Source organism: Pristiophorus japonicus, unplaced genomic scaffold, assembly GCF_044704955.1.
Source record: "Pristiophorus japonicus isolate sPriJap1 unplaced genomic scaffold, sPriJap1.hap1 HAP1_SCAFFOLD_210, whole genome shotgun sequence".
Taxonomy (NCBI): Eukaryota; Metazoa; Chordata; class Chondrichthyes; family Pristiophoridae; genus Pristiophorus; species Pristiophorus japonicus.
The window spans coordinates 1,181,423-1,246,652 of NW_027251799.1; the positions used below are offsets into that span (position 1 = coordinate 1,181,423).

A 65,230-nucleotide genomic window follows, 5' to 3' on the forward strand; every position below is an offset into this window, starting at 1 on the left:
ACATCGGGCCCGTCCTCCTCGCACATCAATGCGGCTGCAAGCTTCCTGCACATATGCGCCAAGTGACAGCTGACGTTGCAGTTTCTGCAGGTAAATTGCTGATACCTGCAAGCTCTGGCTGTGTGATTGCCTCCACATCTCCAACATGAGCCGTTGTTGGAAACAAAAGGTCCATTACCAGTCAATCGTCTCTGGCTGTCTCTGTAACTCTCCTTAAGCGCACCATTGACAGGTGTTAATGGCCCCATTACTGGCCGCATTGTTCCTTGCGATGGCATGAATCACCGTTCAGTTAGTCATTTTCTCTGTTGAATTCCCACTTTGGGTTCGACTACATGCTCAGACATGTCCGATTGTTCCTGTCTGCCTAGAGAACTGTGTGCCACCTTAACAATGTTGACTCCCTGTCCATTTGCTGCATTTAAACCAACATTTTTGTCAAATATCATTCTGGTTTCTTTCCCCCCCGAAATAAATGTCTGGGCCATCAAAGCCGCTGTTTCCAGGGTCAAGTCTTTATCTCAATCAGTTTCCTGAAAGCCCCAGTGTGCCCGATGCCATAACTAAAAAAGTCTCACAGCATCTCCGCTCTGCATGCATCTGGGAACTTACATAGGCTCGCCGGTCGCTAAAGGTCTGCCATGAAGTCTGGAACACTTTGCCTTTCTCGCCGCTGGTACATGTAAAACCGATGTCTCGCCATGTGCATGCTGCTCGCCAGTTTTATGTTTTCTCCGATCAACTTACTGAGCTCTTCAAAAGCCTTGTCCAACATCTTCTCCGGCACGAGAAGGTCCTTCTTCAGGGAGTAGGTCCTGGATCCACAAACCACCAGGAGATGAGACCTGCGTTTGTTGGCCGAATCCTGTCTCAGCCATTCCTTAGTGACGAAACTTTGCTGCAGTCTCTCAATAAAGTCGTCCCAATCATCACCAACACAGTACCTCTCATCTGTGCTGCTAGTGGCCACGCTCGCGTGTTGGAAATCCCAGTTTCTCGTCGCCAATAATATGTCCTTACTCTAGAGTGTAAATGCACACGAAGCCCATACTTCAGACAAGGTCACTCTGTGACCAGTAACCTTTATTAGCCAGCACTGAAGTGATGAAGGTGAGTGGAGCGTCGCCTTTTATACCTGAAATTCCAGGTTAGGAGCGTCTCCCAAAAGTTCACCACCTAGTGGTCAATGTTCTCACGGTGTACAACTTAGGTCAGTTTATTCATGGGTTATAATGACAGTTGTATACATGACTCTGTCCCTCTTCGCTTTTCACAGAAGGACTCCCAGTTCTGGTCTCACTGCCGCATTTGCGGGGATTCGATCGACAATCTATGAAACCCAAATTTTTCAAATATTGGGTTGGAATGTGTCCGTTACAGAGTCAGTAGGGATTGATTCCCTCCCATTACAGACAGTTTGAAATAGCACCCGAATTTAATCCAGCCTATAACTGGCAAGGGACACCTGGAATAAGACTAAATAAATTAAAACCTGTTGGCAAAGCTTTGACCAATGTTGGATTTATTAACATAATCCGCTATTTTTAAAATTTTTGGGGGGGTTTTTTAATTAAAAATCGTTATTCTGACTGTTGGAGACAGTAATTTCGGCCCTACTTTCATTGGTGGGCTAAATAGACTGGGATTGGTTATCGGAAAAGACCAATGAAATTCACTCGAGAGCGACCAATCACAAGTTCGCTCCCTGCATTTCTCCAGAAGGTTGACAAGGGCAGAAATAGGAGGAGTTTCTCATTCTTTCTCTGAACATGTGGATTGTCGAGAAGGGGTAAAACCGGCGGTAAAGCTCGGGCCAAGGCCAAGTCTCGCTCCTCCCGGGCCGGACTGCAGTTCCCTGTGGGCCGTGTTCACAGGTTCCTGCGGAAGGGGAACTACGCTGAGCGTGTGGGTGCCGGAGCCCCGGTCTACATGGGTACTGTGTTCGAGTATCTGACCGCTGAAATCCTGGAACTAGCGGGCAACGCGGCCCTCGACAACAAGATCATCCCAGACATCTGCAGCTGGCCATCCGCAACGACCAGGAGCTCAGCAAGCTGCTAGGAAAGGTGACCATCGCTCAGGGCGGGTGCTACCTAATATCCAGGCTGTGCTGCTGCCCAAGTATACCACCGGTCTGTCCAAGAGCAAGTAAAGCGGATAAGATTTAATCTGATAACCGAAAGGATCTTTTCCGAGCCACCCACAGTATCAATGTAAGGGCAGGTTCATGTTCTATGGATCACAATTGTCCCAGGTCTAAATTAACATTGAATCTCTGCAATTAAGCGGTTAGTTTCCTGATCATAACTGACCCTCATACATTCTCGGTTATAAACTGGTAAATGTCGACAGATAGTGCAACAGGTTTGCTGTTATAAAATCCTGCTGCAAGATACTATAAATCATTTCTGGCCTGCGAGGCGGTAAACTTACCCCGATTGCGATGGCCGGGAATGATAGCCAGGCCCACTGCTTGTGAGGCAGCTCACTGCTCACTACACCACCATCGCTCACATTTGAGAAAGTGACAGGAAGAGGCTGGTTTTAATACACCTAATTTAGTGCCTTCAGCAGGTTATGTCGTACAAATTAGTTAATTTACAAAAAACATTCCTCATATCTGTTGATTATTTTTTAAGCTAATAGGGCTTAAAACTAATAAATGTGGTGCGTGCTCAGCCCAAGCAAGGTAACTATTCACAGTGACCGTTTTTAATTGGTGGGAAAGTGTCACAGTACCGTGCTTACATTCTGATTACTGAACATAATATTTGTCCCACTTAAGAGCCGCAAGAATTAGTTAGTCCGCAAACACAGGGCACATTGTGTAGGGGATGGTGGTTATCGTGGTGAGAATAGCTGTCTTCTAATCCAGGTTAGCCTGGTTCAATTCCTGGCCATCGCAGCCGATGTAACTTTAATATCCCTGTCAGATCAGAAATGAATTATGTGAGCTTCTAACAGCAGCATTTTATAACTAAATATAATTATTAATGAAATGAATTTTGACGAAAATCATTCATGTGCGTCTGCCATAGCATTAAAATGGACTTTGAACCAATAAATTAATTCTCAGTCAGAAACGTTGGTCGCATCAACCGCTCATTCCCTTTCTACTCGGCTCTTAACATCCGTTTATATTCGGCTCACTCAACGTGTTCAATGACGGCCCTTCCCACGTTTAGGTTCCGTCTGCTTTGTATTTCTCTGAAGTCGGTCTCTCTCTATATTGATTCGCTGATCCGAATATCCGCTAACAGCAAACCTGCGGCAGTGTTTGTCGATCGAAATTACTGCATGTTCGATAGAGAGTGACCGATTTATTACCGAGATCAGGAAACGCCCAAAGTAATTGCAGAGATTTAATGTTAATTTAGATCTGGGACAATTGTGATCCAGAGAGCATTAACCTGCCCTTACATTGATACTGTGGGTGGCTCTGAAAAGAGCCTTTGGTTTATTAGATTAAATCCTGTCCGATTTATTTGCTCTTGGACACACTGGTGGTTTTCTTGGGCAGCAGCAGAGCCTGTATATCAGGCAGCACCCCGCCCTGAGCGATGGTCACCTTTCCCAACAGCTTGTTGAGCCCCTGGTCGTTGCGGATGGCCAGCTGCAGGTGCCTGGGGATGATGCGAGTCTTTTTGTTGTCGCGGGCCGGGTTGCCGGCCAGCTCCAGGAATTCAGCGGTCAGATACTCGAGCACAGCAGCCATGTAGACCGGTGCTCCGGCACCCACATGCTCAGTGTAGTTCCCCTTCCGCAGGAGCCTGTGAACACGGCCCACAGGGAGCTCCAGTCCTACCCGGGAGGAGCGAGACTTGGCCTTGGCCCGAGCTTTACCGCCGGTTTTTCATCTTGAAGACATTTCCATAATCTACACGTTCATGGAAAGAATAAGAAACTCCTCCCACATCTGCCTTACACCTTCTGGAGGAATGCAGGGTGCGAACATGTGATTGGTCGCTCTGTGGTGAATTTCATTGGTCCTTTCGGATGATCAATCGCAGCCTGTTTAGCCCACCAAAGAAACGTAGGCGTAAATGACTGTTCTCAACAGTCAGTCTTCGAAGGATTTAGAAATTCAAAAATCTCGCCAATAATTGTTAAAATTGCGGATTATGTTAGTAACTTCCCCATTAGCCACATATCTTCAAACACATTTTGTTTCCCTTTGTCTTAATCCATATTTCACTTGCAAATTCCAGGCTGTTACAATCAGGATTAAATTCGGGTTCAGTTTCAAAATAATTGTAATGGGGAGGAATCACTCCCCACTTATTCTGTAACGGGACACAATCCAGCTCAATCTTTGTAAAAGTGAGCTTTCATAAATTATCGATCGATCCCCCACAGGCAGCAGTGAGACCAGAATTGGGAGTCCTTCTGTGAAAAGGGAAGAGGGGACAGAGTGTTCAACCTGCCCCGGTTCTGGTCTCTGTAAGAACTCCCATTCTGGGTTGTTGCACTCGGACTCCAAGGTTAATAAACGGTTTGACTTCGAAGTAGAATTTTCTTTTAAAATGAAAAGGGCGTGAGAGAGAACGAGGTGGCTATAGTCTGAGTCTCACCCTAAAACAATTTTCTAATTCGTCGGCAGCCGCTGTAAATAAACGGGTCTGAGAGCAAAGGGAAAGGGCGGCCAGGGACCGTGTTTGTAGTTTAGGGCGGGAAAAGGAAGAACGGGACAGTAAAATCAGTTATCTGAGAATTTAAAACTAAATCTACAGCTGGAACTGCAAAGGTCCCCACACACTTGTTCAGGAAATAATTACAGTAAATTGAGTCTAAAGGTAGATGGTTTTGTGCAGCTCTTTCAGAGACGTTGTGGATGGTGCTTAAAAGAGCCATTATGTTTCGGTTTGATCTCTCCGTCAGGGCGCAGTTTTACTTGGAGCTGGTGTACTTGGTCACCACCTTTTTCCCTTCCGACACGCTGTGCTTGGCCAGCTCCCCGGGCAGCAGCAGGCGCACGGCGGTCTGTATCTCCCGGGAGCTGATGATGCAGTGCTTGTTGTGATTGGCCAGGCGGGAAGCCTCACCCGCGATGCGCTCCAATATATCGTTCACAACGAAGTTCATGATGTCCATGGCCTTGGAAGAGATGCCGGTGTCGGGGTGAACTTTGTAGATGTAGATGGGTTAACTCTCCATATTACCCGTTCTGCGCTCCTTGCCGCCCTTCGGTGATGTTTTCTTGATTACTTTCTTGGTGGCAACTGTTTCCCGGGCGGGGAGCAGGCTCAGCGGCCGCCATCTTGGTCAGGTTTGGTCTCACGGCGCATGTGTGTTCCTTTGTGCAGGGACAACATGTGGGCGGGGCTTCAGCATGTATGTCAGTTTGATTGATCACATGTTTGTGCCCAGGTCAGTGGCCCCTGAAAGGGAGCCTTGCTGTGCTGATTGTTGTCTGGTGACCCTGGGCCTGGGTCATCCTATTGTTCCATCCCTGACTCACCCTATTGGGCCATCCCATGCTCACACTATTGGGCCAGCACAGGCTCATCCTATTGGGCCATCCAAAGCTCACCCTATTCATCATCATCATAGGCACTCGCTCGAAATGGAGGATGTCTTGATCCAACTCTAAAAGTGTGACTGAACAGTCCAATACGGGAATGACAGTCTCTGTCCCAGTTGGGATGGACGGTGGTTGAAGGAAAGGGTGTGTGGGACTGGTTTGCTGTACGCTTATTCCATTGCCTGTGCTAGATTTCGGTATGCTCTCGGCGATGAGACCTGAGGTGCTCAATGCCCTCCCGGATGCAATTCCTCCACTTAGGGAGGTCTTTGGCAAGGAACTCCCAGATGCCGGTGGCGATGTTGCAGTTTATCAGACAGGCTTTGAGCGTGTCCTTCAAACGCTTCCTCTGCCCACCTTAGGACCGCATGCCATGTAGGAGTTCCGACGAGAGCATTTGGTTTGGGAGTCTTGTGTCATTCTCATGAACAATGCGGCCCGCCCAGCGGAGCTGGTCGTGTGTGGTCAGTGCTTCGATGCTGGGGATGTTCGCCTGATCAAGGACGCTAACATTGGTGCCTCTGTCCTCCCAGGGGATTTGCAGGATCTTGTGAAGATATCGTTGATGGTAGTTCTCCAGCAATTTGAGTTCAAAGCTTTCAGCAAGCACATGGTCTGCAGGGCTGTGTAATACCCCTCTCTGTATGGCTCAGATATGTGCACACTATACAGCAGACATTGCACCCTATTGGGCCAGCACTGATACACCCTATTGGGGCAGTCCAAGTGCACACTATTGGGCCAACCCGGGCTTACCCTATTAGGCCAGCCCAGGCTCACCCCATTGAGCCAGCACAGGCTCACCCTATTGGGCTAGCCCGGCCTCACCCTATCGAACCAACCCAGGCTCGCCCTATCGGGCGAGCACGGGCTCACACTATTCATCCAGCACAGGCTCACAATATTGGGCCAGCACAGGCTCACAATATTGGGCCAGCACAGGCTCACCCTATCGGGCCAGCACAATATCACACTATCGCGCCAGCCCAGTCTCACCCTATCGGGCCAGCACAGTCTCACCCTATTGGCCCAGCACAGGCTCACCCTATTGGGCCAGCTCAGTCTCACACTATCGGGCCAGCACAGTCTTACCCAATTGGCCCAGCACAGTCTCACGCTATCGGGACAGCACAGTCGCACCCTATTGGTCCAGCACAGGCTTACCCTATCGGGCCAGCACAGTCTCACCCTATTGGCCCAGCACAGTCTCACCCTATCGCGCAGCACAGGCTCACACTATCGGGCAGCACTGGCACAAACTCTTGGCCCAGCACAGGCTCACTCTATCGGGCCAGCACAGTCTCACCCTCTCGGGCCAGCACAGTCTCCCCCTATCGGGCCAGCACAGTCTCACCCGATCGGCCCAGCACAGTGTCACACTATTGGGCCAGCACAGTCTCACCCAATCGGGCAGCACAGTCTTACCCTATCGGGCAGCACAGGCTCACACTATTGGGCCTGCAGAGGTTCACACTATTGGGCCAGCAAAGCCTCAGCCTATCGGGCAAGCCCAAATTCATCCTATTGGGCCAGAACAGTCTCACCCTATTGGGCCAGCACAAAGGACCCAGTGGCCAGCAGAGAAAATCAGCATCTCATTGATTTTATTCTCACTTTGCACACAGCTGGTGCAGGTCTGAACCCAACCATGTAACGTGGAAATGATCAACATCCTCGGCCTTTGAATGTTGATGCAGGAATGTTGATCTGTTCTCTCTGTGGGAAAATATTTCAAACATCTGGGAAAGCACCACGACACACAAACATCCGAGTTAGATTGTTCCAGTGGACTAGAAAAAGCTTGAACCAGTTACACAGCCTGAAAAAACTTCGCATCATTCACAGGGGAGAGAAGCTACACGTGTTGTGTGTGTCTACGAATCTTCACCTGATCGTCCAACCTGGAGAGACACAAGGCCACCCACACCATGGAGAAACCTTTGGAATGTGGAGACTGTGGGGAGGGATTCAGCTCCCCGTCTGATTTGGAAATTCATTGTCACAGTCACACCGGGAAGAGGCCGTTCACCTGCTCCGTGTGTGGGTAGGGTTTCACTCCATCATCTGCTGAAACTCCAGCGAGTTCACACTGGGGAAGTGTGGGAAGAGATTCATTCAGTCATCAGAATTGCGAGTTCTCAAGTGACTGCAGGGGTTGGGTTCTACTGTTATTACTGCTGTTAATCACATTCTGACTGAATTGTGTTCGTTCTGTCAGTTGGGATTTGTTTCTGCTGATGTTAATCATTCTGAAAACTGGGCTGGAGTTTAATATTTTGACATTTCAAATTACACAATTTGTCAATATTTGATATCTCTATGGTAAGAGACGACTATTGATGTCCTGTTAGCGACTGCTCCACTTGGGCCTTTTCTCCATTCTAACTCTCGATTGTTTCAGTTCTCTTGCCTTTGGTTACTCTCAGGGACAAGTCCCAGTTCCTCACACCTTCCAGAGTGCCTCTCTTTGCCTTGGTGTCCAGGTTAGGGATAGCTAACACGTCCGGGATCACTGAACACAAAATCCAGTCTGTTAATCACTTTCAGTGACAGGATTTAGCATGCGCCTACAGCAGTTGTTGAGATAAGCGACTGCATCTCTTTCCACACTCAGCTGGTAAATGGCCTCTCCCTGATGTGTTTTCACCCGACGCGCATCTGCATCCATTCCCACTGTCCCCACATTCAGAGTGTTGAGTCAGCTAAGCACACGAGTCTCACAGGCTAGACGATTGGTTGAAGGTGCATCCACACACAGAACATGTGTCCTGTTTCTCCCCGCTGTGATTGGTGTTTTTCCAACGGCTGATGATAAGGTGATCCTGATGAATCCGATGATTACCTCAAATCTTGACGTGATGGTTGGTTTGAGTTTCCAAGCTGCAGATCTTCCCCTTCTAATACCCACTAAATAGAGGTTACAAAAGTTGTTACTTTAATACAGGATAGAAATTTCCACTGTGATCGGCATCAGAGCCGAGTTAAATCCTGCCATCAAGTAACATCCACACACTTCCCAGTTGATGTCACTGATGTAAAGAGGAAGGGCACTGGATAACTTTTACTTATATTTAGTCCAGTGGTAGTGAGGATAATTAGAACCCCTTAACTGCTGTCTTGACTGAGAAAAACTAACAGCCCAGATCAAGGACCGAACTTGGGACCTTCCCAATCGGTATTGCCGTGTTCTAAAATTTGTGGGGTTGGGGGAGGGTTAGAAAGAATATTTTCAAACAAATTTAAATCCACCTTTAAACAAAACCTTCGTCACAATGCACAATTCTGAAATCCTTTCAAATTAGGAAAACAAATCAAATGGATCATCAAAAATAATTGAGACGTTATAATAGAAAGGCTCAAGTCACTGAAAATAAACAGCTTTACAATCACAACTCAGTACAGAAGGGAGCGACTGTTAATGGGAGGTCGGCTTGTGAAGTCGTCCGACACTCCGAGATAAACTGGACAGTTCTTTTAAGTATAACTTGCGGAGAAAATATCTCTTTAAATATCTGCTCCTTTCACCCAGGCAGCGGGAGGAGCAATAGCATGCAGTATCTTTATATCCTGACGCAGCAAGACCTAATAAAACATATTGCATCAGCTTAATCACAACAACTGAAAAGTGTGCACACAAAGTATTTGCTACGTATATATGTGTAAGTGTGTGTGTGTAAACTAAACACATCATTCTTATTGTTTGCTAGTGAATTCCACAGAGATTATCTTCGCCAGTTTTTTTCAGCATTTATTTCCTATTATTTACAATGTAATTGCAAAGTGTTTAATCCCTTTACCATTTATTGATGACCCATTGTCTTGTGTGCTCTAGTTAAAAAGTGATGTCTCAATGACCATTCCATTACCAAGGTAACCATCTGTTCACAGTATTCAGTGGGAAAGGGGATTAAATCTCACCGAGGGTAATGAGCAGCCACCCATCAGTCCCTGCACTTTATTGTCCAGTGATCACTTCACCATCACACAGAAGCTCCTCAGATTTACCTCCAGTGTGGATGACTTGTGTAAATGATGTTGAAAATTAAATTGTAAGGATGAAAGAGGAGTTGGGGGAGGTGGGTTTGGAGAGAAGGATGAAGGAGGAGTTGGGGTGAGGGTTTGAAAGAAATGGGGTGAAAGAGGAGTTGGGGTGAGGGTTTTGGAGAGCAGGGGCGAAAGAGTAGTTGGCAAGGGGGAGTTGGAGAGTAGAGGTGAAGGAGGTGTATCAGTGAGGAGTATTTACTGCCCATTAATTGCCTTTGTTGAACTATGATCGGGATAATTTTTCCTTTAAATTGTTTTGTATTGTGTGTTCCACTGAAGTTAGACATGGGGCTGCAGTTCCTTGCAGGCACTGGGCTGTTTCTGGTGAATTAATGTGGGTAGTGTTATTTGGGAATAGATTTTAGTGGGACCATTCTGTGCTGAATGCATTGCTGAGCTGCGGGGTTGTCCACAGTCCCAATGACGAGGTACTGTTGACAACAAATCCAGGATTCCCTTATATTGTGTCACCAAATCCAGGGACCACTTACATTGTGACACCAAATCTGATATGTCCTTATTGTACTGTATAAATGCACACGACACCCATATTTGAGAGAAGGTTACTCTGTGACCAGTTATCTTTATTACCAAGACCTCAAGTGATGAAGGTGGGTGGATCTTCCTCTTTTATACTTGAAAGTCCAGGTTAGGAGTGTCTCCCACAAGTTCACCCCCTTGTGTTCAATGTTCTAAAGGTGTACAACTTCGGTCAGCTTATACATGGGTGATAATGACTGTAGAATACATGACATCATCTCTCCCCAAAGTCTTATTGAGATCACAGGTTAAGTCTCTCTGGTGGTTTACATTCCCTTGTAGAGCGCCTGAGTTGGGGCTCCGGTTGTTGGGCGCTGGCCTGAGTGCCTGCTGTTTGCGGTGCGTCAGGCCTGTCTGTACTGCCCACAGTGACTGGGCTCTCCTCCACTTGGATCCGGTGTTCGGTCACCTGTGGTGGAGTAAACTCTACATCGTGTTCTTCCTCTACCTCTTCTATGGGGTTGCTGAACCTCCTTTTAGTTTGATCCACATGTTTGCGGCAGATTTGTCCATTAGTAAGTTTATCTACCAAAACCCTAATTCACCTCTTTGGCAATCACAGTGCCTGCAAGCCATTTGGGACCTGCAGCGTAATTAAGGACAAAAACATTGTATTGACATCAATAATGGCGCCCTCGCATTCCTGTCATTGTAATCGCATTGTGACTGACGCCTGCTCTCAACAATTTCTTTCATAGCAGAATGTATAAGGGATAACCTGGTTTTGAGCGTCCTTTTCATTCGCAGCTCTGCGGGTGGAACCACTGTGAGCGAGTGTCGTTGGGACCTATTGGCCTACAGGAGGCGTGATAAAGCACCTTTGAAGGGAACCCCCTTGGATTCTGAGCATCCCCTGTTTGATAATCCTCACTGCTCGTTCCGCCGGGCCATTTGAGGCCGGCTTGAACGGTGCCATTCTGACATGGTTGATTCCATTGCCTGCCATGAAGTCTTGGAAATTAATGCTTGTGAAGCACGGGCCATTGTAGCTGACCATGACATCCGGTAGAGCATGGGCGGCGAACATTGCCCGTGGACTTTCTACCGTGGGAGAGGATGGGCTTGAATTTAAAATGGCACACTCAATCCATTTGGGGTAGGCGTCTACAACAACTAAATACAGTTTTCCCATGAAAGGACCTGCGGAGTCCACATGGATGCGTGACCATGGCTCGGCGGGCAAGGACCAGGTGCTAAGGGCGGCTTCCCTGGGTGCGTTGACCAGCTGAGCACACGTGTTGCACCTGCGAACTCAAAGTTCCAGGTCTGCATCTATCCCTGTCCACCAAATGTGTGACCTGACAATTGCCTTCATCATGATAATGCCCGGGTGCTCATTGTGAAGTTCTCTGATAAAAACCTCTCTGCCCCTCTGGGACATGACTACTCGGTTTCCCCATAGTAGGCAATCGGCCTGAATCTAGAGTTCATCCTTGGGCCTATGAAACGGTTTAAATTTCTCAGGGCATGCCCTGTACGTGGCTGCCCAGTCCCCATTCTGGACACATTTCTTAACTAAAGACAGTAGCGGGTCTTTATTTGTCCAGACTTAAATCTGACGGGCTGTCAAAGGTGAACCTTCGCTTTCGAAAGCTTCAACAGCCAGGACCATCTCAGCATCATGCTCAGTTGCCCCCTCAGTGGTGGCAAGTGGGAGCCTGCTGAGTGCATCGGCACAGTGTTCAGTGCAAGGTCTATGCTGAATTGTGTAGTCATAGGCAGCTAAGGTAAGTGCCCACCTCTGTATGCGGGCCAACGCACTCGCATTTATCGCCTTGTTGTCGGCCAAAAGGGACTTTAGGGATTTGTTATCTGTCTCCAGCTCAAATTTCTTGCCAAATTAGGGCCTTCCAAGAGCAATTCTTTTACCTCAGCCTGAGCCAGAAGCAGTGTGGGAGGTGTCTGCTCTTTACAAAGTAGGAGCTCACAGATCTCTGCCACCTCTTGTAACCAAACCTGCAGCCTCACTCCATGACAAGGACAGGGCTGCTACTTGCTGTGAAGGTGACCGTAATACTGCATTTCCTCACTCTGGGATCCTTCCCGGCAGTCTTCTCTCTTTCCAGAGAGATGCAGGTAGAGCATGGGTCATATACTGTTAACAGTTTGTTGGAGCATAACAAGTTGCGTGCTCTATCAAAAGCAACTTTACTGACTGTTCCCCCAGACCCAATCGCGACCTTTGCGTGGGAGCACGGGTAGCGCCTCTAACAGCATGCTCAATTTGGGAAGAAAATTCCCAAAATATTTCAGGAGCCCCATAAATGAATGCAGATCCGTCGTGTTACGGGGTATAGGTCCTCTCCGGATCGCTTCCGTTTTGGACACAGTAGGTCTGATCCCACCTGCTGCTACCCTCCTCCCCAGGAATTCTACCTCTGGAGCTAAGAAGACGCACTTTGCCTTTTTCAGTCGCAGCCCTACCCGGTCCAGTCTGCGTAGCACCTCATCCAGGTCGTGGAGGTGTTCCTCAGCATCGCGACCCGTGATGAGAATGTCGTCCTGAAATACCACCGTCCTTGGAATCGACTTGAGGAGGCGTTCCATATTTTGCTGAAAGATCACGGCGGCTGAACGAATCCCGAACGGACATCTGTTATACTCAAACAACCCCTTGTGTGACGTGATCGTGATCAGCCTTTTCGACTCACTCGCCAACTCCTGGGTCATGGGAGCTGAGGTCAGGTCCAATTTTGAAAAAGGTTTGCCAGTGGATAGTGTCACAAAGAGGTCCTCCGCTCTCGGTAGCGGGTACTGGTCTTGGAGTGACACCCGATTGATGGTCGCCTTGTAAGCGCCAAATATCCTGACTGACTTATCCGCCTTGAGCACCGGCACAATCGGGCTCGCCCAGTCACTGAATTCAACTGGCAAGATGATGCCTTCCCTCAGCAGGCGGTCCAATTCGCATTCTATTTTTTCCCGCATCACGTACAGCACCGCTCTGGCGTTGTGGTGTACTGGCCTGGCGTCCGTGTTTATGTGAATCACTCCCTTAGCCCCTATGAAAGTGCCGATGCCGGGTTGAAATAATGAGTCGAATTTTCCAGGACCTGTGAGCATGATACTCGCTCCACAGAAGAAATGCATTGACATCGCCCCATTTCCAGTTCATGACAGGAAGCCAACTCCTCCCCAGTAGTGGGGACCGTCCCCCCAGGACAATCCAGAGTGGCAACCTGTTCTCCGAATGATCTCCGTAGCTGTGCATCAATCGGCAATAATTTTGGCCTCCTGGCCTTGGACAACCACAATCTTTCAAACTGGTTGATACTCATCAAGGACTGGCTGGCCGCCGTGTCTAGCTCCATTAATACTGGGATGCAATTGAGGAGCACTTTCATCATTATCGGTGGCAGCCTGGTAAAATAACTGTATATGTGCTCCACATGAACTCGCTGAACTTCAGTTTCCAGTGATTTTCCCCAGTACTTATTTGGCCTCGTAGAGCTTACATCGGGCCCGTCCTCCTCGTACATTAATCTGGCTGCAGGCTTCCTGCACATACGCGCCAAATGATCGCCGACGTTGCAGTTTTTGCAGTTATATTGCTGATACCTGCGCGCTCTGGCTGGGTGTTTGGCTCCACACCTCCAGCATGAGCTGGAGGACCGTTGTTGGAAACAAAAGGTCCATTACCAGTCGATCATCTCTGACTGTCTCTGTAACAGTCCTTAAGTGCAACATTAACAGGTGTTGATAGCCCCATTACTGGCCGCATTGTCCATTGCATTGGTATGAATCACTGTTCAGCTATCCATTGTCTCTGTTGAATTCCCTTTTTGGGTTCGACTGCATGCTGGGGCATGTCCGATTGCCCTTGTCTGCCTAGTGAACTGTGTGCCGCGTTAACAATGTTGATTCCCTGGTCGTTTGCCGCATTTGAGCAAAGATTTTTGTCATGCATCATTCTGGTCTCTTCCTCCCCTGAGATAAATGCCTGGGCTATCAGAGCCGCCGTTTCCAAGGTCAAGTCTTTGGTCTCAATCAGGTTCCTGAAAACCCCAGCATGCCCAATGCCCTCAATAAGAAAGTCTCGCATCATCTCCGCTCTGCCTGCATCTGTGAACTTAAATACGCTCGCCAGAGCCGGAGATCTGGCATGAAGTCAGGAACGCTTTTCCCTTCTCACCGCCAGTGCATGTAAAACTGGTGTCTCGCTATGCATGCAGCTTGCAGGTTAAGGTGTTCCCCGATCAACTTACTGAGCTCTTCGAACGTCTTGTCCCCAGCTTCTTTGGTGCTAGAAGGGCCTTCATCAGGGAGTACGTTCTGGATCCACAAACCGTCAGGAGATGAGATCTGCGTTTGTCGGCCGAATCCTGTCCCAACCATTCCTTAGTGACAAAACCTTGCTGTAGTCTCTCAATAAAGTCGTCCCAATCATCGCCAAAACAGTACCTCTCTTCTGTGCTACGAGTGGCTATGCTCACGTGGTTTAAATCCCAGTTTCTCGTCGCCAATGATATGTCCTTACTATACAGTATAAATGGATACGAGGCCCATACTTGAGAGAAGGTCACTCGGTGACCATTTACGTTTATTACCAAGACCTCACGCGATGAAGGTTGGTGGAGTTTCCCCTTTTATACCTGAAAGTCCAGGTTAGGAGTGTCTGCCACAAGTAAACCCCTTTGTGGTCAATGTTCTCAAGATGTACAACTTAGGTCAGCTTATACATGGGTTGCAATGATAGTTGAATACATGACAACATCCAGGGACCACTTACATTAAGACACTAAATCGAGGAACCACTTGCATTGTGACTACAAATCAGGGGACAACTTGTACTGGGGCATCAAATCTAGGGACCACTTACACTGAGACATCAAATCCGTGGACCCCTTACACTGAGGCACCAAATCCAGGGAACAGTTGCAATGAATCGCCAAATCCAGGGACCACTTACAATGAGACTACAACATTACAGAATGACACAGAAATGAGCCATTCAGACTAACCAGTCCGTGCCGGTGATTATGCTCTGCTTGGTAATGAGAGAGCCTCAGTATGGAGAATGGTCATGCCGGTGAAAGCAGCTCTAGTGGGAGAGGTGGGTAATGAATGAAGAGATGATGGAGGAATCAGACAGTGACTGGTGGGGCCTGGTGACAGATTATCGTCGGAAGTCCTTTTTAGGCAGGTTGATGATTAGATGTACCCAGTGCAACAATTGTATCCATCTGTTATTTTTCCAAAATACACAAATCTAATGTCACTAATTTATTTTTCCATGAGAAATGTAGAGATTACGATGTGTTGTTGACAGAAAGAAGCGAGGAAACCAGGCTTGCGCAGGGAAGAAGGTTCCTTGAACGAACATATTGTGAGGCTGTTTTGTGACTCGATTCTGTGTGGTTAAAAACATGAAATGGAAAAGGGCATGTCCAGTAACACTTATATTGCCAATAGTGCTTTCTAAGTTAATCATTATATCCTAAGCTGAATATCCTATTGACTATCTGAATCACTAATCCCAATCCTAACAAATAACTACAAACCACAACCACTAAACCTACATCTAAACCCAGCCCCTAACCAAGGCTAAGAACATAAGAAATAGTGGCAGTAGCAGCCATCACGCCCCTTCAGCCCACCCTGCCATTCAATAAGATCTTGGCTGATCTGATCTTGGCCTCAATTCCATTTCCCTGCCCTCTCCCGATAAACCTTGACTCCACTATCTTTCAAAAATCACTCTATCTGCAACTAAAATATTTTCAATGACCCAGACTCCACTGTTCTTTGGGGTAGATAATTTCAAGGATTCACGACCTTCTGAGAGAATAAATTCCTCTTCATTTCCATTTTTAATAGGTGCCCCCTTATGCTCAGACTTTGCCACCTAGTTCTCGATTCCCCCACAAGAAGAAACTGAGATCAGTGGGGAACCAAAGACCTGATAAAGGAAATATTTAAACAATTATTTTGATGCAAGAAATATTGCAAGTTGTGTTAGTAACAAGTAATTGTAATCAACTAACCCATCAAAATTAGCAAAGGCAATTACAAAGATCAGAACATTTCATAGTTGATCATATGCAGTATGTGTGAAGATCTATTAGCCGCATTCAAAAATCGTTAAATACAGAAAATAACAGATTTACAGTCTTACGAAAGATAGTTCTTTCAAGGGTTGGTTGAAAGGAACGTTAAATGAGTGTAAAGTGAGACACGCCGCTTCAGTCTGAGACATCCACAAGCCGGATACTCAAATGAAACAAGTTTGGGATTTGATGTGGTAAAAGATGAATTGCGTGAGAAGTGAAATAATCTAGAGTAAGAAAAGGCCCAACATGGAAGGGAAGGAAACATTAATGAGTCTATTTTTATGCAGAAATGAAATATTGGACACACGGTGTTTGAAACAAGCTGATTTATTCAGTATTGAGACAGAACATTACTGTCCAGCTCAGGGACAGGGTTATTCAGAGCAGCAGGAACAATGACTGAGGGCCAGAATGAACATGTTCATTGCCCAATGGGAGACCAGTAAATCCTGTTCCAGTCATGACGTTCCAATCCTATTTACCCAGAATTCCCCGCGACGGAGAATGTGCCGAGCCCAGACGACAGAGACCCAGTGCGCAGGTGCGAGACCGAGCTGTGTTTGGAGCATGCGCGGTGCGTGTAATGGCGGAAAGGATATGGTGAACATCTGTTCCGCAAAACAGTCCATTTTCAGCGGGGCGGAGGTGAGTAATGGACCAGCGGGTGGGCGGGGAGGCTTCATAAACAACTGATGCCCGCCGGAAGCCCGGAATAAAAACCGGAATATCGGCGGCTGCAGCCTCGAGGCTTTCTCCCGGTCACAGGCCGAGGGTAACGGCGGCCAGCTTTGTACAGGAAGGCAGGGTCAGTCCTCCGCCATCTTGGTTCAGTGAGCAGCAAAGCGCATGCGCGGCCATCTTGGTAAAGTAACAGCTGAGTTCCTTGGCTCAGATTCTGATAAAAGTAAATTGGGAAAAGTGCACTTTGATATTTACAGTTTGAATTAATACAGAGAGCTGCGCATGCGCGATTCAGCCCCACCCCCTGTGTCGATTCCCAGTGAGCAGAAGAGCACATGCACCCTCCCCTCCCCCAGCCCTGCCTGTGATCATCATTCATTCAGTGAGTGGAAGAAGATGTTTTAAAACAGCCGGGAATGGAGACACCACGGCCCCGGGGTAAGGCTCAGAGATCGGCATTGAGTCCGGGGGCAGTTGGGGGCTGTGTGTCAGGGGCAGAGTGGAGCAAGAACCAGTGTCAGTGCGTACTGTGCGTCAGGGAAAGGAGAGGCCATTCTCGGGCTGTGTGTGGACAGCGTGTGTCCAGGGTAAGGGAGACAGAATGGGCAGAATCCGCTATTTACAATCTGCTGCTTTCTCTCTCCAATCCAGGAGTGAACGTTCCTGGTTTAGTTCCCATGGGGCCTGTGTGTAAGAGGCAGAGTGGAGCAGGAACTAGTTCCGGGACATGATATGAGTGGGGGAAGGGAGAGGCCATTGTCGGGCTGTGTGTGGACAGTGTAAGGTAACAGAGAAAGTAAACCAGTCGCTCTTTCAAATCATTGCTGCTTTCTTTCCCCAAATCAGTAGTAAATGTTCCTGATTCAGTTCCAATCTCACCGTGTCTGTTCTTGGACAGTGAGCAGTGGAAACACAGTCTGACAGTGAGGATGTGGGGAGTTTCACAAAGTGCATCTATTGCAGGTACCAGGAGAGGAGAGTGGGAGAAGATATTTTAAAGACGCGTTATATTTCGGTGAACTGAGTTCCACAGAACCGTGTTGCTGATGATCGAGAGATACATTGTCACTCCCTCAGATACATCATATTGTCCCCCGCATCCATATCTTAGAACTAATAATGTTCTCGTATTATTATTCTCACAGCAAAATTCTTCAACCAGCCAGAAAAAATGAGATCTTTCCTCCACCCAGAATACAAGGAACATTGCAGGCAGCTCCTTCTCACACACAGTAAGTAGATTATCACTCACGGAGCGCAGAGACACAGAACTGGCCTCAATCCTATTATCACAGGCAGCTTAAGCTGTCAGTCCCACAGTGATCCGAAGTGACAGAGTTACATTGTGAATCTTACAGCCGCATGGAGCAGTAGAATCCGATGCTGTTTCACCATTGAAACAGATCACACTGACAGGTACATTAAACACCCACACTCACTTGCCAGAAACTGGCAGGTAGAGAATAAAAGACAATCATCTATCAGAAAAAATGTCAAACAGAAAGTATAAACCACACTCGCATATCAGAAGCTGATGGGTACAGAGCAAAAGCCATATTCATGTTTCAGAATCTGATGGATTCAGTATTTAACCCCCGTACATACCAGAAGATGACAGGTGCAGAATAAAACCCACATTCCCGTACCACAGACTGACAGATACAGTATACAACACACACCCACATATATGAAAGTGACAGTAACAGAATAAAATCCCCACTAACATACCAGAGAGTGACAGGTGAAGTGGAAATCCCATGGGCACATATCGGAAAACTGAAAGGCACTAAGTAAAATTGTTACTTGCATCGCAGGAACTGATCGGGGCAGAGTAAAACCCACACACACACATCTGAAAAATGACATGGAGAACGCAAAATCTTCACTCACATATCAGAGAAATACAGGTAAAAATTAAAATTGATTCTCACGTTCACATACCAGAGACTGGAAAATACAGATTAAACTCAGACTACCACAGCAGAAACTGAGAGGCACAGATTAAACCTCAACACACTCCAAAACCTGACAATTACAGAAAAATACACACACTTGCATATCAGAGACTGAGTGATACAGTATAAAACCCACACTCACATATGAGACACTGAGAGATACAGTATAAAACCCATACTCACATATCAGAGACTGAGTGATACAGTATAAAACCCACACTCACATATGAGACACTGAGAGATACAGTATAAAACCCACACTCACATATCAGAGACTGAGTGATACAGTATAAAACCCATACTCATATATCAGAGACTGAGTGATACAGTATAAAACCCATACTCATATATCAGAAACTGAGTGATACAGTATAAAACCCATACTCACATATCAGAGACTGAGTGATACAGTATAAAACCCATACTCACATATCAGAGGCTGACATCTTAAAATCCATATTCCCTTAACATAAATTGACATACAGTGACATGCCCAGACTCACGAACCAGTAATTGACAGGTACAGGGTAAAGATCTCTCTTTCATTCCAGAAACTAACAGGTACAAAGGAAAGCCCACTCACAATTAAACAGAAACTAGCAGTTTTAGAGTGACACCCACAATCACAGATCAGAACTTGACGGGTACAGAATAAAACCCAGGCTCCCATAACAGAAATGGAGAGATACATATAAAGGCCCACACTCACATACCAGAGACAGATAGATACAGAGTAAAACTCAGACTCATTTACCAGAGACCGACAGATTCAGCAGAAAACTCACCACCATAACACAAATTGAGAGTTCGAAAGTAAAACCAATACTATATCAGGAATTGGTGGTACACAGTAAAACAATACTAACATACTGGAGAATGTCGGGTATAGAGTAGAGCTAACGTTCACATAACAGAAATGGACAGATACAGCGCAGAACACACTCACACACCAAGAATGGAAAGAAACATCGAAAATAGGTGCAGGAGTAGGCCATTCGGCCCTTCGAGCCTGCACCACCATTCAATCTGATCATGCAACTTCAGTACCTCACTCCCGCTTTCTCTCTATACTCCCTGATCCCCTTAGCCGTAAGGGCCGCATCTTAATCCCTCTTGAATATATCCAACGAACTGCTCTCCGGAACTTTCTGTGGTAGAGAATTGCACAGGTTTACCACTCTCTGGGTGAAAAAGTTTCTCCTCATTTCAGTCCGATATGGCTTATCCCTTATCCTTAGACTGTGACCCTGATTCTGGACTTCCCCAACATCAGGAACATTCTTCCTGCCTCTAACCTGTCCAGTCCCGTCATAATTTTATATGTTTCTATGAGATCCCCTCTCATTCTTCTAAATTCAAGTGAGTGTAAGCCCAGTCGATCCAGTCTTTCTTCATATGTCAGTCCTGCCATCCCGGGAATTAGTCAAGTGAACCTTCGCTGCACTCCCTCAATAGCAAGCAAGTCCTTTGCTCAGATTAATAGACCAAGACTGCACACAATACTCAAGGTGTGGCCTCACCAAGGCCCTGTACAACTGCAGTAACACCTCCCTGCTCCTATACTCAAACCCCTTCGCTATCAAGGCTAGTATGCCAGTTGCTTTCTTTACTGCCTGCTGGACCTGCATGCCTACCTTCAGTGACTTGATGTACCATGACACCCAGGTCTATTTGCACCTCCCATTTTACTAATCTCTCACCATTCAGATAATCTGCCTTACTGTTTTTGCCACCAAAGTGGATAACCTCACAATAATCCACATTATACTGCATCTGCCATGCAATTGCCCATTCACCTAACCTGTCCAAGTCACTCTGCAGCCTCTTAGCATCCTACTCACAGCTCACACTGCCACCCAGCTTAGTGTCATCTGCAAACTTGGAGATATTACCTTCAATTCCATCGTCTAAATCATTAATATATATTGTAAATAGTTGGGATCAATGCACTGAACCTTGCAGCACCCCACTAGTCTCTGCCTGCCATTCTGAAAAAGACCCGTTTATTCCTACTCTTTGCTTCCTGTCTGCCAACCGGTTCTCTATCCACGTCAGTACATTACCCCCAATACCTTGTGCTTTAATTTTGCACACTAATCTCTTGTGTGGGACTTTGTCAAAAGTCTTTTGAAATTCCAAATGCACCACATCCACTGGTTCTCCCTTATCCACTCTACTAGTTACATCCTCAAAACACTCTCGAAGATTTGTGAAGCATGAATTCCCTTTCATAAATCCATGCTGACTTGGACCAATCCTGTCACTGCTTTCCAAATGATCTGCTATTACATCTTTAATAATTGATTCCAGCATTTTCCCACACCGATGTCAGGCAAACCGGTCTATAATTCCCTGTTTTCTCTCCCCCTCCTTTTTTTAAAAAGAGGGGTTACATTTAGCTACCCTCCAATCCATAGGTACTGATCCATAGTCCATGAAATTCAGGAAAATGACCACAAATGCATCTTCTATTTCTAGGGCCATTTCTTTAACTACTCTGGTATGCAGACTATCAGACCCTGGGGATTTATCGGCCTTCAGTTCCATCAGTTTCCCAACAACGATTTCCTGACTAATAAGGATTTCCCTCAGTTCCTCCTTCCTGTTAGACCCTCGGTCCCCTAGTAATTTTGGGAGGTTATTCGTGTCTTCCTTCGTGAAGACAGAACCAAAGTATTTGTTCAATTGGTCTGTCATTTCCTTGTTACCTATTATGAATTCACCTGATTCTGACTGCAAGGGACCATGTTTGTCTTCATCAATCTTTTTCTTTTCACATATCTATAGAAGCTTTTGCAGTCAGTTTTTATGTTCCCTGCAAGCTTATTCTCATACTCTATTTTCCCCCTCCTCATTAGACCCTTTGTCCTCCTCTGCTGAATTCTAAATTTCTCCCAGTCCTCAGGTTTACTGCTTTTTCTGGCCAATTTATATGCCTCTTCCTTGGATTTAACACTGTCCCTAATTTCTCTTGTGAGCCACGGTTTAGCCAACTTTTCGGTTTTATTTTTATGCTAGACAGGGATGTACAATACTTGTAATTCATCCATGTGATCTTTAAATGTCTGCCATTGCCTATCCACCGTCAACCCTTTAATTATCATTCGCCAGTTTTTCCCAGCCAAATCACGTCTCATACCATTGAAGTTTCCTTTAAGTTCAGGACCCTAGTCTCTGAGTTAACTGTGTCACTCTCCAGCTTAATGAAGAATTCTACCATATTATGGTCACTCTTCCCCAAGTGGCCACGCATGACCAGATTGCTAATTAATCCTCTTTCGTTACACAAGACCCAGTCAAGGATGGCCTGCTCTCCAGTTGGTTCCTCAACATATTGGTCGAGAAAATCATCCCTGAGGCACTCCAGAAAAACCTCCTCCACAGTATTGCTACAAGTTTGGTTAGCCCAATCAATATCGAGGTTAAGGTTACCCATGATAACTGCTGTACCCTTATTGCACGCATCCCTAATTTCCTGTTTGTTGCCATCCCCAACCTCCCTACTACTGTTTAGTGGTCTGTACATAACCCCAACTAACGTTTTCTGCATTTTGGTGTTTCGCAGCTCTACCCATATAGATTCCACATTATCCCAGCTAATGTCCTACCTTACTATTGCATTGACCTCCTCTTTAACCATTAACACTACCCCACCTCCTTTTCCTTTCTGGCTATCCTTCCTGAATATTGCATACCCCTGGATGTTATGTTCCCAGCCTTGGTTACCCTGGAGCCATGTCTCAGTAATCCCAATTACATCATATCCGTTAACAGCTATCTGTGCAGTTAATTCGTCCACCTTATTACGAATGCTTCTCGCTTTGAGACTCAGAGCTTTCAGGCTTGTTTTTTTTAAACACTCTTATTGTTGTAATGTGGCCCTTTTTGTTACAGAATGAAACCCACAGACAATTACCAGAAATTGACAGGTGCAGGATAAAATCCACCTCTCGTATCAGAAACTAACATACAGAGTAAAACCCTCATCCACATACCAGAGATGGACAGATACAGAATCAAATCCACACTCCCATACCAGACACCCACTATATAAGAAAATAAGAACATAAGAAATAGGAGCAGGAGTAGGCCATACGGCCCCTCGAGCCTGCTCCACCATTTAATACGATCATGGCTGATCCGATTATGGACTCAGGACCACTTCCCTGCCCGCTCCCCATAACCCCTTATTCCCTTATCAGTTAAGACAATGTCTATCTCTGTCTTAAATATATTCAATGTCCCAGCTTCCACAGGTCTCTGAGGCAGCGAATTCCACAGGTTTATAACCCTCTGAGAGAAGAAATTCCTCCTCATCTCAGTTTTAAATGGGGGCCCCTTATTCTAAGATTATGCCCATAGTTGTAGTCTCCCCGATCAGTGAAAACATCCTCTCTGCTACCACCTTATCAAGCCCCCTCATTATCTTATACGTTTTGATAAATCACCTCTCATTCGTTCTTCTGAATTCAATGAATAGAGGCCCAACCTCCTCAATCTTTTCTCATAAGTCAACCCTCTCATCTCCGGAATCAACCGAGTGAACCTTCTCTCAAATTCCTCCAAAGCAAGTGTATCCTTTTATAAATATGGAAACCAAAACTGCACGCAGTATTCAAGGTGTGGTCTCACCAATAACTTGTATAACTGTAGCAAGACTTCCCTGTTTTTATACTCCAGCCCCTTTGCAATAAAGGCCAAGATTCAGTTGGCCTTCCTGATCACCTGCTGTACCTGCATACTAAACTTTTGTGTTTCATGCACAAGTAGCCCCAAGTCCCGCTGTACTGCAGCACTTTGCAATCTTTCTCCATTTAAATAATAACTTGCTCTTTGATTTTTTTTCTGCCATAATGCATGACCTCACACTTTGCAATATTATACTCCATGTGCCAAATTTTTGCCCACTCACTGAGCCTGTCTGTCTCCTTTTGCAGATTATTTGTGTCCTCCTCACACATTGCTTTTCCTCCCATCTTTATATCGCCAGCAAACTTGGCTACGTTACAGTCGGTCCCTTCTTCCAAGTCGTTAATATCGATTGTAAATAGTTGGGGTCCCGGCACTGATCCCTGCGGCACCCCACTAGTTACTGATTGCCAACCCAAGAATGAACTATTCACCCAACCGCTCTGCTGTCTGTTAGTTAGCCAAACGTCGATCCATGCTAATATATTACCCCCAGCCCGTGAACTTTTATCTTGTGCAGTAATCTTTTATATGGCACCTTGTCAAATGCCTTTTGGGAGTCCAAATACACCACACCCACTTTATCCACCCTGTTCCTTACATGCTCAAAGAATTCCAGCAAATTTGTCAAACTTAACTTCCCCTTCATAAATCCATGCTGACTGCCTGACCGAATTATGCTTTTCCAAATGTTGTGATAATGCTTCTTTAAGAATGAGCTCTTCAACATTTTCCCAACCACAGATGTTAGGCGAACTAGTCTATAGTTTCCTGATTTTTGTCTGCATCCTTTTTAACCGAGTGCGGTTCTCAGTACCCGGGCAACACCGAGTGCGGCTCTCGGTCCCCGGGCAATGCCGAGTGCGGCTCTCAGTCCCCGGGCAACACCGAGTGTGGCTCTCAGTCCCCGGGCAACATCAAGTGTGGCTCTCAGTCCCCGGGCAACACCGAGTGTGGCTCTCGGTCCCCGGGCTACACCGAGTGTGGCTCTCGGTCCCCGGGCAAGACCGAGTGTGGCTCTCGTCCCCGGGAAAAACCGAGTGCGGCTCTCGGTCCCCGGGCAAGACCAAGTGCGGCTCTCGGTCCCCGGACAAGACCGAGTGCGGCTCTCGGTCCCCGGGCAAGACCGAGTGTGGCTCTCGGTCCCCGGGCAAGACCGAGTGTGGCTCTCGGTCCCCGGGCAACACCGAGTGTGGCTCTCGGTCCCCGGGCAAGACCGAGTGCGGCTCTCGGTCCCCGGGCAAGACCGAGTGCGGCTCTCGGTCCCCGGGTTCTCTTCCCTGAAGGACAGTACTGACCCAGATGTGTTTTTATGACAATCCGGCAGCTTTCATGTCACTTTTTTCTAGTGCCGGCCCCACAAATGACCAGATTCATTAAGCTCCATTTCACAACCTGCCTTTGTGTTTTTGTGGGTTCTCTCTCACACTCACTTTTTCCTGTTTGAAATTCACTTTACAGGCTGTTAAAAGGGGAGGATTTGTAGACTGGAAGCTCAAACCAAACATCACCTCAAGATCTTACAGTCACTCGCTACATCGGGACTGGAATATCATCAGCTTTTGACCATGGAAGCAGAAGGCACCGTTCACAGTGGGGAGAAACGGTACACGTGCTCTGTGTGTGGACAAGGCTTCAGTCAATCATCCAAACTGGAGAGACACAAGTGCAGTCACACTGGGGAGAAACTGTGTAAATGTGGGGATTGTGGGAAAAGTTTCAACTGCCCGTCCCAGCTGGAAACACATGGGTGAGTTCACACTGGGGAGAGCCCATTCACCTGCTCCGACTGTGGGAAGGGATTCACTGCATCATCCAGCCTGCTGATACACCAGCGAGTTCACACTGGGGCGAGGCCATTCACCTGCTCCAACTGTGGGTTGGGATTCACTGCATCATCCCACCTGCTGATACACCAGCGAGTTCACACTGGGGAGAGGCCATTCACCTGCTCCGACTGTGGGAAGGGATTCACTTGGTCATCCGACCTGCTGATACACCAGCGAGTTCACAGTGGGGAGAGACCGTTCACCTGCTCCGAGTGTGGGAAGAGATTCGCTACATCATCCCACCTGCTGATACACCAGCGAGTTCACACTGGGGAGAGGCCGTTCACCTGCTCCGACTGTGGGAAGGGATTCACTACATCATCCACCTGCTGACACACCAGCGAGTTCACAAGTGAATGCAGGGGTTGGATTCTGCTGTTCATCGCATTCTGGACTGCATTGAGTTCATTTTGATAGTTGTGGTTTTTAACTCCTGTAACGCTGATGTTAATAAATCCTGTAACTGGAAAGGGGTTTAATATTTGGGATACAGACATATAAATTAGTGTTGCTTTAAATACATTGCTGTGGTTTTTTGTCTTTCCCACCTGAGGGTTTAGCATCACCTGGCTGGAGTTGAGAAAGGACAATCTATGGTGAGGATCTTACAGGGGGGAACAGAACTTCAGCCTGGACACAGTCCTTCAGGGACACACTGAGATCACCTCATTCTTCTGAACTCCAATGTGTATAGGCCCAACCTACTCAACCTCTCGTCATAAGTCAATCCCATCAACTCCGGAATCTGCAGCAGACATGAGCAAGGACCTGAGGCTTATTAAAAGACACATATTTCATTTCAGACAAGGTTACCCTAGGAGAAATGTTCAATTAGAACATGAGAACTTAAGAAATAGGAGCTGGAGTAGGCCATTTGGCCCCTCGGGCCTGCTCTGCCATTGAATAAGGTCATGGCTGATCTGATCATGGACTCAGTTCCACTTCCCTGCCCACTCCCCATAAGCCTTTACTCACTTATCGCTCAAACATCTCTCTATCTCCACCTTAAATATATTCAAAGACCCAGCCTCCACAGCTCTCCTGGGCAGAGAATTCCATGGATTTACAACCCTCAGAGAAGAAATTCTTTATGTCAGTTTTAATTGGGTGGCCCCTTATCTTATGTTTCGATAAAATCACCTCTCATTCTTCTGAACTCCAATGTACTTAGGCCCAACCTATTCAAGCTATCTTCATAAGTAAATCCCCTCATCTCCGGAATCAACCTCGTGAACCTTCTCTGAACTGCCTCCAATGCAGGTATATCCTTCCTTGGAGACCAAGATACGGAGTCCATTACAGGCAAAATGCCAATCAAACCAGTAGTACACTGGCACCTTAACAGTGTCTCATTGGCCTACAGGCTTTTCTTAAATAGATTTGCTGAGTGGATATAAACTTAAACCAGGTTTGCTGGCATGATGCTCTAGTCACATATTGAATGTAGAAGAGATGCTGTGGGACACATGCTAAGTCCAGCAGCTGAAAGTGATTAACCGACTGAGTTTTGTGTTTACTGATCCCGGGCGTGTTACCAATACCAGCAAAATCGAAGCCCATGGAATAACGGGGACAGTGGCAGCATGGATGTGAAAGTGGCTAAGTAATACAAACAGAATAGTGGTGAACGGTTGTTTTTCAGACTGGAGGAAGTGGTGTTCCCCATGGGTCGGTATTATGGCCACTGCTTTTTTTAAAATCTATATTAATGACCTAGACTTGGGTGTACAGGGCACAATTTCCAAATCTACAGCTCACACAAAACTTGGAAGTACAGTGAACAGTGAGCAGGTAGTGATAGACTTCAGAAAGACATAGACAGGCTGGTGGAATGGGCAGATGTGGCAGATGAAATTTAATGCAGAAAAGTTCAAAAGTGATACATTTTGGGAGGAAGAAAGAGGAGAGTAAATATAAACTAAAGGGGTGCATGAACAGAGAGACCCAGGAGTATATGTGCACCAATCACTGAAGGTGGCAGCACTGGTTGAGAAAGTGGTTACAAAAACTTAAGGAACCCTCGGCTTCATGAATAGAGGTATAGAGTACAGAAGTGTGGATATTATGTTGAACCTGCAGAAAACTCTGCTTCGGCCTCAACTGGAGTATTGTGTGCAGTTCTGGGTCATCATTATCATAGGCAGTCCATCGGATCGAGGAAGACATGTTTCCACTCTAAAAATGAGTCCTTCGGTGGCTGAACAGTCCAAAACGAGAGCCACAGTCCCTGTCACAGGTGGGACAGATAGTCGTTGAGGGAAGGGGTGGGTGGGACAGGTTTGCCGCACATTCTTTCTGATGCCTGAAGTTGATTTCTGCATGCTCTCGGCGATGAAACTCGAGGTGCTCAGCGCCCTCCCGGATGAGCTTCCTCCACTTAGGGCGGTCTTTAGCCAGGGACTCCCAGGTGTCGATGGGGATGTTGCATTTTATCAGGGAGACTTTGCGGGTGTCCTTGTAACGTTTCCTCTGCCACACCTTTGGCTCATTTGCTGTGAAGGAGTTCCGAGTGGAGTGTTTGCTTTGGGAGTGTCATGTCTGGCTTGCTGACAATGTGGCCTGCACAGCAGAGCTGATCAAATGTGGTCAGTGCTTCAATGCTGGGGATGTTGGCCTGGCCGACAACGCTAACGTTGGTGTGTCTGTCCTCCCAGGGAATTTGCAGTATATTGCAGAGAAATCGTTGGTGGTATTTCTCCAGCGACTTGAGGTGTCTATTGTACGTAGTCCATGTCTCTGAGCCATACAGGAGGGTGGGTATTACTACAGCCCTGTAGACCATGAGCTGGGTGCTGGGGGTGAGATACCTACTGTACATAGTCCATGTCTCTGAGCTATACAGGAGGGTGGGTATTACTACAGCCCTGTAGACCATGCGCTGGGTGCTGGGGGTGAGATACCTGCTGTGCATAGTCCATGTATCTGAGCCATACTGGAGGTGGGTATTACTACAACCCTGTAGACCATGAGCTGGGTGCTGGGGGTGAGGTACCTACTGTACATAGTCCATGTCTCTGAGCCAAACAGGAGGGTGGGTATTACTACAGCCCTGGAGACCATGAGCTCGGTGTTGGGGGTGAGTTACCTACTGCACATAGTCCATGTCTCTGAGCCATACAGGAGGGTGGGTATTACTACAGCCCTGTAGACCATGAGCTGGGTGCTGGGAGTGAGATACCTACTGTGCATAGTCCATGTATCTGAGCCGTAGAGGAGGTGGGTCTTATTACAGCCCTGTAGACCATGAGCTGGGTGCTGGGGGTAAGGTACCTACTGTACATAGTCCATGTCTCTGAGCCATACAGGAGGGTGGGTATTACACAGCCCTGTAGACCATGAGCTGGGTGCTGGGGGTGAGATACCTATTGTACATGGTCCATGTCTCTGAGCCATACAGGAGGGTGGGTATTACTACAGCCCTGTAGAACATGAGCTGGGTGCTGGGGGTTATATACCTACTGTACATGGTCCATGTCTCTGAACCATACAGGAGGGTGGGTATTACTACAGCCCTGTAGACCCTGAGCTGGGTGCTGGGGGTGAGATACCTACTGTACATAGTCCATGTCTCTGAGACATACAGGAGGGTGGGTATTACTACAGCCCTGTAGACCATGAGCTGGGTGCTGGGGGTGATATACCTACTGTATATGGTCCATGTCTCTGAGCCTTACAGGAGGGTGGGTATTACTACAGCCCTGTAGACCATGAGCTGGGTGCTGGGGGTGATATACCTACTGTACATGGTCCATGTATCTGAGCTATACAGGAGGGTGGCTATTACTACAGCCCTATAGACCATGAGCTGGGTGCTGGGGGTAAGGTACCTACTGTACATAGTCCATGTGTCTGAGTCATACAGGAGGTGGGTATTACTACAGCCATGTAGACCATGAGCTTAGTCGCAAATTTGAGGGCGTGCTCTTCAAACCCTCTTTTCCTCAGACGGCCGAAGGCTGCACTGGAGGCGGTGTTGACTCTCGTCATCAATGTGTGCTCTTGTTGATAGGAGGTTCCTCAGGGGTGGGAAAATGGTCCACGTTGTCCAAGGCCGCGCCATGGATCTTGCTGACTGTGGAGAGGGGGGGGCGTCGGGAGTGCTGTGTGGCAGATTACAGGTTGGTGGAGGACCTTTCTCTTACGGACGTTTAGTGTAAGGCCCTAAACATGGGACAGTGTAGGGGAAACGTTTTAATACATACGATAAGTGATGCACAGGTAAAGACCATCTGGTCCATCAAGCCTGTCACAGCGTATACACTCCACTCCACCCGAGTCCATGTGATCTCCTGGGAGACGCAAAAGTACTGATTAAAAACAAACTTCGGACAATTTGGGAAAATAAAATGTTGGAAATTCCTCTTCAAGTCATCTAAGTGATCGAAACTAGTCCAGGAGATCACTCTAGCCATTAAATTCCCTGCAGTACCTACCTTCTCTAAGTGTTTATCTCCGCCGCAGCCAGAAACAAATGCAGCTTTTACTTGAAGGAATTCAGTGAGTCTGCATCCACCACATGAGAGGGCAGCTTGTTCCAGAGGTCTACTGTTCTCTGGGAAAAGAACCACCTCCTGATGTCTAACCTAGATCTAGCATTGTGCAACTGAAATTTGTATCCCTGGTCCTGTCTAACCTACTTAATTGAAATAAACAGTCAGCTGGAACACTCTCTTTCACCTTCAATATCTTATAAACCGCAATCATATCGCCCTAAGTCTACGCTGCTCTCAGGTAAAGAGTCCCAACTCTTTTAACCTACCTTGATAACTAAGATGCTTTAGACTTGGAATTAGTCGAGTGGCCCTTTCCAGAACCTCAATAACACCCACCATGTGAGGAGACCAAAACTGGACACAACATTCCAAGTGTGGCCTGACTAAGGTCTTGTACTCGGACAAAACAGTACGCCTCACCTTAAACTCAATTGTCCTATGGATACACCCAAACATCCTATTTGCTTTAGCTGTCGCTACACTGCATTGCTCGTGTACCTTTAAAGATGTATTCACTAGAATGCCCGAATCACTTTCTATCTCCACCATCTTTAATGCCTTTCCCTGGAGTGTGTATGAATGTTGAGCATTTGCCCTGCCCACATGCATAACACTGAACTTATCTAAGTTATACATAATTTTCCAGTCATGAGGCCTGTGTCCCAACACAATAAGATCTGCTTGAATCAGACGAGCCACTTCTACAGTTCGAGCACTCGCACAGATCTTGATATCATTTCAAAATTGTGCCCCCAACCCCAAAATCCAGATCATTAACAAAAATAGTAAAAAGCAACGTTCCCAACACTGATTCCTGCAGGACACCACTGGTGACTGTACTCCAAACAGATCCATATCCATCTATAACTGTTCTTTACCTACATCCTGCCAGCCAGTTCTGTATCCAGCTCAATATATTTCACGAATACCAGAGGCTCCAATCTTATCGAGAAGCATCTTGTGCGGTACCTTTTCAAAAGGGTTTTGGAAATCTAAGTCGAAAATGTGTACTGGGCTTCCCTCATCCACCAACTTTGTAACTTCTTCAAAAAATACAATTACAGTTGTGAGATATGAACTTTTTTTTTAATGAAGCCATGTTGGGTGTCCCTAATATGTCCCCCCCCTATCCAATTAATGTATTGCATCCCTTATGATTCTTTCAAGCATCTTACCTATTACTGATATTAAACTGATGGACCCTTAGTTAGCCAGGACAGCCTTGTCATATTGTTCTAAAAATGGGGATTACTTTAACCTCCTTCCGATCTGTAGGAACCATTCCAGAGTGCAGTGAGCTATTAAACATATCGGCCAGGGGCTCGCACAGCACATGTCCCATCTCCCGGAGGACCCTCACACAGCACATGTCCCATCTCCCGGAGGGGCTCACACAGCACATGTCCCATCTCCCGGAGGATCCTCACACAGCACATCTCCCATCTCCCGGAGGACTCTCGGGTGGCTGCTCTATATATGTTTAAGTTCTTAATTTTTTCAAAAACAATATGCTTATCTTTGTTAATGTTACTCAGAAAAACTAGCATTATTAAATTCTAATATTTGAGCATGATCTTCAAGGGTGAAGACTGATGCACGGTATTTCCGCCATACTCAGAGAGTGCTTTGAAACCTGTCCTTGAACACCCTTCAGTGGCCCAATACAGTTTTTCATAGTTCTCAGGCTAACTACTAAACACCACATCCAAAATATGATTTTCCTCAGTTACTTCATTAAAATGTTCAGTCAGGAAACAGTCCTGTATATTTTCAATAAATAAGAACAGAAGAACATTAGAAATAGGAGCAGGAGGAGGCCATAAGGCCCCTTGAACCTGCTCCACCATTTAATATTATCGTGGCTGATCCAATCATGGACTCAGCTCCACTTCCCTGCACGCTCCCCATAACCCCTTATACCCTTATCGCTTAAATAATTTAGACAGAAATAGTCAGTTTCTTAATATCCCAGCTTCCACTGCTCTCTGAGGCAGCGAATTCCACAGATTCACAACCCTTTGAGAGAAGAAATTTCTCATCTCAGTTCTAAATGGGCGGCCCCTTATTCTAAGATCATGCTCTCCAGTTCTAGTCTCCCCCATCAGTAGAAACATCCTCTCTGCATGCACCTTGTCAAGCTCCCTCATAATCTTGTACGTTTCTATAAGATCACCTCTCATTCTTCTGAATTCCAATGAGTGGAGGCACAACCTACTCAACCTTTCCTCATAAGTCAATCCCCTCATCTCTGGATTCAATCGAGTGAACCTTCTCTGAACTATCTCCACAGCAAGTATATCCTTTCGTAAATATAGAAACCAAAACTTCACACAGTATTCCAGGTGTGGCCTCACCAATACCCTGTACAGTTTATAGTCCATCCACTTTGCAATAAAGGCCAAGTGTCCATTGGCCTGCCTGATAGCTTGCTGTACCTGCATACTATCCTTTTGTGTTTCATGCACAAGTACCCTCAGGTCCCGTTGTACTGAAGCACTTTGCAATCTTTCTCCATTTAAATAATAACTTGCACTTTGATTTTTTTCTGCCATAGTGCATGACCTCACACTTTCCAACATTATACTCCATCTTCCAAATTCTTGCGCACTCACTTAGCCTGCTTATGTCCTCCTGCATTCTCTTTCTGTCCTCCTCACACATTACCCTTCCTCCCATCTTTGTATCATCAGCAAACTTGGCTACGTTGCACCTAGTCCCAGTGAAATCAGCCAGTGTGTAACCCGGTGGTGTGCCCAGTGAGATCAAACAGTGTGTAACCCGGGGGTGTGCCCAGTGAGATCAGACAGTGTGTAACCCGCGGGTGGGCCCAGTGAAATCAGACAGTGTGTAACCCGGGGGTGGGCCCAGTGAAATCAGACAGTGTGTAACCCGGGGGTGGGCCCAGGGAGATCAGGCAGTGTGTAGCACGGGGGTGGGCCCAGTGAGATTCTACAGTGTGTAACCCGGGGTGGGCCCAGTGAGATCAGACATTGTGTAACCCGGGGGTGGACCCAGTGAGATCAGACAGTGTGTCACCGATGAGCTCAGTGAAATCAGACAGTGTGTAACCCGGGGGCCCAGTGAGATCAGACAGTGTTTAACCCGCGGCTGGGCTTGTGAGATCAGACAGTGTATAACCCGTGGGCCCAGTCAGATCAGACAGTGTGTAACCCGGGGGTGGGTCCAGTGAGATCAGACAGTGTGTAACCCGGGGGTGGGCCCAGTGAGGTCAGACATTGTGTAACCCGGGGGCCCAGTGAGATCAGACAGTGTGTAACCCGGGGGTGGGCCCAGTGAGATCAGACAGTGTGTAACCCGGGGGTGGGCCCACTGCGATCAGACAGTGTGTAACCGGGGGTGGGCCGCGTGAGATCAGACAGTATGTAACCCGGGGTTGGGCCCAGTGAGATCAGACAGTTTGTAACCCGGGGGTGGGCCCAATGAGATGTGACAGTGTGTAACCCGTGGGTGGGTCCAGTGAGATCAGATAGTGTGTAACCCGGGGCCCATTGAGATCAGACAGTGTGTAATCCGTGGGTGGGCCCAGTGAGATCAGACAGTGTGTAACCCGGGGGTGGGCCTAGTGAGATCAGACAGTGTGTAACCCGCGGGTGGGCTTGTGAGATCAGACTGTGTAACCCGGGAGCCCAGTGAGATCAGAAAGTGTGTAACCCGGTGGTGGGCCCAGTGCGATCAGACAGTGTGTAAACCGTGGGTGGGCCCAGTGAGATCAGACAGTGTGTAATCCGGGGATGGGCCCAGTGAGATTCTACAATGTGTAACCCGAGAGCCCAGTGAGATCAGACAGTGTGTAACCCGGGGGTGGGCCCAGTGAGGATCTACAATGTTTAACCCGAGAGCCCAGTGAGATCAGACAGTGTGTAACCCGGGGGTGGGCCCAGTGAGATCAGACAGTGTGTAACCTGGGGGTGGGCCCAGTGAGATCAGACAGTGCGTAACCCGGAGCCCATTGAGATCAGACAGTATGTCAGCCGGGGCCCAGTGAGATCATGAGAACCTGTATCACTGTAGCTACCAACTTTATATGTATTATCCGTACTAATTTCAAATGTATTAACTCTTTCTAAAATGGCCGCTCATGTTATTTCTGACTCTTTAGATCTCAGTGTCGGGGAAAACAATGAGTGACTTGTCTTTGTTAAACAACCTTGAGGAACCATCTGATCATGGGAATGTAGCAACAGATGTAGGAGCTAAAATGTGGGAATACCCAGAGAAGCAGAACTGTGTCTTCCTTGACTGCAAAACAAAGATAAGCTGGAGATGACTTAATCTTCTCTCATGATTAGGGGCATTGCTTAATTAACTGTGTAAATAACTAATTTAGCTTGTCTCTATGCCACGGTAGCTGATGTGATAGGACAAATAAAATGGGGTGGTACCATTCACGAACTTTATTAATGTATTGAATTTGTAATGATTTTTGCTTGCTCTGATGGATTCGACAGACTCATTAAATCGGTGCCCCTTTATCAGAGCAAGACCCTTCATCGATGAAGTCTGAATAACGTCAGTCTGAACGAAACTTTAAAGTGTTCGAATCAGTGCATTCGCTAAAACAGATTGAGGTAAAAGAATCCGGAGCAACAATTGGTGTCAGAAGTGGGATCCCAACGGACGACTGCCGGAAGCTTGTGAATTAAGAACCGAACTAGCCTTGGATGAGACGGGAGGAAAATGGCCAGTGGAGTGAGTATTCATTAAATACCACTTCGGTTTTCTCTCGTCCAAAAGTTTGAGGAACGTTTGGCCACTCGCTGTTTCTCAGGTAGCGTCTGAATGAGATCCAGGTCAATCTGTCGAATACCTTTTAAACTTAGAAAATAAGTGTCCAAGTCAGGTACGACGTCGACCTTGTATATCACTTGGCCCGCCTAGGCTCTGGATAAGGTATACTACCTTTTTACCAGGGGGCGACGCGAGTAATTGTGTAAAACTAAATCGCGGGGCGACGCGAGGAATTGTGTCAAACTAAATCGTGCGGCGATGCGAGGAATTGTGTCAGGATAAAAGGAATTGTGTAAGGATAACATAGTTCTTTACTGCAGGGCAACGCAGGAATGGGCAATCATGGACCCAAAAATAGAGCCGGCTAAAGAAAAAAATAAATTAATAAGCTTTGTTGAATGAAGAGAGACTTTTGTGAATGTTTGTCGTTGAGTGAGAATCCTTGTGTGATTTTTTGACTGCTGAATGAAATTTTATCTTTTCATGTTTTTTAAAAGCCTGTTTGGTAAAGTAGTGCAGCTGCTAATTAATTTAGGATCTTCCCACTTCTCGAAACAGAGTGAAAGTTTTTTTTAACCCTTTGTAGTGTTGTCCTGTATGTGGGAAGTTTTGAGACATTTTAAGTTGGGAACACAGGTGTGGATATATTTGGATGATAAGTTACGGAGCTCGGAATTGCACAAAGGATAGGTTTGTTGAGAAAAAGTTAAAAAATACATGGTCCTGGTGGTTGAAAAAAATAATTTATTTGACATGCTCACTTACTTGTTGAAAGAAAACATGCAATGATTGATTACATTGGGTTGAAAGACATAAATTTAGTCTAGGAATGAGATAAAGAATGACTTTAAAAAAAAAGCTTCCAGCTCAAAAATAAAGTTTTAAATAAATATTGAAATTACAAAATTTGAGTTGGGATTTTGAGATATTAAGAGAAGGCACAACAAAATATTGAGGTGGATTGAAAAAAAAATGTTAAATTAAATCTGAGCTATTCAAGAAAAAAGGAGATATAAAATTAATATGTTTGGAAACAATTTAGAAATACCTTCAGGGATCAGGTCAAACTCCTGGGCGAGTGGCGAGCTATCTGCGAAGGTCTAAAAAGGACTTTTGAAAAATGTTAAAAACAGTAAGCTTTAGCAGTTTAGAAGAGACATTTTAACGACTTTTAAACTGGAGATTTTGAGATAATGAAAAGCAGTCCTCAAAGCCTATGTTGCGATGGAAAGACATACGAGTTGATATCGGCTGTGAAAAAGATATTGGTTTAATTGGAAAAAAAAAAGAATTTGAAGTAGTAAAAGACAAACTCCATTGATAATGATTTTAAATTATGAGAAAGCTTCCCTGCAGTTTGAAAGATTTCCAAAATGGACGTTGTTTATCAAGTAAAGTCCTGAACATTCTAGACAAGCAGGAGGGTTTTGAAAATAATGAGGAGAAAAGATCTAAGCTATGCGAACACAGCACAGAAAAAAAACTGGGAATTAGAGAATCTTACTGAATTTTTAAATTCTTATAGAAAATGGAACTGGCACAGATGTTTAGATTTTGTGCTGAGAGAGATGAAAACCCCCAAGATTTGCCCAGTGAACGGGACCGTAAAATAAAACGAAATGTTAGAATGTACACAGCGTGTGTGAAAATTGGATTTCAGTAAACACAATCGCTATTAAAAATGTGTGGTCTCGTTTTAAATCAATAAAAAAAATCTTTGGCAATTAGAAGAAAACATTGGAGTTTACTCGAAAATGTCGCCTTTCCTGATGAGAAGAATTTTATTATGACGGCTTTACTAATGATTTCTGCTGTTTTAACCGATTCCGAATTTCTAAGCAAGTTTTCAAGGCACAAAGACTTTAAAAAAACAAAATTTCCGCATGATTACGCGAAGTCACGTAATGACATCAGCTCTTCTTACAAACCTGTAAAGGAGTTAACCCTTTCCATTGACAGCTGTTTTATACTGGACATTATTAATTTGGATTTCTTAATAGAATAAAAAAGACTCACCTAACAGAGGAAATGGTAGGATAGTCAGAATAAAAACAAAACCAGAACTAGCCTATGTAATAATACTAGCCTATGTAATAAAAGAAAGATGTTCAAACAAAACAAATTCAAGAGTTAAAAGCTAAGATAAATAAGATGGAAGAGATTTTTTTTTTTAAATGGGACCAGACGGATAGTGCAGTGCGCAGCCATAGCACCATCACCTCTGGCAATAGAGCCAATGTAACCCACGGTGGGTAAGTGTAGTCTACAAACCCAACCTAACCTTACCTCCGATTTCACAGAGTGACCGCAAAATGCATGGATAAAAGATGAGTAGACCAGAACCTAACACCTGGTGACGACCAGGCTATATGTTTAAAATTTGCAGATAAAACACTCACCGAGATGGGGCCACCGCGGCTACTTCGACTCTGGAGACTCAGGATACTGGGAACCTTAAGGCCCACGCAAGCACTGATAATACAGATGGACTACGAGAGATATAGCACACGCAGGAAAGACACAACTACATGAACTAGCTTTGTTTAATTTGACTGTCGAAATATGCATCCCAGCAGCCAAGGACTGGAGCAAGGACAGAACTTATATTAACGCATGGCTATGTATAGTGTATTAAGTAAGGTTCTCATGCAGCAGGCTGCCGATGCCATGGGCGCCAGTAGATTCCGAGGCCAGGAGCAAGTTCATAGGACCAAAAGGGGAAGGGCGCAGAAATCCAAATGGATTGAATTTCAGTTCTAGAAGCTCATGCCTGGGCGGACGAAGCTGCAAACAAGCAGCTAAATGCACCCCACAAGAAACAGAAGGGTGGGAAGAGAACGGAGCAAATGGAGGGGGGGTAGTAATAAAAGATTCTAAAGGAAGAATATAATTTGGGGTGCGTCAGCGAATACTCATCCTAAACCTAATGGATATCATTTTTCCTAGCTTCTGTGGGAATGAAACTATAAGTCTATACCAGAACCTGACACAACGGATCCTCGAAGGCCCGGAACCCACTACCCTGTGATTTAATGTCAGAAATGGAACAGGGCGAGGTCAAAAAATAAAAGAGGAATACTGGAAACACTACACATTGGTTATGCGGCAGGGGTTATGATGATGAATTCCATAGGCCTGTATGCAATATACGACCGGGTTAACAAATTAATGGCGTAGTTTTGAGTGGTTTACAGGGGAGGGACTTGGATAACCAAGCCCTACATGTGCGGTGGGGAGATGGCGTGGAAGGGGAACTGTTACAAGTGGCCCATACATTGCCAAAATGCCTAGACAATAAAATTGAGCCACGCAATGGGGAAACATATAAGTAAACTATTACAGGCTGAGATAGTTTGCTCCGGGTATGGGTCCTGGCTATTAAGTGAGGTACAACATAATTAGGAGCAACTTCAGAGTGGAGACACACCAGATTGGATTCCGAACAGCATACTTAACAATTGGACTCGAGATAAAAAAAAAATGAATAACAAATGCGAGGTACGAAGGAATAGTCACGCATGTGTGCCGAAATTCAGATGTATTAATGGGCCGTGAATATGATCGGATTTGTGTTGTCCATACAACAGTATGCTGTAACAAAGGGAGACCCCTTATATCAGATTGATAATATTGGTGAAGTGAGAAACCAAACTCGGTTATGTTACCATCAGCCTGCCAGACGGGTGGTTAAAATTAACAATAGTACCAAAGGCATTGACATAACTGACTGCTATAAAATTAACCAATGGTTTTATGTCGAGGTACATCATGAATGACGAATGATGAATGCAGATTCCACCAAACAAATGGATGCATGCTGAGTATCACTCCTCTCGAACACGATCTTGAGACCATCGCTGCCCCGCAAGGGAATGGAGAGTGATGCATGAGCACGGGGGCAGCCAACTTAACCATTAAGACCAGTGGAGGAGTCACCCCCTGTGTCCTCATTACTCCTAACTTCTGCTTCAGACCCAAGGGAGAAATAGACATCGACAGATAACATATACATCCCGGGACAACGGAAATCATCGACAGAACAATCTTGGATACCCTCCGAGAGGGGTATGAAGAGATGGTATGGGAACCGCAAGGCAAACAAATACTGGAACTAAATGAGGAACAATTACGTTTGGTGCAAGGAATCCAGAATCAAAAGACGACAGTATGTCCGGCTGATGGAAGAAATAGACAACTTACAGAGAGACGCTAACGCAATGCTGGCTGATCAGCCCTGGTACTCAAAGCTGAGGGACATTGGACTTAATATTCAAATTCCCCCATGTATAAGAATAATATCACATGTACTTGTAGTAATACAGGGTCTGGTTCTGATGGTCATGATGGGATTAACATCTGCACGAATTAAACAGGCCAAACGATAAGTCAGGGCACGCACTATGATTAAGGCCATAAGGGATGAAAATTTAAGCAGTCCTACAGGATGGACTTACTTTATATAGCTCTGTGGGAAGGTTTCAGGTGGTCCCAAAGCTTGGGAGATGGCCACCCAGGTGAACGAACCTATCTGGAACTTGCTTACAGAGAGATAGTTATTGGGAAATATGGCCAGCTTGGCGTATCGCCAAGGGCCAAAAGGGAGGAAATGCAAGAGAAAAATTTGGCATTAGGGGTACCAGTGGGACAAGGGATAAAGTGCTGGTTCCTGCACTGCCCATAAGGAGGTAAAAGGCTTCTCTTCGGTCTTGTATCAAGGCTCCAGAAGTTATCAATTCTATAATATGCCGACAGGATACGATGTGAGAATTGAAACAGACATTGATAACACCTTGCGAAGAGGCTCGAGGCAGACACACAGACAACAAGGAGGATCAGGAAAGAGAATGCGCACGGCTAAACGCAATACTCCTGGAATAAGCACCAGGGTTATCATGGAATGATAAAAGGGGGGAATGAGAATTTGTAAAAGGGTTGCGAAAGTGGTAGATGGCTGGAGAAGGTGGCAAAAGGATGGAGATCGGGAATCATGGGAAAATAGCTAAAGAAATGATCAATATGCAGAATCAACAGAAAGAAAAGGGGTTATGAAGAGCTGAAGTTGAGTTTAGACACGGGTCATGAGAAAGCCCAAGGCAGCACAACGAAAGAAAGCAATTCTAGATAGGAAGGGAAAAGTAATAGCTTCTACTGATAAGGAGGAAGGGAAACTAATTGGGTTCTTTACTGATGAGGGAAGACAGTGTAGCAAAGCGATAACTAACCTACCTGGCACCAGCCCTAATTGGGAGACTTTCTTGCCTGCCATTGGACGTACTCGGGGGGGGAGGCAGAAAGAGATTGGATAGACCAATAAAAATGTATATCTCCTGTGCTTTTCGCGCTGAAAAGGGGCTTGTCCAGGGGAAGGTAAACAGGCTCTGATTGAGAGTGTCCCTTTGTCTTGACAAGTCCCGGCCAGAGAATCTTCAATAAAGGTATTTTACAGAAAAGGCAAGAGGTGTTCGCGTGTCAGTGTATTCGCTGAAACAGATTGAGGGAAAAATAATCCGTATTTACATTTGGTGTCAGAAGTGGGATCTCAACGGACGGCTGCCGGAAGCTTGCGAATTAAAAGACAGACTAGCCTTGGACGAGACGGGAGGAAAGTGGCCACTGGAGTGTGTACCCTTTAAAATACCACTTCAGTTTCCTTCAGTTCCAAAAGTCTGAGGAAAGTTTGGCCACTCGCTGGTTCTCAGGTAGCGTCTGAACGAGATCCAGGTCAATCTGGCGAATACCTTTTAACTTCGGAAATAAGTGTCCAAGTCAGGTACGACATTGACTTTGTATATCACTTCGTCCATCTAGGCACTGATTGGACTTAAATCGCGCGGCGACGCGAACCACGCAGCGACGCAGAGGGATTGGGAAATAGACGATCGCGCGGCGACAGGAATCACGTGGCGGCGCGGAGGATAGGGAAATAGACAATCGCGCGGCGACGTGAATAGGAAAACCATGGGGCAACACGGAAGAAAATGGAAATTGTGTAGAACTAAACCACGGGGCAAAGCGAGTAATTGTGTAGAACTAAATCACGGGGCGACATGAGGAATTGTGTAAGGATAAAAGGAATTGTGTAAGGATAAAATATTTCTTTACCACGGGGCAACGTGGGAATGGGTAATCATGGATCCAAAAATAGTGCTGGCCAAAGAAAAAAAATAATTAATAAGCTTTGTTGAATGAAGAGAGACTTTTGTGAATGTGTGTTTTGAATGAGAGTACTTGTGTTATTTTTTGACTACGGAATGAATTTTTATGTTTTCATGATTTTTTTAAAAAGCCTGTTTGAAGGAGTGGAGCAGGTGGTTGCTTATTTTAGCTCAACCCACTTCTCCAAACAGAGTGAATGTTTTTTCAACCCTTTGTAGTGTTGTCCTGTATGTGGGAAGTTTTAAGACATTTTAAGTTAGAAACGCAGGTGTGGATTTATTCGGATGATAAGTTACGGAGCTAGGAAATGCCCAAAGGATAGGGTTGTTGAGTAAAAGATAAAAAATACAAGGTCCCGCTGGTTGAAAAAAAAGAATTTCTTTGACACGCTCACTTAGTTGTCAAAAGAAAACATGCAATGATTGTTCACATTGGTTTGAAAGACATAAATTTTGACTTGGAATGATATAAAGAATGCCTTTTTAAAAAAAGCTTCTAGCTCAAAAAAAAGGTTTTAAATAAAGATTGAAATTACAAAGTTTGAATTGGGATTTTGGGATATTCAGAGAAGGCACAACAAAATACTGAGGTGGATTCAAAAAAAAATTGTTAAATTAAATCTGATCTCTTGAAGAAAAATGGAGATATAAAACTAAAAGGTTTGGAAACAATCTAGAAATACCTTCAGGGATCAGGTCAAACTCCTGGGCGAGCTATCTGCGAAGGTCTAAAAAGGACTTTTGAAAAATGTTAAAAACAGAAAGCTTTAGCAGTTTAGAAGAGACATTTTAACGACTTTGAAACTAGAGCATTTTGGGATAACGAAAAGCAGCCCTCAAAGCCTAATTGCTGACTCCATTCTAGTTATGGAGAAAATAAAAAGATTAAGGCGCCACTTTGAAAGTTAACAAATGATTTTAAATTTAAAAAATTATGGAGTCACAAGCCCTCCGTGTAAAATACAAAACCTAATTGAAGAAAGGAGATCTGATAAAAAAGATGTAACGTACTAAATAAGTTCTGAAAAAAATGTGTTTGTGATGGAAAATGACATAACTTACTAAATACTAGTTGATGTTTGCTGTGAAAAAGATATTGGTTTAATTAGGAAAAGGAAAAAAAAATTGGAAGAGGTAAAAGACACTCTACAGTGATACTGATTTATATTATGAGAAAGTTTCACTTCAGTTTGAAAGATTTCAAAAATTGACGATGTTTATCAAGAAAAGTCCCGAACAGTCTAAACAAGCAAGTGGGTTTTGAAAATAACGAGGAGAAAAGATCTAAGCTATGCGAACTCAGCACAGAAAAAAAACTGGGAATTAGAGAATCTTACTGAATTTTAAAATTCTTATAGAAAATGGAACTGGCACGGATGTTTAGATTTTGTGCCGAGAGAGAAATAAAATACAAGATTTGCCCAGTGAACAGGACCGTAAAATAAAACGAAATGTTAGAATGTACACAGCATGTGTGAAAATTGGATTTCAGTAAACAAAATAGCTATTAAAAATGTGTGGTCTCGTTTTAAATAAATAAAAAAAATCTTTGGCAATTGGAAGTTAAGAAAACATTGGAGTTTACTCTAAAATGCCGTCTTCCGTGATGAGAAGACTTTTATTATGATGGCTTTACTAATGATTTCTGCTTCTTTAACGAATTCCAAATTCTAAGCAAGTTTTGAAAACACAAAGACTTAAAAGAAATTTTTTTTTCGGATGATTACGTGAAGTCACGTAATTACATCAGGCTTTCTTAGAAACCTGTAAAGGAGTTAACCCTTTCCATTGACAGCTGTTTTATACTGGACATTATTAATTTGGATTTCTTAATAGATAAAAAAAGACTCACCTAACAGAAGAAATGGTGCGATAGTCATAATAAAAACAAAAACAGAGCTAGCCTATGTAATAATGCTCGATGATATAAATAGAAGAAAGATACTCAAATAAAACAAATTCAAGAATTAAAAGCTAAGATAAATAAACTGGAAGAGATTTTTTTTTAAATGGGACCAGACGGATAGTGCAGTGCGCAGCCATAGCACCATCACCTCTGGCAATCGAGCCAATGTAACCCACGGTGGGTAAGTGTAGTCCACAAACCCAACCAAACCTTACCTCCGAATTCACACTGTGACCGCAACATGCATGGATAAAAGATGAGTCAACCAGAACCTAACACCTGGTGACGACCAGGCTATATGTTTAAAATTTGCAGATAAAACACTCACCGAGATGGGGCCACCGCGGCTACTTCAACTCTGGAGACTCAGGATACTGTGAACCTTAAGGCCCATGCAGGCACTGGATAATACAGGTGGACTATGAGAGATATAGCACACACAGGAAAGACACAACTACATGAACTAGCTTTGTTTAATTTGACTGCCGAAATATGCATCCCAGCAGCCAAGGACTTATTTTAACGCATAGCTTTGTATAGTGTATTAAGTAAGGTTGTAATGTAGCAGGCAGCCGATGCCATGGGCGCCAGTAGATTCCGAGGACAGGAGCAAGTTCATAGGACTAAAAGGGGAAGGGCGCAGAAATCCAACTGGATGGAATTTCAGTTCTAGAAGCTCATGCCTGGGCGGACGAAGCTGCAAACAAGCAGCCAAATCCAGCAGCAAGAAACAGAAGGGTGGGAACAGAACGGAGCAATGAGGGGTGGGACCCCAGGATGTTTCGGAAAACTGGCCAGTGGGATAAAATTCAGAACAAAGCAAGTTTCTGTAATATAAGGTGCACGCCTGTCTTTGCCCAGGGAGACCTCAACCTGGGGATACCAGTTGGAGAACATGCCCGACCTCCCCGTATGTGGGTACAGATCAGTGTTGTTGGGACATTCGAGTCCGGAATAGATCCACCACCGTTGCACCAATAAGCACTCTGGGAACTACAACTCTTTATAGTACCACCACACACCCTCCACCCACATGCCCGTCCATAAAGACTGGAGCCAAAGGGGGGGCGAGTAATAAAATAATCTAAAGAAAAGATATAATTTGGGGTGTGTCAGCGACTACTTATCCTAAACCTAATGGAATCATTCTTCCTAGCTTCTGTGGGAATGAATCTATAAGTCTGTACCAGAACCTGACACAACGAATCCTCGAAGGCCCGGAATCCACTACCCTGAGATTTTATGTCAGAAATGAAACAGGGCGAGGTCGAACAAAAAGGGGAATACTGGAAAAACTAGGCACGGGTTATGCAGCAGGGGTTATGATGATGAATTCCATTGGCCTGTAGGCAATATACGACCGGGTTAACAACTTAATGGAGTAGTCTTGAGTGGTTCAGTGGTGAGGGACTTGGATAACCAAGCCCGACATGTGCGGTGGGGAGATGGCGCGGAAGGACAACTGTTACAAGTGGCCCATACCTTGCCGAAATGCCAAGACAATAAAATTGATCCACGTAATGGGGAATGATATAAGTAAACGATTACAGGCTGAGATAGTTTGCTCCGGGAATGTGGCCTGGATATTAAGTGAGCTACAACATAACTTGGAGCAACTCCAGAATGGAGACATACCAGATTGGATTCCGAACAGCATACTTAACAATTGGACACTAGATAAGAAAAATGAATAACACATGCGAGGTACGGAGGAATAGTGACGTATGGGTGCCAAAATTCAGATGTATTATTGGGCGGGTGAATATGATCGGATTTATGTTGTCCATACCACAGAATGATGTAACAAAGGGAGACCCCTTATATCAGATCGATAATATTGGTGAAGTGAGAAACCAAACTCGGTTACCATCAGCCTGCCAGACGGGTGATTAAAGTTAACAATAGTACCAAAGGCAATGACATAATTGACTGCTAAAAAGTTATTTCGAGGTACGCCACGAATGACGAATGATGATTGCAGATTCCACCAAACAAACGGATGCATGCTGAGTATCACTCATCTCAAACACGATTCCGAAACAATCGCTGCTCCACAAGGGAATGGAGCACAGGAGCAGCCAACCCGACGATAAAGACCAGGGGATGAGTCACCCCGTGTGTCATCACCAACCCTAACTTCTGTTTCAGGCCCATGGGAAAAATATACATAAATGGATACCACATATATCCGAGACAACGGAAATCATCCACGGAACAATCACGGATAACCTCCGAGAAGGGTACGAGCAGGCGGTATGGGAACCGCAAGGCAAACAGATACCGGAACTAAATGAGGAACAATTACGTTTGGTGCAAGGAATCCAGAATAAAAGACGACAGTATGTCCGGCTGCTGTAAGAAATAGACAACTTACAGAGAGACACTAACGCAATGCTGGCTGATCAGCCCTGGTACTCAAATCTGTGGGACATTGGACTTAATATTCGAATTCCCCCATGGATAAGAATAATATCACATGTACTTGTAGTAATACAGGGTCCGGTTCTGATGGTCATGATGGGATTTACATGTGCACGAATTAAACAGGCCAAACGATAAGTCAGGATGCACTATGATTAAGGCCATAAGAGATGAAAATTTCAGCAGTCCTACAGGAAGGACTTACCTTATATAACTCTGTGGGAAGGTTTCAGGAGGTCCCGAAGCTTGGGAGATGCCCACCCAGGTGAACGAACCTATCTGAAACTTGCCTACAGAGAGATAGTTATCGGAAAATATGGCCGGGTTGGCGTATAGCCAAGGGCCAAAAGGGGGGAATTGTAAGAGAAATTAGGGGTACCAGCGGGACAAGGGTTAAAGTGCTGGTTCCTGCACTGGCCCATAAGGAGGTAAAAGGCCTCTCTTCGGCCTTGTACCAAGGCTCCAGGAGTTATCAATTCAATAATATTCCGACAGGATACAATGTGAGAACCTAAACAGACATTGATAAGTCCTTGCGAAGAGGCTCGAGGTGGACCAGGAAAGAGAGTGCGAACGGCTGAATGCGATACTCCTGGAATAGTCACCAGGGTTATCATGGAATGATAAAAGAGGGGAATGAGAAAGTGTACAGAAGGATTGTGAATGTGGCAGAGGGATGGATATAGGGAATCATGGGAAAAAGGCTGAAGAAATGTCAAGATGCGTACAATTGCTGAATCAACAGAAAAAAAGGGGTTACTGAGAGTTGAGGTTAAACACGGGTCACGGGAAACAAAAAGCAATCACGGATAGGAGAGGGTAGCATTATGGTTTTTACTGAATAGAAGGAAATAGGTTTTACTGATAAGGAAGGAGAATTTAATGAAGCTATAAACAAGCTGACCTCGGGGCGAGCCCTAATTACGAGTCCTCCTCGCCTGCCATTGGACATACTCGGGGGAGGGGGGGTCGGGGGAGGAAGAATAGGAGTGGATAGACCAAGTGCTAATCAAATGTGTTATGCTTTGAAAATGTTTAACTGCTGTGTTTTCGCGCTGTATAGGGGCTTGTCCTCAAGCTCTGATTGAGAGTGTTCCTTTGTCTTGACAAGTCCCGGCCGGAGAATCTTCAATAAAGGTCTTTTACAGAAAAGGCAGCAAGGTGTTCGTGTGTCAGTGTATTCTCTGAAACAGATTGAGGGAAAAAGAATCCGTATTAACATCTATGGGAGGTATACAGTGTTCCGCAGGTTCAGTACTGGGACAGCTGCTGTTTTTCAGTCGATGGGAGGTATACAGTTTTCCCCAGGGTTCAGTACTGGGACAGCTGCTGTTTTTCAGTCTATGGGAGGTATACAGTGATGTTCCCCAGGGTTCAGTACTGGGACAGCTGCTGTTTTTCAGTCTATGGGAGGTATACAGTGATATTCCTCAGGGTTCAGTACTGGGACAGCTGATATTTGTCAGTCTATGGGAGGGATACAGTGATGTTCCTCAGGGTTCAGTACTGGGACATAAAAACACAGAAAATATTTGCAGGAGTAGGCCATTCGGCCATTCGAGCCTGCATGGCCATTCAATATGATCATGGCTGATCATTACCTCAGTACCCCTTTCCTGCTTTCTCTGCATACACCTTGATCCCCTTAGCCATAAGGGCCATATCTAACTCCATCTTGAATATATTCAATGAACTGGCATCAACAACTCTCTGTCGAAGGGAATTCCATAAGTTAACAACTCCCTGAGTGAAGAGGTTTCTCCTCATCTCAGTCCAAATGGCCTACCCCTTATCCTGAGACTCTGCCCCGTGGTTCTGCACTTCCCCAACATCAGGAACATTCTACCCGCATCTACCCTGTCCCGTCCTGTCAGGATCTTCTATAGTTCTATGAGATCCCCTATGAGTAGGAATTCAGAAGAATGTGAGGTGATCTTATGGAAACGTATAAGATTATGAGGGGGCTTGACAAGGCGGATGCATACAGGATGTTTCTACTGATGGGGGAGACTGGAACTAGAGGGCACGATCTTAGAATAAGGGGCCGCCCATTTTAAACAGAGATGAGGAGAAATATCTTCTCTCAAAGGGTTTCAAATCTATGGAATTCGCTGCCTCAGAGAGCTGTGGAAGCTGGGACATTGAATAAATTTAAGACAGAAATAGACAGGTTCTTAAACGATAAGGCGACAAGGCGTTATGGGGAGCGGGCAGGGAAGTGGAGTTGAGTCCATGATCAGATCAGCCATGATCTTATTGAATGGCGGAGCAGGCTCGCGGAGTCGTATGGCCTACTCCTCTTCCTATTTCTTATGTTCTTATTCTTATCCTTCTGAACTCCAATGTATAAAGACCAAGTTGATCCAGTCTCTCCTCACATGTCAGTCCTGCCATCCCAGGAATCAGTCTGGTGAAACTTCGCTGCACTCCCTCAATAGCAAGAACGTCCTTTCTCAGATTTGGAGACCCAAACTGAAAATATTCCACGTGAGGCCTCACCAAGGCCCTGTACAACTGTAGTAAGACCTCCCTGCTCCTGTACTCAAATCCTCTCACTATGAAGGCCAACATACCATGTGCCTTCTTCACCGCCTGCTGTATCTGCATGTCAACTTTTAATGACTGATGAAACATGACACCCAGTCTCATTGACCTCCCTTATTCCTAATCTGCTACCATTCAGATAATTTTCTGCCTTCATGTTTTTGCCCCCAAAATGGATTCGGAGGGAATTGCTAATTACCTCGGGGGGTTGGGGGCAGAGGATTTGTCACGGGGTGGGGGACGGGGAGGTGCTAATTCAGTCGGATGTCCGGGTAATAAGCACCAGGAAAGAGCAGCAGATATATGGGAGAAGTGTAGTCGGTATCCGCGGGTAGGGAGTGGCTGAGTCTACACGTGGGGCGGAAGGTGAAGAGGAGAGGGGTGTTTCTGATTCCTGGAGAGGTTCACGGTCGTGTTGTTCGTGTTCTATCCGAGCTGCAATGTTCTATTTGTTTCAGTTTATGAGCGAGTTGTTTGGGATTCCTGCGGTTGAAGAACTTGTTTGTGGAATCCTGGTTGACCTCTGACCATATCTAACCCCCTTGCACTTTCACATAAAGGGATCCCTGAAATCTGGCAATCATCAATGCGCTTCGAATACCCACTGGTTCGCGGCCCCCATATCTCAAAGCAACAGTGACATCAAAACAAAGGCGCCAGTCCACTATATCTTGGTCTGCATCCGGACTCAGGTCCTCCACACCGTATCTCTTACCAGCCACCTCCGAGCTGCCTTCTCCCGGGACGTTCAGGCCTTGTACACTGTCTGCCCTTTCACCGTCTGACCATTGTTTCTGCTGTCATCAAATCGGCTCTCCTGTTTCCGGTTTTGTCGTGTCCATGAACAAATCGCCCAGAACCAAGGCATGTGAGTGTTACACCCACTGCTCGCAGTTCACTAAAGTGGTTGCGGTCCGACAACTGCTGAATTCATTTCCTAATTCGCGCAGCCCTGTCGGTATTTGCTCCAACACCAACTCCCTTTATAGCGCTCTGGTAGATTTGGCACCAGGCTCACATCTGACATCGTGCAGTCGGCCGACCCATGAACCTCTGCGATTTGTCTTCGTACATTTTCTCGTCTGATCGCGGTCACCACGCCCCCATACTCTACATTCTCTAAGTCAAGGCCCACAATACGTTTGGCGCACCCAAAGTTTTCAGAGAAATGGTCGATAAAGAGGCTACATGATCTACAATTTCAGGAACTCCCTGGGATTCCCGGGGCGCAGTTTCATTTGAAGCAGTTGTCTCCAGGACCTGCTCTGATGGGACTCTCTCCCTTGTGGTGCCATCCACCGATTCACAGCTATCAGTGGAGCGCATTATGGCATTCCAGTCAGGAAGCTATAAGGCTGTAAGGCGTTCTGTTTCGGGCAGAAATTCATCTTATTTCGCATCGCACATTCCGACCTCTACCCACCACACCCAATACCGTGGTTCTTTGTGTAATAAATGCTGTGTGCAATTTCAAGAGACACTGCCATGCTATTCGAAGACATGAGTAGTATTCCTTCTGGTACAAGGCCACTTTGGTAGCAAAAATAGAAAAGCAGAGTATTACTTAAGTGTTGAGAGATTTGGAAATGGTGTTCAGAGGGACTTGGGTGTTCCACTGACAGTTATCATTGCCAGTACTGCAACTAGAAAGAAAGCAAATAGTATGTTTGCCTTTATTACAGGAGGATTCGAGTGTCAGAGTAAAAATGTCTTTCTGTCATTACGTAGGGTCCTGATTAGCCCACGCTTGTAGTATTGTGTTCAGTTGTGGTCTCCTTACCTATGGAAGAATAACTTGCCATTGAGAGAGTGCAACGAACGTTCCCCAAACTGAATCCTGCGATGGGGGGATTATCTTAAGCGAGTAAACCAGGCCTATAGTCACTAGAGTTTAGAAGAATGCGAGGTGATCTCATTAAAAAATAGAAAATTCTTACAGGTTTCTACAGGGTGGATACAAGGGGGATGTTTCCCTTGGCTGGAGAGTCTAACACAAGGCTCATCGTCTCAGAATAACGAAACGGACATTTAGGATTAAGATGAGATTAAATTTCTTCACTCAGAAATTGAGGACTATTTTGAATTCTCTACATGGCAGTTGTGGACGCGTTGATTATATTCAAAACAGAGAGCGGTAGACTTTTGGGTTTAAATGGAATCAAGAGATATGGCAATAGTACAGGAGAGTAATACTGAGGGAGAAGGTCAGCCATGATGTAACGGAATGGCGGAGCAGGCTCCAGATGCCGAATAAACTTTTCCTGCTTCTATTTCTTCCATCCTTAATTCTCCAATCTACCATGTCTGTTATCAGCATAAATAATGCTATGAGCTTTGTCAAGTACAATCATTGTTCCTGAGAGTGGTGCTGCTGCTCACAGATTGGACTAATATTGGACATATTGTTGTGAATGGTACTGTTGCTCACAGACTGGACTACTATTGGACATATTGTTGTGAATGATGCTGTTGCTCACAGATTGGACTATTATTGGACATATTGTTGTGAATGATGCTGTTGCTCACTGATTGGACTACTATTGGACATATTGTTGTGAATGGTGCTGATGCTCACAGATTGGACTACTATTGCACATATTGTTGTGAATGATGCTGTTGCTCACAGATTGGACTACTATTGGACATATTGTTGTGAATGGTGCTGCTGCTCACAGATTGGACTACTATTGGACATATTGTTGTGAATGGTGCTGTTGTTCACAGATTGGACTACTATTGACATATTGTTGTGAATGGTGCTGCTGTTCACAGATTGGACTACTATTGACATATTGTTGTGAATGGTGCTGCTGTTCACAGATTGGACTACTATTGACATATTGTTGTGAATGGTGCTGCTGTTCACAGATTGGACTACTATTGACATATTATTGTGAATGGTGTTGCTGTTCACAGATTGGACGACTATTGGACATATTGTTGTGAATGGTGCTGCTGTTCACAGATTGGACTACTATTGGACATACTGTTGTGAATGGTGCTGTTGTTCACAGATTGGACTACTATTGACATATTGTTGTGAATGGTGCTGCTGTTCACAGATTGGACGACTATTGGACATATTGTTGTGAATGGTGCTGCTGTTCACAGATTGGACTACTATTGGAAATATTGTTGTAAATGGTGCTGCTGTTCACAGATTGGACTACTATTGGACATATTGTTGTGAATGATGCTGTTGCTCACTGATTGGACTACTATTGGACATATTGTTGTGAATGGTGCTGATGCTCACAGATTGGACTACTATTGCACATATTGTTGTGAATGATGCTGTTGCTCACAGATTGGACTACTATTGGACATATTGTTGTGAATGGTGCTGCTGCTCAAAGATTGGACTACTATTGGACATATTGTTGTGAATGGTGCTGTTGTTCACAGATTGGACTACTATTGACATATTGTTGTGAATGGTGCTGCTGTTCACAGATTGGACTGCTATTGACATATTGTTGTGAATGGTGCTGCTGTTCAAAGATTGGACTACTATTGACATATTGTTGTCAATGGTGCTGCTGTTCACAGATTGGACTACTATTGACATATTGTTGTGAATGGTGCTGCTGTTCACAGATTGGACGACTATTGGCCATATTGTTGTGAATGGTGCTGCTGTTCACAGATTGGACTACTATTGGACATACTGTTGTGAATGGTGCTGTTGTTCACAGATTGGACTACTATTGACATATTGTTGTGAATGGTGCTACTGTTCACTGATTGGACGACTAGTGGACATATTGTTGTGAATGGTGCTGCTGTTCACAGATTGGACTACTATTGGACATATTGTTGTAAATGGTGCTGCTTTTCACAGATTGGACTACTATTGGACATATTGTTGTGAATGGTGCTGCTACTCAGAGATTGGACTACTATTGGACATATTGTTGAGAATGGTGCTGCTGTTCACAGATTGGACTACTATTGGACATATTGTTGTGAATGGTGCTGCTGCTCACAGATTGCACTACTATTGGACATATTGTTGTGAATGGTGCTGCTGCTCAAAGATTGGACTATTATTGGACATATTGTTGTGAATGTGAAAAGAACTTACATTTACAGAACGCTTTTCCTGCAATAAGCATTCCTAACATGCGTCATAGAGGCGTGAGGAAAGACAGACAAATAAGTAAATGTGCAAACTAAAGCTTTGTTACCGAGCGGGTTTCATTTTGGGTATAGAAGGATGAGAGGGGCGTGGATAAATGTTGGGTATTACATGGTAGAAAGAGGAATCTTAGCATTCTTCCTTGTGATCTGGGTGTGATAGATTATGGAGTCATTTTACAAAAGCCACATTGACAAGATTTGATTAAAATTTACATCGGTATCGTACTGTACCTTACCCTGAGTAAGTCAAAGATGAGAATGGAGGTCACTGCCGTACAACAGTAACACTTGTATTTATATAGCACCTTACAAATAGAACAGAATATCCGAGGGCATTTCCTAGAAGTAAAATAGAGGCATGTAGTCCACGGCCAAAGAGATGGCCAATAGGAAGTATGGCCATAATTCAGTCGAAAAATGGGTTTAAGAACATAAGAAATAGGAGCAGGAGTAGGCCATTTGACCCCTCGAGACTGCTCCACCATTCAATAAGGTCATAGCTGATCTGATCATGGCCTCAGCTCCACTTCCCTGTCTGCTCTCCATACCCTTAAAGGTGGAGACAAATGGAAGGTGGAGGAGGTGACTGATAATAACAGCAACCCATGTCGTAGATATGGATGTTACTTTTGTGAACTTCCAGATGGTATTCGACAAGCTTGCACGCGATGAATTGTTACCACAAATGAGAACGCCTGGAATTGGAGGCAACCTATTGTGTTGGCTAGGGAATGTGTCATTTGGTTGCAGACAGAGAGCAAGAAATAATGTGTATGTACTTTATTGGCAGAATGTGAATAATCGTGTCTCCTGAGGATCTGTATGGGGCTGCAGATTTTTATTATATTTATACATGGATGAGGGAATAGCGAGCCATAAATGCACGTTTGTTGGCGAGAGTAAGTTAAGTGGCAAAGTATATAGTATACATGCGAGCAGCATGTTTCAAAGGCGCTGATAGATTAAATGAGAAAAGCTGTGGCAGAAGGCATTCAATGTGAGAAAGTGTGATCATAGTCCACTTTTTACCTAAGGAAGATACATCAAAGTGTGTTCTTAAAGCCAGAAACTAGTGCTGTGGATTGGCATGGAGATTTACATGTCCATGTACAGAAATCGCGTAAGGCTACTGGACATGTACACAAATAAATTCTACTAATCGTCTTTATCTCAGGAGGGCTGGAATGCATGGTGGACAATTTATTACAGCTGTACAAAGCATTGCTTAGAACGCACCTGGAGTACATGCATTCAATTCTGGGCACGGCACCCCAAACAGGATGTATGGATATATTGGCTTTGGTGTTGATGTACTGCAGAATCACCAGAAATATTCCAGTTCTAAAACGATTGAATTCTGAGGACAGTTTGCATAGACCAGACTTGTATAGCATTGAACTTAATGATGTTTAATGGGTTTGATAGGGTCGATGGTGAGAATCTATTCCCTCTAAAGGGAGATTCCAGAAAAAGTGGGCATAATCTATAAATTAGAGCTAAACCTTTCAGGGTTAATATCGGGAAACACTTCTTCACACAACAGTTGAGGAAATCTGGAAATCTCTGCAAAAAAGAACTGTTGAGGCTGTGGGTCAGTACAATATTTCAAAGCTCAGTTTGTTAGGTTTTTCATGCAGTGCTACTTGCGGTTACAAAATCAAGGCAGGTAGATTGGGTAAAGATATAGACCAGCTATGATCTGACTGAAAGCGCATCAGACACGAGGGGCTGAATGGCCTGCACCATTTCCTATTGGGAGTTGCTCCTTCCTATTTTCCTAGATGGCTAAAAGCACAATTTGCAATTGTGGGGCAGAGGGAGGGCGTCAATATAATAACCAAATTCGACGTCACACAGTATGTGGAAGGATTGTACATCTAGGGAAGATTATAGAGACACGATAGGACCGTTTTTGCAGGGATTGTAACACATGGAAGAAAAATAAACTCGGGGCTTTGGCGGAACTACACCTTTATAGATGAGCAAGGAGAGGGGTAATTTGTGAGAGGGTTCTAGCGTGGTGTAGGATATATGCAGCCGAGTTTTGGATGAACAAGTATATGGGCGCTGTAGGATGGGAGGTTAGCCCACTGTACAGTGATATAGTCGGGTTGGGATGTGAAAAACGCATTGATGAAGGTTTCCACATCGAATGGACTGAGGCCAGATTGGAGGCATCGAAAATACGGAGGTTGGATGTTGTTGATCTTTGTTATGGAGTGACAAATTTGTATAAAGAAAAGAATTAAGATCTTTTAGGGTACTGAGTCTAATTCTGAACTAACGGCCATAGTGGGGATTGGTATTGGTGGCCAGGACACAACATTTGTGGCTATTATTAAAGATGATACTTTTAGACTTGCCAATGCTTGCTTAGAGAAAAGTTTGGCTCATCCAAAACAAGATGTTGGGCAAATAGTCTGACAACACAAGGAGGGGATCGAGAGGTGTGATCGAGAATTAAAACTGCTATCATCAATGTAAAAGCTGATTCCATATCTGCAGATCAAAGATTCAATGGGAGCATGTAGATGATGAATAATGGAGGGATAGGATACATCCTTAGGATTCTTCAATTGTAATGGTGCTGCAGGACCTGGGGGAGGGGGGTGAAGCCGTTGCTAGCGATTCCCTGTCTCAGTTCAGATAGGTAAAGGTGGACACAAGCAAGGGAAGTCCCAACAAGAGACCTCTGTCAGAGCAAAGAAGAGGCGACGGATTGGATAAGAGGACAGAGAGTCTGGAGCTGATGAATGCATGATTGAAGGTTTCAGAGCCAGATGGGCGAAGGGAGCGGCAGATGCCGGCAATGTTGGTCGGTGATGGTGAAAGTAGGCGTCTTCTGTAATGGAGAGGATATGAGTCCGAAAACTCATGTCAGAGAGGAATAGGGATCAGAGGTTATAACACATCGTAGCCTGAGATAATAGCCAGGGATATGGATGGAATTGGTGAAAAGGTTATGAAGTTTGTGGTGGGTGCAGAGATAATTGCTTTCATCCTGGCAATATTTAATTGGAGAATATCGCAGCTAATGCAGAACTTTTCAGTCAGATAACACAGAGGTAATGGAGGGTGGTTAGAGCTGGTGGAGAGCTGGAGCTGGGAGATTTTATTGCAGTTGTACAGGGCCTTAGTGAGGCCTTACCTGGAATATTGTGTTCAGTTTTGGTCTCCAAATCTGAGGAAGAACGTTCTTGCTATTGCGGGAGTGCAGCGAAGGTTCACCAGACTGATTCCCTTGATGGCAGGACTGACATATGAGGAGAGACTGGCTCGACTGGACTTGTATTCACAGGAGTTTAGAAGTCTGAGAGGGGCTGGGGGCTCGACATCCGGGGGTGTTCGGCATTTGGGAATGATTCTGACGGGGCGGGTTGGGTGCGGGGGGAGTGTTCCCGGTGTTGGGTGGTTCCGGAGCCGAGGTGGGGGGCATGCTCTTGGGATAGGGGGCTGGGCAGTTTGGGGCTGGGATTGGAAGGGACTTCTTCATTCGTGGAGTTGTTGGCTTGTGGGGTTCCCTGCCGCGGAGAGTTGTTGATGCCAGTTCATTGGATGTGTTCGGGAGGGAGTTGGATGTGGTCCTTGCGGCTGGGGGTGTCGGGGGGGTATGGAGAGGGCGTGGGGGGAGGTGCTGGCGTGGGTGATCAGCCATGATCTTTTTGAATGGTGGTGCAGGCTCGATAGGCCGAATGGCCTGCTCCTGCACCTATTTTCTATGTTTCTCTGTTTCGATGTCAGCAGACATGTGGAAACAGAGCCCAAGTCTGCAGATGATGTCACAAAGGGCAGCATGTAGATGAGGAACAGGAGAGGGAAATAATGAACAGTTAGAAGCTCAGGAGTTGACGGTGCAGGTGTGGTAAGAGAATCCATTGCTGTCGACGCTGTGACTATGATCAGATCGATTAGACCAGTACAGAGTTAAGGTAGTCCCATCGAAAGGGGCCAGAGTCAGAGGTATGGAGAGGTCACGGTGAGTTGTTGCACGTTTGAAGGAGTGGATGGAGATAGAGAGCGTTGAGGCCATGGAGGTGGTTAAACCCCCTGAACAGAATCTTAATTTAAGGCCTTGGTGGACTGAGAGACAATGAGAGTCTGTGAGGGCGAGGGTCATGGGCGATTAGGAATTGGGGAGGGATGGATAAGGACAGCTGAGTTTTGAATCGTTTGACATTGATGGAGGGTGGGGAGTTTTAGGCCAAGAGTGAACTGGAGGAATGGTAGTCAGAAGATGACAGAGTTCTGATTTTACTGGAGCCGTTAACCAATGTGGAATCGACCACCTGCGTTAAAGTAGCGGAGAGAAGAAAGTCAATGGTCGTGATAGAGATTCCGTTCCCTACTATCATGCACCGTAATTTCTGGGCTCCAATTCTGAAAATGGTCTTTAACTGTCCCTGTGTCAGAGACTGAATCTTCATAATTGAACAATGAAACTGCAGGGACAGAGTGAAACAGGTCTGTCTGTGTCCATGGATTCACTGTATACTGCAGGGAAATCGGTAACATTTACAAATAAATCGGCAGGAGTGAAAATGGTCAATACAAGTACATGAAAACTGCAGATGAAGCCGCTCATTATTGTTGGTTCAGTATTGTATGAACAGAACTTCAGCCTTATTCCCAAGAGAGGTCTGATCTTGGTAACGTCCTGCACTTTGAGATATTTGAGTGTTATTCACCGCGTTATTTTCATCAGAGTCAAAGGTCCTGATATAATGTGTTTGTTCAAGTGACTGTAACCAATAACAATCATCAGGGGTGCAGCAGTGTCAGTGGGGACTTACCCCCTCTATAAATCACGGCCCATTGCAATGTATCAGCTCAGCGTGTCAGCCGGAGCAGGGGATTCCACTCCAACAGAAGTCGCAGCTTCTCACAGATATGGAGTATCCATTAATCCTTCAGGTGGAAGATATTTATTATCCTGTTCTTGTAGCTGTTGGCGTTCCTGGTAAGCCGATATCTCAACAGTCAGTTATGTAAATCTTTGTTGAATGTGCTACTGTGATTGGTAATCTTTTACTCGCTGCATGTTTTACACAGTCACCTGTTCTGTTCCAGCAGTGAATGGTGAGATTTATCTGTCTCTGCTCTTTCTGTATTGAATTGACTGCTTTATATCTACAACGATCACTGTGTACCCAACCCTCGAGAATGGTAGTACCTTATTATCTGTACTGAAAGTATTGGAATCAGGAGCCTGGGCTAAGAGCAAGTATCACACCATCAGTTCTTTTTCTCAGTCGACAGAAGCTACTTGACCTGCAGAGTATCTCCAGCATTTTATGTTTTATATCACACCTTCAGAAATAAGGGTTTCATGTTGTGAACTTACCTGTCCTGGAAAATTATTAATGTATGTGTTTCCAGTGATTGAAATTAGACAGCTCACGGTCTCCGTGTTAGATGGAGGGCTGCAATTTAAAATAATAGGATCATGTTTGTTGCATGTATTGTAGATGAAGGGAATTGTTTAGGTAAGTAGACTGATAAGTGGGTGTTCTACAGAAATAACATGGTTCCATTTAACTGGGATTCCAATAAGTATTGGTTATCACTGTAATGAAATATTATTTCACTGTGTATGTATCTGAATCTGCTTCGGAGGCCTGGCTGCTGAACCGAGTTTGCAGCTGTAACCTTCACATCTCGTTTTCTGCTTCAGCGTTCAATGACTGTCACTAATATTCGTTACAAAATGAAATGTTTTGAGGTTATATTGTATCAGTTTGCACTTTGTCTGTTGGAATCAGGAGCCCTACTATTGATGTAGGAATTACAAGTAGCAGCGGTGATGTTGTCATTTTGTTAACAGAACTATCATGCCATCTAGCGCTGTGCTTTAATAAAATAGGATCATGTTTGTTGCATGTATTGGAGATGAAGCGAATTGTTCAGGTGAGTAGATTGATAATTGGGTGTTCTATAGAAATATTAAACTATTCACAGAGGCTTCACCATTGAACAAACTGACTCTGAGAATAGAAACATTGAAAACGTGGAAGGAGAATAGCATGCAGCTGCAGGATGTTCGCATTGAATCGGTTGTGAAAAAGGCATTGAGAAAGTGATTGGAGACAGTGCGGAGAGATGGAGAGGGGCGATGGAGAAATAGACTGAGAAGGAAAACTACAGGGAGGGTGAAGGGAAAGAGAGTGAGAAAGAGAGGGAGAGGGTGGAGATAGAGAGAGGGGCAGCTATGTGAATAATGAATCAGATTGAACTGCTGAAACTTCCAGTACAATTAAGATGACAACATGTGCCTTGAAGGTGACATTAGGATGTTGTGAGATTGTGAGGATTTTATTCTGTCGCTATGTGGTCCTCAGTCTGTTTTGGTAAATTGTTATTTTTCTTGTTTACTGACTGAATATCTAAAGATAATTGAAATGTTGTATAGAATAGAATCTTGCATTTCTAAGCGTAATGCATTATTAGGATAGTGCATTTTAAAAACTCTGTCAACTTAATTCAATACAAAACGAGGCTGGTTTAATTAACATATTAAATATAATTTTACTTTATAAATTTACAGAACACACTTTGTCAACAACGAGCTGTTACCTGACACCAATGGTTGAAATTATTAATTGAGTTGTGCTACTGGGATTTATGAATTAGATTTCCTCTAACACTCTGCTGCAGGCTCACTGTGAATCCCAGCCTCTCCTCCCACTGTATTCAATCCCCTGTCTCCTCATCCGCTGCTTCAGTTTGTCCGATTCCCCAAACCCTGTGCTCCAGACTCCCCTCCAGCTCCTACATTACATTTTCCTTGTTTCCCTCCCAATCTTAGTCACTAACTCCACCTCCAGCTGCCTCTTACAATCAGACCCTAAACCTTAAACTCATTGCCAGGGCTCTCGGCCTTTCCTGGTTTGTGTCAGCCCCTTCAGATCTCTTAACACACAGCAATAAATGCCCCACCCACTGCACAAACCTTCCCGACCTTTAATGTCTTTCCTCCTCCGTCTGGAGATAAAATCCGGTTTAACCCGTTGCATTCGCGCTCCATAAAAACCCTTCTCATTTCCCCACCGGCACTGTGCAGTCACTCGTTCCTTCCAATAGATCCGATGCTCACTTTATTCGCTTTCTGTAATGATTTCCCAATGCATTATTGATAAATGTGTTTGAAACATTTCTCTGTCAGAAAGCACTGCCCAGTTCCAGAATCAGCTTCCACCGTTCGATGCAGCAACAAAGTCGGAAATTTCACCCAGATTCCGTCGAAATGTTGCTTTGGCACTAGATCTGATCAGTAATTTCTCTGCTTTCTTTTCTCTCCCTTCTTTCTAGTTAACTTGATGGCGATTGTGATCCTGTCCCGTGGAAAGTGCGGTCTCTCCAAATGTATCACTCGCTACCTGGTAGGAATGGCATGCGCCGATCTCCTGGTCATTATATCTGATCCAATATTAAGGCAGATCCGTCTGATTTATTTCCCATATTCATTCCTGAACATTACTCCCGTTTTCAGTCTCATTGAAGTCATGTTTTTTTCTAGCACGATGGTTTCTGTCTGGTTAACAGTCGCTTTCACTTTTGACCGATTTGTGGCCATTTGTTGTGAGAAGCTGAAAACAAAATACTGCACCGCGAGAACAGCGGCTGCGATTATCGGAACAGTGAGTGTGCTGAGCTGTTTAGAGTGTGCCCCCTGGTATTTTAAAAGTGTACCTTACTATATAATTGATAATGTATCCTGGGGTTGTCAGCTTAAACCGAGCTACTATACGTCCATCGCATGGACCGCATTTGTCTTGTTTCACCGCATTTTAACACCTTGCGTTCCATTCTTTCTAGTTTTGCTGCTCAATGTTCTGACGGTCAGACGTATTTTAGCGGCCAGTAGAGTCCGCAGGGAACTCCGGGGCTGCAGCAATGGAGAGAATCACAAGGATATAGAGATGTTGAACCGCAGGAAATCCATCGCTTTACTCTTCAGTATAACCGGGAGTTTTATCCTGTTGTGGGCGACACAGGTTGTATTTTACATTTACCAGCGAATTACACATAATTATCCTTCCTCCTTCACTGATCCTCTTTATACCACAGAAAGCGTGGCAGGGTTTCTTCAGATTCTCAGTTCCTGCACCAACATGTGTATTTATGTGCTGACACAAACTACATTCAGAGAGGAGCTGCAGAACGTGGTGAAATATCCAATCAATCTAATTCTTAGATTAGTGAAACCATAGAAAGCTCAACGATTCTAAACACTCGAACATAATCCCATTTCATTATTCATCTCATGCACTCCGCACTGGATGGAAAATATATTTTGCTTTCGGAGCACTGCGTTTCAACATGACTCTAAATCTGAATTTGTTAATATATTTTAAAGATATTTGGAACCACTCCACAGACGACACATGATGTGTTTCTCAAATAGCCGGCACTAAAGAGCTCACCTGGACATGCAGTAAATGACTACCCTGCAGGTAAAGGAATATTGGCAAACCCTCCAATCACAGTCACTGCTGTGGTCCTGATGAGAATGGGAGCACTGCGGAGAAATGAGAGAGAAACGCATGGATGGACAGACAGAGAGGTAGACAGATGGACAGAGGGATGGAACACTGGAAGCCCAGAGACGGGTCGGGATTCGGACCGCCAGGACTGTGCTTATCATTTCTCTTTATTTATCTCTGTCTGTCGGTGAATTTTTCTCTATCTCCATTTCTGTTCATCTCTCCCTTTCCAAGACTATCTTTCTGTTATAAATTCCATGTCTGTAACTGTTTTATTTCTCGCTCCCGCAAACCGGCGGCTGCTCAACTCTTTCTGTCACTCTCTGTCTCACTCTATCCTTCTCCGGCCCACCGTTTCTCCCTCCCTCTCTCTCTCTTTCCCTCTCTCTCTTAAACTCGCTCCCTCTCTCTCTCAAACTCGCTCCCTCTCTCTCTCTCCCTCCCTCTCTCTTTCTCTCTCTCTTATGTCTGTCTGCCTATCTCTTTATTTATCTATCTGTCCCTCTGTCTCTATACATCTCTGTCTCTTTCTCTCTCTCGCTCTGTCTCTCTCTCTATATATAAATACATATATATATAGTCGCCATCTGTCTCTCCATCTCCCTATCACTCCATGTATCTACCTCTCTCTCTCTTCATCTCTCTCCCTTCATCTCTCTTCTTATCCATGCCACTCTCCCGCTCTTCAATTCTGTCCATCTTCCTCTCCCTTTACATATCTCTCTCTCTTGCTACTTACTCCATCTGTCTCTTTCCATTTGCATCTCTCTCTCGCCCTCTGTCTCTCTCGCTCCCTCTATTTCTCTCTCCCTCTCTCGATGGAGGTAGAGATATAGAAAGTGTTAAAGGGAGATGGAGAGTAGTACAGAGGTGACGGATGAAGTAGACATGGAGGAAGATGCAGAAGGAGATGGAGAAATATGAAGTGATACAAGAAGGTAGAGAGAGAAGGAGGAAGAGGTAAAGAGAAAGGGAGAAAGAGGTAAGATGGAGGAAAAGAGAGAGAGGTGGAGATAGCGAGAGAGTGATGCAGGTAGATGTAGAGGGAAATGGAAAACGTGTTGGGACAAATGGAGAAGGGTTAGAGAGAGATGGAGAAAGGTAGGGAGAGATGTTGAAAGAGTTAGGGAGAGATGGTGAAAGAGTTAGGGAGAGATGGTGAAAGAGATAGGGAGAGATGGTGAATGTGTTAGGGAGAGATGGTGAAAGAGTTAGAGAGAGATGGAGAAAGAGTTAGAGAGAGATGGAGAAAGAGTTATGGAGAGATGGTGAAAGAGTTAGAGAGAGATGGAGAAAGAGTTAGGGAGAGATGGTGAAAGAGTTAGGGAGAGATGGTGAAAGAGTTAGGGAGAGATGGAGAAAGAGGGAGGGAGAGATGGTGAAAGAGTTAGGGAGAGATGGTGAAAGAGTTAGGGAGAGATGGTGAAAGAGTTAGGGAGAGATGGGGAAAGGTAGGGAGAGATGGTGAAAGAGTTAGAGAGAGATGGAGAAAGATTTAGGGAGAGATGGTGAAAGAGTTAGAGAGAGATGGAGAAAGAGTTAGGGAGAGATGGAGAAAGAGTTTGGGAGAGATGGTGAAAGAGTTAGGGAGAGATGGAGAAAGAGTTAGGGAGAGATGGTGAAAGAGTTAGGGAGAGATGGAGAAAGGTAGGGAGAGATGGAGAAAGAGTTAGGGAGAGATGGTGAAAGAGTTAGGGAGTGATGGTGAAAGAGTTAGAGAGAGATGGAGAAAGAGTTAGCGAGAGATGGAGAAAGAGTTAGGGAGAGATGGTGAAAGAGTTAGGGAGAGATGGAGAAAGAGGGAGGGAGAGATGGTGAAAGAGTTAGGGAGAGATGGTGAAAGAGTTAGGGAGAGATGGTGAAAGAGTTAGGGAGAGATGGGGAAAGGTAGGGAGAGATGGTGAAAGAGTTAGAGAGAGATGGAGAAAGATTTAGGGAGAAATGGTGAAAGAGTTAGAGAGAGATGGAGAAAGAGTTAGGGAGAGATGGAGAAAGAGTTAGGGAGAGATGGTGAAAGAGTTAGGGAGAGATGGAGAAAGTGTTAGGGAGAGATGGTGAAAGAGTTAGGGAGAGATGGAGAAAGGTAGGGAGAGATGGAGAAAGAGTTAGGGAGAGATGGTGAAAGAGTTAGGGAGTGATGGTGAAAGAGTTAGAGAGAGATGGAGAAAGAGTTAGGGAGAGATGGAGAAAGAGTTCGTGAGAGATGGTGAAAGAGTTAGGGAGAGATGGGTAAATAGTTGGGGAGAGATGGAGAAAGAGTTAGGAGAGATGGTTAAAGAGTTAGGGAGAGATGGTGAAAGAGTTAGGGAGAGATGGTAAAAGAGTTCGGGAGAGATGGTGAAAGAGTTAGGGAGAGATGGTGAAAGAGTTGGGAGAGATGGTGAAAGAGTTAGGGAGAGATGGAGAAAGAGTTAGGGAGAGATGGTGAAAGAGTTAGAGAGAGATGGTGAAGAGTTAGGGAGAGATGGTGAAAGAGTTAGGGAGAGATGGTGAAAGAGTTAGGGAGAGATGGTGAAAGAGTTAGGGAGAGATGGTGAAAGAGTTAGGGAGAGATGGGAAAGAGGAAAATGTGAAGAGTTAGGGAGAGATGGTGAAAGAGTTAGGGAGAGATGTGAAAGAGTTAGGGAGAGATGGTGAAAAGTTAGGGAGAGATGGTGAAAGAGTTAGGGAGAATGGAGGAAGAGTTAGGGAGAGAGGTGAAAGAGTTAGGGAGAGATGGAGAAAGAGTTAGGGAGAGATGGTGAAAGAGTTAGGGAGAGATGGTGAAAGAGTTAGGAGAGATGGTGAAAGAGTTAGGGAGAGATGGTGAAAGAGTTAGGGAGAGATGGTGAAAGAGTTAGGAGAGATGGTGAAAGGTTAGGGAGAGATGGAGAAAGAGTTAGGGAGAGATGGTGAAAGAGTTAGGCAGAGATGGAGAAAGAGTTAGGGAGAGATGGTGAAAGAGTTAGGAGAGATGGAGAAGGAGTTAGGAGAGATGGTGAAGAGTTAGGGCGAGATGGTGAAAGAGTTAGGGAGAGATGGTGAAAGAGTTAGGGAGAGATGGTGAAAGAGTTAGGGAGAGATGGAGAAAGAGTTAGGGGAGATGGTGAAAGAGTTAGGGAGAGATGGTGAAATAGTTAGGGAGAGATGGAGAAAGAGTTAGGGAGAGATGGTGAAAGAGTTAGGGAGAGATGAGGAAAGAGTTAGGAGAGATGGTGAAAGAGTTAGGGAGAGATGGTGAAAGAGTTAGGGAGAGAATGGTGAAAGAGTTAGGCGAGATGGTGAAAGAGTTAGGGAGAGATGGAGAAAGAGTTAGGGCGAGATGGTGAAAGAGTTAGGGAGAGATGGAAAGAGTTAGGGAGAGATGGTGAAAGAGTTAGGGAGAGATGGTGAAAGAGTTAGGGAGAGATGGTGAAAGAGTTAGGGAGAGATGGAGAAAGAGTTAGGGAGAGATGGTGAAAGAGTTAGGGAGAGATGGTGAAAGAGTTAGGGAGAGATGGTGAAAAAGTTAGGGAGAGATGGTGAAAGAGTTAGAGAGAGATGGTGAAAGAGTTAGGGGGAGATGGTGAAAGAGTTAGAGAGAGATGGTGAAAGAGTTAGGGAGAGATGGAGAAAGAGTTAGGGAGAGATGGTGAAAGAGTTAGGGAGAGATGGTGAAAGAGTTAGGGAGAGATGGTGAAAGAGTTAGGGAGAGATGGTGAAAGAGTTAGGGAGAGCTGGTGAAAGAGTTAGGGAGAGATGGAGAAAGAGTTAGGGAAGATGGTGAAAGAGTTAGGGAGAGATGGTGAAAGAGTTAGGGAGAGATGGTGAAAGAGTTAGGGAGAGATGGAGAAAGAGTTAGGGAGAGATGGTGAAAGAGTTAGGGAGAGATGGTGAAAGTGTTAGGGAGAGATGGAGAAAGAGTTAGGGAGAGATGGTGAAAAAGTTAGGGAGAGATGGTGAAAGATTTAGGGAGAGATGGAGAAAGAGTTAGGGAGAGATGGTGAAAGAGTTAGGGAGAGATGGTTAAAGAGTTAGGGAGAGATGGTGAAAAAGTTAGGGAGAGATGGTGAAAGAGTTAGAGAGAGATGGTGAAAGAGTTAGGGGGAGATGGTGAAAGAGTTAGGGAGAGATGGTGAAAGTGTCAGGGAGAGATGGTGAAAGAGTTAGGGAGAGATGGTGAAAGAGTTAGGGAGAGATGGTGAAAGTGTTAGGGAGAGATGGAGAAAGAGTTAGGGAGAGATGGTGAAAGAGTTAGGGAGAGATGGAGAAAGAGTTAGGGAGAGATGGTGAAAGAGTTAGGGAGAGATGGTGAAAGTGTTAGGGAGAGATGGTGAAAGAGTTAGGGAGAGATGGTGAAAGAGTTATGGTGAGATGGTGAAATAGTTAGGGAGAGATGGTGAAAGAGTTAGGGAGAGATGGAGAAAGAGTTAGGGAGAGATGGTGAAAGAGTTAGGGAGAAATTTTGAAAGAGTAAGGGAGAGATGGTGAAAGAGTTATGGAGAGATGGAGAAATAGTTAGAGAGAGATGGAGAAAGAGTTAGGGAGAGATGGTGAAAGAGTTAGGGAGAGATGGTGAAAGAGTGAGAGAGAGCTGGTGAAAGAGTTAGGGAGAGATGGAGAAAGAGTTAGAGAGAGATGGTGAAAGAGTTAGGGAGAGATGGTGAAAGAGTTAGGGAGAGATGGAGAAAGAGTTAGAGAGAGATGGTGAAAGAGTAAGGGAGAGATGGTGAAAGATTTCGGGAGAGATGGAGAAAGAGTTAGGGAGAGATGGTGAAAGAGTTAGGGAGAGATGGAGAAAGAGTTAGGGAGAGATGGTGAAAGAGTTAGGGAGAGATGGTGGAAGTGTTAGGGAGAGATGGTGAAAGAGTTAGGGAGAGATGGTGAAAGAGTTAGGGAGAGATGGTGAAGAGTTAGGGAGAGATGGTGAAAGAGTTAGGGAGAGATGGAGAAAGAGTTAGGGAGAGATGGTGAAAGAGTTAGGGAGAGATGGAGAAAGAGGTAGAGAGAAATCGTGAAAGAGTTAGGGAGAGATGGTGAAAGAGTTAGGGAGAGATGGTGAAAGAGTTAGAGAG

The 65,230-nt window shown here is 45.1% G+C and overlaps 1 protein-coding gene and 1 long non-coding RNA gene across 2 annotated transcripts; both read left to right on the forward strand.

Annotated features, from left to right (window-relative positions):
* The first annotated feature begins 17,253 nt into the window (after positions 1 to 17,253).
* LOC139244991 (uncharacterized) lies at positions 17,254 to 25,368 on the forward strand. Its single transcript, XR_011589898.1, has 3 exons — positions 17,254 to 17,274; positions 17,982 to 18,068; positions 24,942 to 25,368. It is a non-coding gene; the product is annotated as an uncharacterized lncRNA (long non-coding RNA).
* A 31,236-nt stretch (positions 25,369 to 56,604) lies between these two features.
* LOC139244996 (probable G-protein coupled receptor 139) lies at positions 56,605 to 59,924 on the forward strand. Its single transcript, XM_070871089.1, has 2 exons — positions 56,605 to 56,674; positions 59,023 to 59,924. The coding sequence occupies exons 1-2, from the start codon at positions 56,605 to 56,607 to the stop codon at positions 59,922 to 59,924; spliced, it is 972 nt and encodes a 323-aa protein (XP_070727190.1).
* Positions 59,925 to 65,230: the final 5,306 nt, after the last annotated feature.

Bases quoted from the DNA above. Each gene is read 5' to 3' on its own strand.
- LOC139244996 (XM_070871089.1), top strand. From the start codon at position 56,605: ATGGAGTATCCATTAATCCTTCAGGTGGAAGATATTTATTATCCTGTT. The intron at 56,675-59,022 runs GTAAGCCGATAT...CCTTCTTTCTAG, and splicing joins TGTAGCTGTTGGCGTTCCTG to TTAACTTGATGGCGATTGTG.